We start from the raw sequence: 71,545 nt of genomic DNA on the forward strand, positions 1-71,545 counted from the left end.
TAGACACAAAATATGAACAATTCCATTGCTAGGCCTGCTTGAGTCTGAGTCTGAGCTGAGCCACATTTAGAGCATCTTAAGGTGAAGGCCTGCTTTTGTTAAACACCTTCGCTCCATTTGAAATATAGGTTCAAAGAACGTGAGTTCACCTCATCATATTTTCTTCTGTCACTGGTTTGATTTGTTGTCAGTTAAAACACACACATAGCAGAGTAGTGTGGGTCCTCTAACTATAGGTAACGTGTTGATGTATCAGAAGTGTGACTCTCCCACATGTCTGTCAGAGACTCTGTGATAGATGTGTTTATCAATTCAGCGGTTAAGGCAAAGAAAAAAAGAGCCTGAGCAGATGTTTGCAGCTGCACACCAGATTACAGGGTGGAGTGGATGGTGGGGGAGTGTGCTGTGTTTGTGTGTGTTGGGAGTTTGAGGGGGTTACAGGGGGGTTACAGTGGGTAGGGGTTGGTGGTAGGAGAACTAGGGTGGGGGGTGGGAGTTATGATTTAAAGGAGCCATTCCTCTGAAGTGTCTGCCAGCGTGCACCCCAGCAAACACAATCACAAGTCTGCTTGGTTCTGCTCGTTGAACTAATGAGGGCTTGCACATTGAGGGCAGGGCTTTGATGTTCTGGGTAGCTGGCTCCTTGTGTTTTCTCTGCCTTTCTCCTTCTCCCCCTGTCCCACATCAAAAATTAAAGGGGAGTCGAGAAGCAGATGTTTTGAGCTATGTATTTATCCAGAATATACTTGACTCTCTTCCCTCTCTCTCGGTTAGTCTTTACTATGTACTGTATATATACTGTACATATGTACGCTATGTATCAATCTATCTTTCTATCTCGCTAAACAAAATTGTGAATCATCTTCTGTTAAACATATAATCATCCTGTCAATCAACGTGGATAACTTTTATCTTTCGTAACTTCCCCCCTCTCTCTTTAATTTCACAGAGTCTGGTTGTCATTACTCCAGGGGCAGTCAATGTGTTGCTATGCATGTGTCAGTGTCTGCAGCGATGGAGGGAGAGAGCGGGAAGGAGAGAGAGGGGGGGGGGGGGGGGGGGGAGTGATCCAGGGCTGTCCAACCACTCTGTCTCACACATGGGAGAAACAGTGACAGGAAATTCCCTTTCGCAGCAGCTCCAGGGTGAAAAGATAAAGGAATGAAGAAATGCAAACCAGAGATCCAGTCCCTTATCATTCCACACCAGTCTCTCTCCCCCTCTATTTTATTCTCTCACCAAAGACCAGAGTGAGCATGCTTGATCGAGGAATGGGGACCGTCACTCTTTCACAGCGTGGAGTGTTTCATGGAGTGTCTGAATCAGTACATGTTAATACTAAAATGTCATTTTACAGGTTTATAATGACGGTCTATAAGGTCTATAGCCCCAAATGAGTATGTGAATCGATATGACCTGGATCCTCTCAAATGTGTGTGGCCTCCACGTGTGTATCTTGGAATGCTCTAATTGTAAACCCAGTCAGGCGTTCACTTGGGCATTGCGCTGAAGCTGCTGGACGCTATGTGGGACGAGTGTGTAAATCTTCCAGCAGCCCTGTCTCTTGACTGTCTGTCTGCCTTCTTGTGTGTCTGTCTGTTTGTCTGTGTGTCAGTCTGTCTGTCTGTCTCTGAGGCAGCTGCACAGACAGGAACTCACCGTTCTCAGCAGCACATGGTGCAGTCTCCCTTGGCTGTGAACTCTGGACAGATGATCCCTCCAAGGATCACACAGAAAAGACTGGTATAATCGCCCCCCTCTCCTGATTTCTCTCTCCAGTAATAAAAGTCCTGCTTTCAGGAAACAATATCCTGCTGCCATAAAAAGCCATTCTCTCTGCATGAAGCAGCCATAAAAAGGCTCTCTCCTATGTTGAGTACAGAGTATATACCTCCCAACCCTACTACACCTCAGCTCAACATCAGACCCCTTGTCCGAGCCATGTGAATAGAGCATGTCTATGTCTAGGTTTGACATACTCTTGTGTTAGTATACACATGTGGACTCTTTTCAAGTGCACTAACTGCACTTGAAAAGAAATGTGTGTGGGTGCATGAGATCAAATCCATACTGTCCTAATACAATGAGACAATGCTCTCAGCAAAAAAAGGTACACGCATATGTTTGACATAATAATTATATTGATTCACTAAAATAAATCATCAATCACAAAACAATAGTAATAACAATGATACAGTATGTGTTATCATTTCCTGGTTATGATTGTTACAATTCTAGGTATTACCTAAATGACCTGCTGTTCAGTGTGGAGAGTAGGGATTGACATTTTCCTTGAAAGAAAGGTTACATTAGTTCACCCACGAGCCAAATATGTTTGTTTTTCTGCCCATGGATCCAAGAACATCCATGGGCAGAACAAACTGTCCCAATGATTGGCTTTAGAGTGACTCTAAATTAATGGAACCCACTAGTCTTGCTGTCAGTTGAGGCACAGGTGCAAAATATCCAATGAGTATACATAATTGTCGTTGAATTCGTTAGAAAAAGCCCCTATCAAAACTCATGGCATGGCATGACATGCCTGTTTTCCACTGCCTCACTGTTGTGTTCAGGCTTTGTTGACTCATGGCATCAGTTCACCATCCCGAGCAACACTTGGGTCTCACTTGTTCCTCTCATAAACTTGTCCCCAATGGCAGAATGATGCCATAGCAAAAATAAGCTTACAAAAATATACATTTTTCAAGTACACAAGAGCTGTACACTGCAATAGTAGGTATGACTTTAAATAATAAAAAATTTGTTCTTGCTGTTGTTCTTTGTATTGTGGGGGAGAGCAGATGGGGTCCAGGGCATTTTCATGGCTGAGGAGGCAGCGTCCAAACAGGCCAAGGAAAGACAAATGACATGAGTCACCTCCTCCTCAATCTCTGACTTGGCATTTTGAGAATAACAACAGCAACAAAGGGAAAATAGATCCCAGATGATGGAACAAAAAAATAAAAGGAGAGAAGGGGGTAAACAGATTCTGTGGGAGACTTCCACAAGGAGAAAAAACAAACACCACACAAAGGGGTGGGTGTGTGGGTGGGAGTCATGGGAGTTGGTTTGCTGTCCTGTGTGCGTGTCCTGGATGGATCTGGGCAGGAGGCTGAGCCAGTGGCGGTTCGCTTACTTGCACACGTTGACCCACTCGGTGACACGGCACTCCTCACACAGCACGTAGCAGCACCAGTGGAACCGACAGTGGCAGCGCTCGCTGCGCGTCTGCTTCAGGATGTTGTGTCCGCGGCCGCAGCACAGCGAGCCGCAGCTGTCCATGCTGTGGCTGGTCTTGTTGCAGATACGCCCCTGCGTACCCAGAGAGTCCAGGGACGGCTCACGCTCGCAAAAGTCTGGGGACTTCTCAAAGTAGACCAGCTCCCGTGATACGCTCCTCCGACGGGCCCCGTTCAGCCCCCCTGCACCGCCGCCACTGTTCCCGTTCCCCGCTCGGGGGTTGAACACGCCGTTGTTCTTGTTCTGAGAGTTGATGAAGATGGCCGACAGGAACTTGTCCCTTAACAGTGAGCCCATCAGCCGGAACTCTGGGGACACGTACCAGCAGGTCTTGAACTGGCAGCTGCCTGATGTGCCATGACACTTGCACTTCCTCTTCATGTTGTCAGTCACTAACTGTGCAGGGAAAGACAATGATGTAAACAAATAGGAGAAACTTATCGGCAGATCTTATCCTCATAATAATACGATTTCTCAGGATGAGAAATGTGTGTATGTCAGTCTCCCCACTCACCTGTCGGCCCACCCGGTTGTTGTGTATCCTCATACGGGCGTGAATGTCCCGCGGGGACCCTCGGGAGTCTAACCAATCCCTGGAAAACCTCTCCCCGAAGCGGGCGTCATGACTACAGCCCCCCCACTCCCAGGTCTCCTGCAGGGAGGTGACGTCGTCTGGCAGGGGCTTGAGTAGAGTAGAGGGGTGGGCAGAGCGCAGGTTAGCTGGCAGCTCTGTGTGGCGAGAGGGGTGTGCCACACCCATGCCTGCCCCGCCCCTCTGGAGGGTCTGCAGCTGCAGCTGGGTGAGTTTGAGGCGGATCTTGTCATCGTCCAGGCGACGCTTGGCCTCACAGCCACAGCCCCGGAGCTTGCCCAGGCTGCAGGCAGATGCAACAGAGTGGGCCACGCCGGCGGCCAGCAGGGATAAGGAGAAGGCACTCTCCCTAAAACCTGGAGGGGAGACAGACAGATACAATATATTCAGTTTCATTTCAGTTGATCATGCTGTCTGTACTCTAGATACCCAGGGAAGATGTCATGCTCTTTCACAATTCGTATTCCTTACCCTATACTCCATCTGAGCAATATTTAAAAAATGCCAAAAAAAGATACACACTTTACACATTTTGTGCCATACGCCTCAGTCATTAGTGCAATGGAATATTTTCCTGTATCATGTTAAAATCTTTGCAAGCCACAGCCCTCACATATCATAATTGAGCTTCTCTCAATTCCTTGAACTATATGTAAACATCCTGTCCAAGTACAAGTCCTACCTTTATATCTATTTATATCTATTATTCCGACCCCACCTCCTGAGTCCCTGAGTCTCTCACCCCTGTTGAGAATGGCGCTGTGATGGGGCAGCTTGCCGTGGCTCTCCAGTGAAGAGCAGTTCCAGCGCTGGTCTCTGAGCTGGTGTTGGCACTCATGGATGGCCACCTGGATGCCCTGCAGGGCAGAGGCCGTCACATCAGGACTGCGCACACACAGACGCATCTGACGCTTGCTCAGGCCTGCCAGGCGCAGGCACACTGAGTTAGGGGTCAGCACAGGATCTCCTGCCACCTTCAGGCCAAGGATGTCATTGCACAGCACCCTGAAGAGGGAGGAATTCATAACTGAATGGAACTTAATGACGTGGAGATCGAAAAGTGATAATCTTTCCCAATAGATGGAATCCTGCTTATTTCTCAGGATTTAACCAGAATTTCTATTTACCATTAAAACAAATAACTAAAACAATGGCAAAACATTGGAGCAGTGATTAGAGCACACTCAAGTATGTGATGAACCATGTTCATGTTAGCTGTCACTAGAGTAAATAAGGTATTGAAAGTACAGTAATGCTAGACTTACGTCATGTATTTATACCTGCACACATAATCTATGTTTGTATTAATGTGGTGATTAAATGTTTATTATGTGATTATTACATTACGTTATGTTAAAATATTCCACTGTCATAATATTTGTGTTTTGTCTACCTCCTGCATTCATTGGCCTAGTTGTAGTTCTAGTTTTGCAAAAACAGTACTAAAGCAAAACAATGTAGATATGTGGTTGAGAATGTGAATAGCATTGTTGCTAAATCAACTAGACTATCTACCTATTGACAGCTGGGGTATTACAGACAGAGATTTACATGTCCTTAATCATGCAGTCTCTGTTGGTTATAAGTAGCTTTGTGTGTGTGTGTGTGTGTGTGTGTGTGTGTGTGTGTGTGTGTGTGTGTGTGTGTGTGTGTGTGTGTGTGTGTGTGTGTCTGTGTCTGTGTACAGTATGTGTGTGTGTGTGTGTGTGTGTGTGTGTGTGTGTGTGTGTGTGTATGCGTGCGTGCGTGCGTGCGTGCGTGTGTGTGTGTGTGTGTGTGTATGTGTGTGTGTGTGTGTGTGTGATGTTGATCAAAGAAAGCAGTAGAAGCAAGAGAAAAGTCTAAATCAAGGCAGAGGTGGTATAATAATGACACAGGGGGAAAGATGTAAAGGTATTGTAGTTCTGTATCTATAAATACCTGTTAGCTCAGAATACAGTCTCGGCTATAATATAATGTTCAGAGTAAGATTAATGTAATGCCAGTATTAGCCTAGCCTATCATTTGCCTGCTATCACTTTTCATTTCATTCATTTTAGATGAGTCTTTGTCTCTCTATGTTTTTCCCGGACGGTACATCTAACATTTCAACTTTCACCACTCTCTCGCACTACTTACGTTAATGCAGGTGACATAAGTGCCGCGGTCAAAATCAGGACTTGGTCCCAACGGAGTTTGAGTGATATCTCCATTTTGGTAAGCGTCTTTCCCGACGTGACATTAAAACACTGGTGTGATAATCGTTTTAACAAAGAATTGAAGAAGAGTTGAGTATTATCGATGTGCCTCCCAAAGCTAGAGGAGTGAAGAAAGAGAACTGAATCGTTTGGGGCGAATGTGAAGGGGAGGGGGAGAGAATAAGGGAGGGGAGATGCCTCTACAGGCGGTTGTTTCCAAAGTATTGACCTCATGAAAAAGCATCAACATGTAATTGTTATATAGTCTAACTGTAAATATGACTGTTAGCCCAAGCTGTATAGTGCAGTGTTCGAATGTTTACACGTGAGGACCACTTTCCTCTCCATCCCTCGCCATCATATCGAGTAAAAGGAACACGGGACGAATCTGAGTGAGGATAAGCGACACTGTTGAGCAGATAAACAAACCCAACTGATTTAATATCACTGATACCCTCATTTGCTGGATACAATTTTAAGACAACGAAAATGTCATAGCAAGATGACATAAAAGTGAAAAATCAAGATAGATTCACAAAATGAATGCATCTTGGGGGAGAAGGGGGGGGGCTGATTCCACTGTACGACAGGGAGGCAGCAGCAGGCAAGCGTCTCTGCTCGCAGCGCTCCAACAATACTGGGTACATAGTCATCTGGTCCCCCCTTCCTCCCACCTCAATCAGCACGTCTGTTCTTTATTATTGTGTTAGAAACAACTTCACTCCATACCAGTCTGAATCTTTTCATTTCAGAGTAAGAAAGAAAAATTTCTATACAGGACAGAATATCATGCCATTTGCAAAACAAGTAACCAAATAGCCTATGTATTTTTCTTGTGATTAAACATGTTATTGTTTTTTGTCCATACTTTAAAAGTCGAATGTTTGCAGAATAGGAGTTTTAGCGATATGGTTCTATGAGAGACTATAGGCCTACTTCATCCAACTTTTCATATTTTGTTTATTGTCACACTTCGACATGTTTGCTTATAGTATGTGATACAAAATCGGAATTATTTTCATCCCGTTTTCTTTCTTCTCTTTTTTTTAGTTTGGCATGGTGCCTTCAACATGTGACGTGCCAAAACAAGACCCCATCCTCTCTTGGTTAACAAAGACTTTGCTTGGCCCATCTAGCCCATTTGGAGACATTGCATTCTCGTGCTCAGAAATGACAAATGCACCAGATGAGGCCTTGATATAGTTCTCAACTAGCATGTTGAGGTGGGTTGATATGACAAGACCATGCTGGGCTATTCCTCAGGTTGAAAGTGCCTATGAAAATGAAGTTAATGGGTTATTCAACATGTGTTTGACATATAGTAAAATATGTATTTAATCAACAGGTCCATTGTATTCAGATAGGCCTATTATAAATTCAAGTTTTATCCTTGTACGCCCTTTCAAAGTAAGCGACGTTTTGGAGCATAAAACATGTGATGTAGTTTCATACAATTAAGTTAAAACCCCCCTTAAACACTGCTCGCATAGTGACACCAATTCTTCATTTAATCTCCTTCTATTCCTTAAGCTCCAGCAATGAAAAGTGCATTAGCATTCTGCTTTGGCGTGTATATCTAAGTGGCTTAAAAAGTGATTTGAAGTTGATTTGTATATAAAAGGCGTCCCCTTATCCGGATTGCGACTCTAATCTGCTCCGTGTCGCATGACTGCTTCAGGAAACCCGTTTGAGCACCTTTTAAAGCCGGGAGTATAAATGTAGGATAGCACTCATTAAACCCCTTTACAAATGCGCACTTCCTTATGCGATCATTTGCGTACAGAGAGAGAGAGGAGGAATATATATATATATATATATATATTGAGAGAGAGAGAGCGAGAGAGAGATGCTATAATTCCATCATGTTTAGGCATATGTGGAATATAGCCTACTTTAACAATAAACCTCTCTTCTCTCGGGATAGGCTATAGCCTACAAACTATTAATCACACTTGAAACGAATAAGGCACTAAGTACTATTGATTGCAATGAACTGTCTATGGGGGATACTTAGTCATACACAAAGTCTGTAGAGAGATGAGTTGGAGATGTCGCACTGTGGCTCATGCTATGATCACAAATAGCCATGCGTCGAGGGAGGTCTGCAGTCCAGATGTTTGGAAGGCATTTATTTCTTAGTTGCTCCATTTTCTTTATGGGTGTCATTTATCAAACTTCCTCAGTAAACATTATCCATCTCAAACTTGAATATCGAATTTAATAATGATTCAGTAGTCTCTAAACACCCTTCCCGGAATCAGTGATTCAGCATTTTGGTCAATAATTATCTTTACTTAGGAGGAGAAAAAAGCATAAATTGCTATTTAATTATCACAATGAAGAAATATAGGGAAGGAGAATGGAAAGAAATGTTATACGCCTCTGGAAACATCTTGAGAATGTATACGAGTGTGTTTGAGAAAGAAGGAGGAGACGCGGTTTAAGGGAGTAATCCAACCATCGGGTAAAAAGGGCAGTTTAGATGGCTCATATTCCGCTGTAACTGTACTGTACCGTGACACAAGCTTCGCGCAGCATATGAGAGAACACCAAACTGTGCGCACCCACAGAAAATCTCCATACACACACATCAGTGTTTTGAGAGGGACTTAATTCAGGAAGACTGGATGTGGAAGAGCATGGCCAGTGGGAAAATACTAGGCCTACACGCATTTATTGCATTCATTTACAAGGAATCGATGGATTATTTGATTACCGTGAGATTCCGTTAGTAATATGTGCAATTTACATTGTGGATTGCCCTATTTTTTTATCTTTCCCTTTCTCCTCTTTCTGTCCGGTTTTGTTTTCTTTATTCATTGTGCCCTGAAGAGAATTAACTATCCCTCCTTCCAATCCTATTGAAAAGGGGCAGAAAAAAACTGAGGGAGATGAGAGCAGCAAATCCCTTTTTTATTCCTCTTGTAGCGCTCAATAAGAGAAGAATGTGTCGCCTATCAGTCACCGAGGGGATCAAGTCTTCGGGACTGTCCCACGCGCTCAATGCGCTGTGCAGAGCATCACTGAGAGAGAGAGAGTGAAGAAGACTGCAGCAGCAGCAGCATCCCTGCCTGGACACTTCAGCACTAGACAAGGAGTCATTTAGCAACCTGTCTTCTCACCAGATTCATTCCAGTCAATTAGGCTACTCGCTACTTTTTCACCTTCAAAATCCTTTCATTGGAATGTGGTGTGGTGAGTACACATTACGGATACCTGCTCTAATATGACAACCTGCAGAAATGACAGGGTGTCAGACATAGGCTATTAATAAAACCCACTTTTCAGACAATCGTTCTAATATAGAGATATGGTAATTCAAGAGATCTTTATCATAGGCCTAGTAAAAATAAACACTGGCCTATTATTTCCTAATCAATGACAGTTTTACTTATGTGTCATGACGGGGGAGGAGGAGACATTGTGTATTTCAGGAGATTTATTAGGCAGAAAATACATCTTTGCCATAAATCAGTTTTATATCAGGAGTTTGTTTTAAAATCAATTTTATGTCAGGAGATTAAAATCAGTTGATATCAGTATTCAGAATTTCTAAGAAAGTTTGACATTTTCCTCTTCATATTTTAATTGAAGACACAATGCGGATCCTTGCGTTGCTTCTCGGGGTGAAAGCCGCGTGCATCCTGCTGGTATCCTCGCTCTCAGGCACGGGGGCAGTCAACAATAGCGGCCGGTGGTGGTAAGTTGAGTTAATGTGTCATGTATTCATTCGCCTCATATATGGTCATTTCAACGGAGCATGCTGCTAATGAGACATTGGGTTAGTGTTAAATTGACTTAAAGTTCCAGTTCTCCCATATCAACTGTATATTAACACTTAGTCAATGCTCGGAATAATGTGTTATTGTTGGCAACAGATTCACAATTTCTGTTCATTTCTTCTGGAAAACCAAACAGCAACCACAAACCATTACGTTTTGAGGGTCTTTGGACACCACCTACCAATTACCGGGAGCGTAACTAACCTAATTTAGTCTGCATTTCCAATCGAAATGAATTGCCCTCTCCATCAAATTATTGATATAAAGGGAAGTATTATTTTCAGTATGATAAAGTTCTCGTTTATTTTGGGAACGGTTGCAGACCATGTTTATTCAATTTTCAATTTTCATCTCTCTCTCTCTCCTCCTCCTGCTCCCTCCCTCCCTCTCTCTCTCTCTCTCTCTCTCGCTCTCTCTCTCTCTCTCTCTCTCATTTTGACAGTGTGGCTTGAACACGAGACAACATTTTTCAGTCCAATGTGGGATAAATTAAATATGGATTTATTTCATGGCTGAAAGAAATTCCATTCCAGGTCGTATTCAGGGTCGTATTCTCGTAATATGCTGAACATTCCAGTGTATATAGAATACACTCTAAATATGCATTCAATTGCCAATGTCTGCATAACTTTTATGAACTATAAAACAAAAAATTGAACATTGTATATTAATTATTTGCTTACACTTACTCAAGAGGACAATTAATTATGAGATTTCAAGCAGGCCACGTTGATTACTTCTGCATGCTGTCAAATGAGTTCATTGATTACGATAAAGAGTTGCAGAAATATTATTTCAGAGACTTCAGGGATACTTCAAGTTCAAATCAATATTAGACACTCTCACAATGTCACTGCAGTTAGTCTAACTTGTTGAACCAATCCCTATCTCTGCAATATGCCAAGGAAATAAGAAAAATACACAGTGAGAGAGAAGAAAATTGGATTGAAACAAGTATCCGAAGATGGGATAATTATTAATGTTCCAATGCCTCAACCACATAACTGTCTGGGTCAGTCTTTTGAATAATTTTGTGCCGTTCTGAACTGTTGGGAGGAGACAGAGAACAATTAGGCTGCATAAGTGAAACCATAAAATATATTTGACTATGAAATATGGCACCCATAATCACATCGCATAAAGTAGGCCCTTCGGCAAGGCCCAATGGATGTCCAGTTACTGCAACAGCGTTGCAATAAATATATTGGAAGTTTTATTTTATGCAATGGGAATAAATTCCCATAATTCCTCTTTGAATTGTTTAGGCCTAATTACTTTATCCGTCATCCTGTAATTTGCAACACTTTTGAGGTTAAGGTTAACAAGCAGTTTCCATTATAACACTTTTTATTATAAAGATATGAGAACTATACAAACATGTAAGTTTGAACATAAAACACATCAGAACTCTCTAACTCTTATTTCACCCTGTCCCCTATTGTGCCAGGGGGATCGTGAATGTGGCCTCCTCTGCCAACCTCCTCACCAACTCCAAGAACGTGCAGTTGGTCCTGGACCCCAGCCTGGCTCTGCTGAGCCGGAGGCAGCGCAGGCTGATTCGGCAGAACCCTGGGATCCTGCATGCCATTGCTGCTGGTCTGCACACTGCCATAAAGGAGTGCAAGTGGCAGTTCCGCAACCGCCGCTGGAACTGCCCGACCACCCACAGTCCGGCAATATTTGGCAAAATTGTCAACCGTGGTGAGTCTCTCTTGTCTGCTCACTAGGCAACGAATGGGCAATTTTGGGCAGAATGTCATGGAATCACTTATACTGTAGGCCTTAGGAAAAGCCTATCTTTGCATATCTTGTGATGCTGAGATGCTGATCATCCTTGTGGCAAATCCACATGAAAACGACTGCATGTAGCATTGAAGGGAATGCCTGCTGTTGCTGTTTCAGGTTGCCGAGAGACAGCATTTGTGTTTGCAATCACAAGTGCGGGGGTGACCCATGCTGTGGCCCGCTCCTGCTCAGAGGGAGCCATCGAGTCCTGCACCTGTGACTACCGGCGCCGGGGGCCTGGGGGGCCAGACTGGCACTGGGGAGGCTGCAGTGACAATGTGGACTTTGGCCGAATGTTCAGCCGAGAATTCGTGGACTCCAGCGAGAGGGGCCGAGATCTCCGCTACCTCACCAACCTACACAACAACGAGGCTGGGAGAATGGTGAGAGATGTGGTCAATTCATCAACAGCACTTCATTTGTCCTCTCTCACTCTGAAATGATAGTAGAGTATCAACCACTTTCTCAGGGTTAACCCATGATCTCTTCACGTTCCCCTCTCGGCTGTTCCTGGTGTTCCATGGCTAATGCTTCGTTTCTCCTCTCTCCAGACAGTGTCTTCAGAGATGCGTCAGGAGTGTAAGTGCCACGGCATGTCCGGCTCCTGCACCGTGCGCACCTGTTGGATGCGACTGCCCAGCTTCCGGGCAGTGGGGGACTTCCTGAAGGACCGTTTCGATGGTGCATCGCGCGTGATCTACGCCAACAAGGGCAGCAATCGGGCCTCTCACCGAGCTGACCCTCGCCACCTGGAGCCCGAGAACCCCGCCCATAAGCCCCCCTCAGCCAGGGACCTGGTCTACTTCGAGAAGTCACCCAATTTCTGCTCCTACAATGGCAAAACAGGGACCCATGGCACCTCTGGGCGAACCTGCAACAGCTCCTCTCCGGCTCTAGATGGGTGTGAGTTGCTGTGCTGCGGGCGAGGATATAAGACCCGGACTGAGAGGGTCACTGAGAGGTGCCACTGCACTTTCCATTGGTGCTGCCATGTCAGCTGCCTCAACTGCACCAGCACCCAGACATTACACCAGTGTCTTTGATGGCAAAATAACAGCTGTGGCAAAAGGCTAGGTGGAATGGGAGTGGGGAGATGAGGTTCTTAGAGGAGGAGAGAGAGATAGATAGATAGAGGTAGCTGGTATTTGGGATGCTGTGGGTTAGGGAGGTATAGGGAAGGGTAGAGAGAGATTTGTGGAGTTAAGTGATTACAGGGAGATTAACAAACAGCACTACAGTTTAATTAATGTTTTGGTGGAATTTAGAGCGAAAAGCACCATGGTGTAGAAGGAGAGTGTGTGTGTGTGTGTGTGTGTGTGTGTGTGTGTGTGTGTGTGGGTGTGTGTGTGTTTACTGGTAATAAGAGGGTATTCAAATGCTGTATCCAGCCATGTAGAATGGAATGGAAACCAATCCTCAATATGGCTTCCCAAGGCGAGGAGCAAAGACAGATTGGGTAAAGAAAGTAGTGACCTAGGAAATAGAATTGCAGGGAAAGATTAACAGCCAACATTGGTTTGAGAGAGACTTTGGGATTTGAGGCCCACCACCCTTTCCCATCTCTCAAGGTACTACTAGTCTCCCCTCTACAGCAGAGAATTGAGAGAAGTGAGGGGAGAGGAGGAACTGGACACAATGTCTGACAGATGTCTCTGTGGCCAGAGAACCACAAGCATGTTCTCTCATAAACCGGTGAAGAACTCTAACAAGAGGGTGGTTATTTTAACATCAGTGTTTTGTTTTCTTTTGCTGCAGTTTGACTTTTCTCACATAAAATTGTGTGAAGTATATCTCCTGGGGTATGCTGTCCCCAATTGCTATGTACTTAAGTCCTGGACGCAGCCCAACCTCTTATGATTTCCTGTATAACTCACCACATATGCCCCCTTTGTTTAGATTTCTCTGGAATCTGCTCACCTCAACCATGATTTACCACTGCGTGATTTACCGCACCATGGTACTGAGATGAAATGACCGGATTTAGCAGTCTCCAAAGATAACAAAATCTTAGATACCATTTTATCAACCTAGAATTCACTAATGAAATCTTTGTAAATCAGAGAAGTCTGAATATAGTATCAATGCACTGAATATTGAGGAATATCTACATGTATGTGAGGGTGTGGGAGATCAGCAGGAAAACGTCTTTAGTCTCAGTAAACGGGGACTGTATTGCCAAAAATTGCCTGCAAGCCTGTCCCTGAAATTACAAATGATTCTGTTACCAGTGGAGTAGGATGACAAAGAGAAAATACATTAAACCCTGTGGCAAAATGTGACAAGTGTAAAAGATAATCCCATATCTTCCCAAGTTTACAGTGGACAGAGGGTTTTTCCATTCAAATTAGGTGCATGTAGCTGTGCACCATAAATTGATGGAACAGACCCTTAAATATACAGCCACTGTGAAGGGAAACATATTGTATATCAGCTAAGAGAACCAAAATGTTGTAAATAATATATATATAAATATATATTTATGCTGAAGTTACTTGCAATTTGAGGGAATGATTTACACACCTGTTAGCTGTAGCCAATGGATGGGAGTGCATATGCTATCATTAGTCACAAGTCCGGTAATGTTTTTCTTATGTTCTTATTAAATTTTGTATTGATGTAGTTTACACAGATTTGTGAAAAGAAGGACCAACATTAGAAACCTGTCTGAACGTTCTTACTTCCCTGCTCAATTCTCTTACCACCTGTGTTTTGTCATGCACTGAATATTACTATTCTCGTTTATGTAAATATACAAAATATTTATTTCTGTGGATCTTTATACTGTTATAGAGAAAATTCTAAAGCATTTTAGATATTTTTCTTCAAAGATTTAGCTTGAAATTGTTTTGTATTGTATAATAGAACAATAAAGTTTATATTTTCAAATAAGTTGCCATTTAAACAGAGTATATTTCTCTCATTTAATTTTGTCTATGAATGCCATTGTGTTGGACATAGTGTCTGTGCTTAGGATACTTTTGACAACCGTTAGCATAAAAGCACGTCCCTGGGTGTTCCACTGCTAATCCTATTACTAGCAAAGTAGTCTTTCCCTAGCACACAGCAGCAGCCCTGCATCTCTGCTTCCCAACTCCACCACAGAGGGGTCCTGGATACCAGTTGCACATAGCTTCTATTATATAGGCTTTTACAGCACCAAATGTTTTGCTTCATTTACTTAATGTCAAAAAAAGAAAGAAATAATAGAATAAATAATGAAAGCCTGCAGTCTGCCCTCCCCCCCCCCCCCCCCCCCCCCCCACTCCCTGGCAGTTAATCCCAACCACAGGAGTTTGGAAGGCACCCTGCAGTTCTCCCCAGCCCACCGCAGCACAGCGCAGGGGCACTGAGGGTCAGCCAGGCAGAGCGCCGCACGGCCACACTCAGCCTGCCAACACCCACCCACACCCCCTCAGGTCCAGCCATGAGAACACTGGGAGTGTCCCTGGGGGGACAGTGAGCAGGGAGAAGGAGAGCACAGAATGGTAAAAGAAGTTGGACTGATGAGATTTAGACTGAGAAGAGTGCTGAGCTACAAGTGGCTACTGGAGCTGGAGGTCAAGTCATAGGAAGAATTGAGGGTACACTGAAAAGACTGATATCAGTCAGCAGAACCAGGATCTAGTTCAGAACCAGTATATGAACAGATATGGTAGGGATGAGTGGACAGTGGACTGAGAGCTGATGTAGGGATGGATTGAGAATATCAGCAGGTCAACAGGAGGTACAAAGAACAAGAAAGCAAAGAAGGTAGGATGACAACAAACTGGTGGTGGAAGAGAGACTAAAACAGACAGATGATGAGCAAACACTAATAATAGGGTGACACATTTACGTAATTTGTCAAAAGCACTTTTTACAAAAAAAAATAGAAACGCTCTATATGAGTGAAAAGGTGAAAAAATGCCTTTGCAATCAAAGAATGTTGAGAACCTGAGAACCTGAGAGAGACAAGTCAAATGGAGAGAAGGAGTGAGAGAGAAAGAGAGGGAGGGAGGAGAGAAAGAGGCAAGGCAGGGTTCAAATCCCAGGCGTGAGAGGGAGGTGGGAGGAGGGTGGGGGGGGGGGGGGTCCGTCATTGTGGGAGTGCTGAGGAGTCAGTGATAATTAGCTCAATTAGTGACAAAGGCAGTGTAATAAATACCGACTTAGTGTCTGGGTCCCTGCTGGCCTCTCCCTGCGCGGCCTGCGATGCGGCTCTGGCCTGACGGACAATTCATTAAACCGACAAAATACCCCACCGTCCAGGCGTGACGCTGTGAGTTAGCCCCCTACTGGCATGGCCCATTGTTCTAATTGTCTGGGCTGGAGTCACTTTGTGGCTCCCTCCTCCATACCCCCCCTCCCTCACACTCTCCCTTCAGAAAACCCATGGAGTTAATGCCCCTAGCTAACTCTGTAAGTAGGTGATCGGCAGGTTGGGAAAAAAATAGAAAGAGTTTCTTGGGGTGGGTTGGGTGGGGGGGGATCGGTGGGATTAGGGAATGGAGGTTGCCTGGGAGTGCTGGGAGCAGTCCCGATCGGAATGCAGGAGAGATGAGTCCAGGAGCTCGGATGCGGGACAAAGCGAGAGTTAATAAGGAAAGATTGAAGGGGTTGGCGACAATGGGCCGCCACCCGAGTCGAGATGAAATTGCTTCCGCGGATTATTGGGAGAGGGTGTGCGGGTTGTGGGGTGAGTTTGTGTTGTTTGAGAGTGTGTGTGTGTGTATTGGGGGGGGGGGGGGGGGTCAGGGAGTCTTGGATTGATGGCTGCCCCTCTGGTTGGGGAGCAGGGGACCGGGAGAGGCCGACCGGCTGTTCCCACAGTCTGTTCTCCTGCAGCCACCTTTGACACACGGGTCTGCCAGGCGGTGAGCAGGGAGCCATGGTGGGAAAGGCACAAACACTTTTAGGCACAAACAAAAACAACAGCTCCACAAAGTCTATTCACCATCTCTCTGAAGCCAAGGCTGGGGCTAGGCTGGAGGGAAGGATGTAGGAGGGCAAGACAAGAGAGAGAAAGAGAATTCGAGAGAGGGGTAGAGGAGTACCACAGCGAGATGGGGAGAAGATATAATTCTCAGTTCACATCCCAGTTGGTTCCCAATTAAAGATCAAGACATGTTGAAGGGACATTGTTGCCACAATAGAATGGCTTTCACATGATCACACATGACAGAACCTTTAATAGTTGCTAGAATGTCTAGGGAGCAACATTTAGCCATAATCCTTTTCATGGAGTAACTCCTTAATGTCTTTATTTTACTGTCACTTCAAATGGTGCCCCAACACACAACATTTACTAATTGCTTATAAGTTTCCCCACGGAATTAATCTATTTCCCATTTTTATCAATAAAAATAACTTAATTCAAACAGTATGCTTAAACGTCTTAACGGGACGCTTAACTTGGGAAACAACTTCACCAACAACACTGGGGCCAGGAGTCATATAAAGTTAATTGAATAATTGCACTAATTAAGTAACTTGAAACAAAACCACACTGGCCTGCCATTGTCCAAAGGCTGACTGAGTGCCACTTTTTAAGGGGAGTATTTTCCTACAGAGCACCTCCACTGCTGATGTGTGTACTGTAAGTAAGGAAGCCTTTTTCACGTCCCCAGATTGTTTCCCCACAGAACTGAAAAGTAAACAGGTCAAGTACCAAATATATTTTTTGTGGAGAAGATGATATACTGTACCATATAAAATAGCTCAATAGCTAAGAACAGTTTCCTATTAAAATTCCAGTGAAATTGTGGATAATATGTTTCCCCTACTGAGTGACTGTTCAGGAATGGGTGGCTCAATAGGGGTACTGGGTGGGGTGTATGAAGAATGTGGATGTATAGTACTATGGTCACACATTAAATTATATGCTTTGCAGAATGGTTCAGGAGTGTATGGGGTTATTGGGCTTAGGAGGAAACTGTGCAAGAGGCCTAAAAGAGTAACAAAAAGAGAGATACACAGCAGGATCTGATATTAGTGTGTGTGTGTGTGTGTGTGTGTGTGTGTGTGTGTGTGTGTGTGTGTGTGTGTGTGTCTGCATGCGTGCGTGCGTGGGTGTGTGTGTGGATGGGTGCATGCATGAGGATGGCAGCTGGGAAGCAGACAGAGTCCAGAAGAATTGTACCCTAGCAACTGACCTTTCAAACAGATGGCAGCTCCAAAGTAACAGCCACCCAACATCACAATGGCTCCGGTCTCATAACATCTCCATCACTCCGTGATCAACACCCCTGTCATAGCCCTACAGAGAAGAGGGCATTACATTCATAACTAACAATACACACACAGTTAATTGCCTTTCAATAAGCGATGGAAACTTGCTCCATAAATCTGAGATTCTGATATGTTATCTCATCCGCATTTACAATGCACACAACTTAATTCAAGTCCAAATCCATTAAGTTATCATGTGTCTACAGAGAATGAGATATTGAAGGCATAAAGGGAATGATAGGAGGACAGATTTTGAAACAAGAGAGACATTCACTCCTGTCTACAAAACTCCAGCTGCTCTAAAACCACTGTTTCCCGTTTTTGAGTTCGCTCCGGATAGTGAATCAGGGTGGGAATGTGGACTGACCACTGGACCACTGTGAGCAATCAGTATGATGTTTATGGTCAGCCTTGGTGCCCCTGTGGAGGGAGATGTGGACTGGGCAGTGCCGTTACTGTGGAGTCTGAGTGTGTTTGTGTGTGTGTGTGTGTGTGTGTGTGTGTGTGTGTGTGTGTGTGCGTGTGTGTGTGTGTGTGATGTCACAATATGTGTGTACATGCCTGTGTGTGCATGTGTGCCGCCTGTATTAATTCACGCTGCATTATCGACCCCCCACACATACAGATCATGACCCCTCAGTTATCTCTATTGGCTTGATGGGCTGTTCCCAATTGGCCCATTTTCATTCAGACTAAATCATCTTCTAAACCACATGACTGCAGAGAGTCTTCAATGACAACATAGCCATGCTCTCTTCTAAAACACAGATAGCATATTTGCCACAGTATCTTGGGAAGAGTGGGGTCTAAGTTTGACATAAGGATAGAAATTACAAAGCCATAATGAGATTCACTCAAACAAGTTAACAAAATCAACTCAGATGGATGAGCAGCAAATAAAATATTGCATTGTGATAAGTGCTATCAAAAAGTCTGTATCTCGATGTTGATCTGGACGCTCTACAACTGTCCTGGTGGTGGAAAACTGTGAGTCAGCCGGTGACAGTAAACCACTGTATACACAAGATCCTCTGATAGGACACAATGTCAATCTTCCTATAAACAGAGCTATAATGACAGGGAATTTCTTTGAGGAGTACAACCCATAGAAGTAGATGTTTACAGACATCTGACATTATATATGGTAAACCTCAGCAATGTTGCCAACTTCTTCATAAAATCTGGGCACAGAGTGGGTTGAATCCAATGAAGCAACAGATAAGATTTAGTTGTGTCAAAGTAAGCAGGTTTCAAGTCTGAGCTTAACTTTACTTCTATCAGAACAAGCAGCTGAGAGATTACAGTATCATGATGTTTAACATTTCACAAACAAACACCATTATGAGTGTTAATGTGGCTTTTCTTTATTGCTGTGTGAATGTATTTGACGACCTGTCTATCTTCTACCTTCTACCTTATAGCCTTTACATATTCTTTAGTACACTGTTGTTTGAGACAAAGGGGGAAAAGGGTGTTTTTTTTTGGTTTTAATTACTGGCTGTGTTTTTACAGCGATAGTGGGCGAGGGCTCAACACTGACACACAAGCAGAGGAATGTTTATTTGCTGCAGTTTAGGAGCATAGTGGCTTGCAGGAACTCTGACACATTCCTGTGTCACTCTCTCACACTCGCACACACACACGTTCACACTCACACACAACCACCCCTCCTGCTTTTCTGTACTGGCACACACCTCAACAGTAAACACCCAATAAATGTGGTACCTCAGAATTTGTAGGCATCACCAAACCTGATATTTCTGACATTGCAATCAAACATTTTGATATTGTGACTGCACTTCCCCAACAGTGTGTCACAGACGCTAGCACATGACTCAGTGAGATGCCTGATGTATCACTGCATATCCCCTTACCCACAAGTGTTTGTTATAAGAGTGTGTGTGAATTTGATTGTGAGCACCTTTTCATCAGTTAGTCCTTCTCAGATCCCATCCATTTTCCCCAGAAGCTGGCAGCCAAACCCTGTAAAGAAGACATTTCTTTTGGCAACTGCTTTTTAACGACAGTGACACAGAGGACAGCCAACCACAGGAGCCACACTTCCAGAATGCATGCATGCTGAGAACTGCTTGCATAACAGGACACTCCCCTCCCAGCACACACACACACACACACACACACACACACACACACACACACACACACACACACACACACACACACACACACACACACACACACACACACACACACACACACACACACACACACACACACACTATCCCGGGTGCCCCCAGTCTGTAATCGCTTCCAGGGGCAGAGCTGTCTATGCTAAAATGTGTCATCAGCCTTACAATAAGTACATCTCTCTCCAACTGTATCAGGGGCCAAGTTGCTTGAAAACGAAAAGCATGCCAGGCCCATAAACTCAGCAATTGTGTGACATCAGTGATTTTTTAATATAATCTTTAGACAGGTTTTGGTGACATGTCAATTAGGCCCAACGGGCAATGCTAAGCAGAAATACGCATAAGTAGAATATCTTAACATTGCCGGATAAATATAATCAAATGGCACATCATCACCGAATCTCTGGCCTACTTCTGAAGCATATTTTCGAATACAGGTCAAGGCTGACATCTAGTGGACATTGCGGCATTCATTCACACAAAAGCTCGCATTCGTATATGTATATTTATTTTAAATAGGCCAGATGTGTGTGTGTGTGTGTGTGTGTGTGTGTGCTGGGAGGGGAGTGTCCTGTTATGCAAGCAGTTCTCAGCATGCATGCATATATATATATATATATATACACACACTTCATAAACACTCTATTAGGAACACTATACTAATACTGGATACCCTTTGCTACCCTTTGCATTGATTCCACAAGATGTTGGAAACATTCCTTTGAGATTCTGGTCCATGATTGCATCACGCAATTCCTGCAGATTTTTCAGCTGCACTTTCAAGCTGTGAATCTCCCGTTCTACCACATCCCAAAGGTGTTCGATGGATTCAGATCCGGTGACTGGGAAGGCCACTGAAGAACACTGAACTCATTGTCATGTTCATGAAACCAGTTTGAGACGACTTTTGCTTTGTGACATGGTGCATTATCATGCTGGAAGTAGCCATTAGAAGATAGGTAAATTGTGGCCATGAAGGGATGCACATGGTCAGCAACAATACTCAAATAGGCTGTGGCATTCAAGCGATGATTGATTGGTATTAAGGGGCTCAAAGTGTGCCAAGAAAACATTCCCCACACCATTACACCACCTCTACCATGAGAAGATGTACAGGTGTTCCTAATGAAGTGTTCGGTGAGTGTATATATATATGATATTGCAATTATGTGTTTTGAAATGATAGGGTTCTGCAGATCCTGTCACGGAAGAAACTAAATTTCCGGCTCGGTCTTTCTCCAGCCTTCCTTACCACAATGGTGAGTGTTTCTCATTTCTCGACAGGCCCCCGAATGTATATAAACGAGAATACACCGTTGACTTGGTGGTAGCCATGCAAAAACAACACTTCATTATCCATACGTTGAGTTGCAGTCAAATACCCTAGTGGTTAGAAAGATATCCACATGAACAGGCACGGGCTGTAGAGGGCGTTTCCTGGCTATACAGCTAGAGAGCTAAGCTAAAGCTGGAAAGGTGAAGCATGGTGAGCACAAGGAACATTCAACAAAGCACCAAATACCGGTCAAGTATTTTGCGCAAACTGTATGTATTCAGTATGGTGTAGAGAAGCTTTATGTTTGTTGTCATTCCGCTTCTGTCTGGTGTGGAACGTGTAGGAAACTAGTTTAGCCAGGTTAGGTAGCTCGCTAGTACTAGCTGAGTAACCAGTGTTCATCATCACGTCTGGATGTGTTCTTCCCTTCCACAGTTGTTTCTGTTTATGCAATTATGTTTTCTTACATTTTGAAATACCTATGCAAAATACCTATGAAATCGAAATGAAAAAAGTAATTCTTCCTTCTTCTAGCATTGTGACTGCCAATGGCCCTTGGTCCTACCATACATTACTTTTTCTTATGATTGATGGATAGATGATTCACTTACTTAAACAAATGTATTTGTTGTAATTCGCTTTGGATAAAGGCATCTGCTAAATGCCGTAAATGTAGTTGGTTTGTAAAAGTGTTATAGCTGACTAATTGGGAATGTCATCCTCCAGACTAAGAAGTGCGAAGAAGGGCCGTGGACATGTCCAGCCTGTGCCCAGTGTGTGCCCAAAGACAAGGCTATTAAGAAGTTTGTCATCAGTAACATTGTTGAGGCTGCTGCAGTGAGGGGCATCACAGAGGCCAGCGTGATGAGTAGTCCAGCTATGTTTGGAATGGATTGGAACCACTTGTTTTCTGATTGAGCTCTGTTATACTTCCTTTTTGGGTGGTGCCCCAAGAGCTCCTCCGAAGCCGATATGAACTAGCTGAAGATTAGTGTCATTTTTATGGTAAAATAAAATGACTACTGAAGTGTATTTCTATTACCATATAGGCGGGTTCAAGCATTTTAGGTTTTTAAAATGTATATAGTTAGGAGTGACACTTACACATTGACTTTGGTTGTCTAACTGAATTCTATTTGCTTTTAATGTTTTATAGCATCCCCTGATACATTCACACCATGGATAAGACTTTAATAGCTGGTGGGAGTTGGTGGATTTGTAGCCTCGTCCCCAGGCTATTGCACACAGTGCATATAAGCCTGAAATGGACTCAAATCTGGCCTTCGTGAGAGTATGTCATTATTTGATTTCAGCTAATCATACAACTGCGAGGCGTGGCTCTGGAAACGTGTGGTGCACAAGCACTGCGGGGTAAATGTTAGAGATGATTGATGCAAGATAAAGCTATTTCTCCTGGTCTTTCTATGGGGTAAACAAAAGCCAAGTTAGGTGCGTTGGTCCACCAGACCTTCCAAGCATTTGGGTGGATGTGTCTGTGTTCCAAATTTGTGGATTTGGAACGCATGTTCATCTTACACAATACTGAGCAGGGGAAGAAGTGCAATCTTAAAATACAATATACCTTGACATGCAGATTTATTTTGTAAGGTAATTCACTGTGGAGAGGCTTCCTATGCAGAGAAGAGTTTTCATACATCATAAATGCCTAAGATTGTATCCAATAAACTTTGCCTTACCATTGGTTATACTGTATGTTAAGGAAAGCATTTAATTGCACCGTTTCCACCCTGTATCCTGTGCATATGATCAATAAACTTTGATTTGATTTGAAGATCCCATTCACATTTCTTATAACAAGCATTACTTTATTGGACATTTAAAAACATATTTGAACAACAATGTGGGGTTGCACACAATTAAAGCAATTGATATATTTAAAACCAATACTTATTTCAAAGAATGAGGCAGTTTCATATCTTTATAAATTTGAGGTACAGAGTTTTTCTTTGTCATGTTACATTGTTCTCACAAAACATTTTAAACATTGAACTTCAATGAAAGCCCAAGTATGAAAGGGACAACAACCCTGCCACCTCTTTCATGCTGCTTCACAGTTCATATAGAATTAATTTCACATATGAAAAAGATAGAAATGGAAGAAAAAGTACGAAACTGACAAGGACACATGCTCATTCATACATTATCTTATTACCCTATGTACAACATTTCTTATCAAACCAAGTGCATTCGTACAATTAGCCTAGATTTTTTTAAGAAATAGCTTCAAGTACATATTTTGTTTGCTGTTTTAAAGAGACTGAATGTAGAGGACACAAAAACAATGACTAACTTTTCACATCAAATACTGAGTTTGGTCTCATTCAAGTTTGTTTTCCTAATCACACTCCACACATTCTGTCACACAACTCTAACAGTATTATGTAGAGGTTTTCAGGTTCTTTAAAATAGCAGGAGGTAACATTTTGGGATACAGCTGAGGACCTCTACAGAGGCTATTAGACACGCTCACTTTAACATACTTATTATCCACTTCAAGTGATAAACTTGTTTAAAAATAGACTTTGATGGACTGAATTATTTAGTAAGAGCTTTTGTTTCTGTCTCCCAAGTGCAAACTGTTTTTTGTTCTACACTTGTAAGATATCAAATTCTCTATTTTAGACATTGTAAACTAGGATCAAGATTAGAAGACAGGACTCATGTCTTGTCCGTGTCAGTCACACATAAAATGGAGCACCAATTTCAGAGCACAGGTACAGAACAATATAGCGTAAAGTTCTGTTGATGGCCGGTTCCCCTTTAATTATGAAAACTCTAGAAAACACGTTGTCTTGTGTGCAGAGCCTAAAAGTATCAAATATTTTAAGAGTATTTTATAATTTATCAGTGCAATAGAGCTATCAGAAAAAAGAATATCCTTCAAAGTGAAGTAATTTCGATTTCGCACTGTAAAGCCGTCAGTTACCCCGCAGGGCTCCAGCGAAAACACTCACATTTAAGCAGAGAATCTAAAAGTGCAATCCTTCATTGAGGTAGCTCTGTAGTCCACCTCAGTCAATCCCCATCTCTATACATGGGTCATGGTCTGATCTGCACCAGCATCTTTAGGCTCCTCCTATTTTGCCCAGTCTACACTACGTTTCTTACAGTATATCTGCATCCATCCACTATAAATGAACCCCACCTAAAACAATACGTTTGTCTTCCTCACACACAATCAGGTAATAACAGTCCTTACATTAATCTTAAGCGCCTTTGCTAACACTTGCGGGCTGAGCCGACATTAAAACCATGTTGTAAACATGTTGTATGTATTCCCTCAGAAAGATAATACATGGTTACTGCTATGTAACAGTTAAGGCAATGCGTGTCTGTGCGTAATCTATGACAAGCATACAAAACCCCCTCCTAATCCAACAAGTGCTAAACTCTCCGAGTGCATGCTAAGCTTGCTTCACATAACCCTTTCCTCAAAATACATGTGATTTACTATAAATCTTACTTCATGACCTGGCAGAGTGCAGTCTAGAATTGCCCCAGGAAACAACCGTATGAACACCAGGTTTTCCCCTCAGTTTGTGGCTGAGAGGAAAGTCCCACTTAAGGAAGGCACTTCTGCAGCAAAACAGGTTTTGCTAAATAAATTGATTGAGTGCAGTCATAGTATCATATTCAGTCATTGTATCATATTATAGTATTTGATTTGTACCCTCCAGACTTAAAAATTATGGAATAAAAACATACCCAGTGTTCCTAGATCGTACCTAATCCAGTAAGCCTTCAACAGTAAAACCACTAACATTAAATGTCAAAGCATAATATCTACAAATGATCTGGTGCAGAACAAGCCTGAGCCCATGTCATCTTAAAGCAGACAATGTCATCTTAAAGCAGCAGTCAAGCCCCCGTCCCCCCCACAATCCCAATACTTTCTCCCACCTCCTCAGCCCACCTTGTGCTCCCCTCGAGTCATGTGGGAGGAGAACTCATAGTGGTCCTGGCTGAGGTGGCCACAGATGTTGCACTCAAAGGGCTGGCGGAAGCCGTGGCAGCCCATGTGGATGGTGAACATGACGTGGTCTAGAAAGAAGATGCCACAGTGCTCACAGCGATATGAGCGCACAGCACGCCCCTGCCCATCCACAACCTGCACAGCCTCCCTAGAGTGAGGTGAACCGCTGTGGCTCCCCTTCACGGTGGCAGGAGTGACGGGCACAGGGCAAGCCTTCTCCCACTCTGGCTCTCTGTCTTTGGCGTGGGTGGACCTGGGGCAGCCGCGGGGCAGTGCAGAAACTGGGTGGTGGTGGTTGGAGTTGCTGGTCGGGGCTGCAGCCCCAGTGCTCTGCTCCTCTACTGTGCTCTCTGTGTCTGTGGAGTCGTGGTGGCAGCCATTGCTGGGGGAGGCGGTGTGGCTGTGGCGTGAGGGGACATCCTCATGGCCCTCATCTGCCTCCCGCCCAGTTAACCCAGCAGACATGGCCGCCACCCCACCTCCACAGTTGGCCCGGGGGCGCAGAGGAGCCATGTGGCTGTAAAGAGAGCTGATGACTGGGGTGTGCTCAGGCATGCGGATGCACTGAGGCAGGGGAGGCCTGGGGGGCTCAGGGTCCCCACCTCCAGCTGAGGACCCCTGGAGGTACCTGCCCCCCATCCTCACTAACCCTGCAGGGTCACCACCAGGGTGAGAGCTGTACAGGTCTCTTTCCTTCTCAGAGCTGGAGGAGAGTTCATGAGGCGCATCAAGCAAGTTGAGCCGCATGCGCTTTTCCCCTGTTCAGAGAAAGGTGCATTAGGGTTGTCAGTCCATCATGAGGTTGAGGATATTTTGCAGGAAATGTGTGCAAAGCTGTTTGTGAATAAAAGCAAATCTCAGAGAAGCACTGAACTGTCAACATGTGTCTAAACATATCTTGAGACACATGTTGTTTTGTGTACTGTACATCACATTCATGCACATCATTTTAATGTCTAGAAGTTGCACAAAAATAAACTGAAGGGTAGAGTGAGTTGTTGAAGTGGTAAATGAAGAAGTGGGTACCCTCTAATTTTCTGAAGAGGTGCCCTTTTCAGGAAGACAAAACTAACCAATATAGGCCTAATTTTAGAAGTGCGTAGGTCTACGGTATAGAGTAGGCCCTGTATATGGTTCCTTTGGATGATTAATTTTTATTTAGACTACCTCAAGATGTTTTACATCTAAAACAAATAAGCCCTATGCTTTGTAGTTCAATGCAGCTATGTATGGTATGATCCTTCTAATACCTTTTAACTTGCTAATAAATATAAGATATCAGGCTTATCCATGGGCCTCTATATGAATATGTAAGCTTTACATAACAATGCATATGTTACAGTAAATTGCCTGCCCCCTAATCATAATTTAATTTGGCCTACATCAAGGCTAACCTACATTTCAGTCAAAAATAGGATTGACATTTCCATCAAAGCAATGATGACTGATATTAGTATGCCAAACATTTGACCGTTTTTTTTGGAAGGGGCTGTGAACTTGTGAACAACAGAAGCGCATGCATTGATCTGCTACAATTACAAATCATTGCAAAAGAATGCGTGTAAAAATACTAACTGTAGAGTAGCCTATAAAGTGAACTGTCCATGTTGAGAAGTTATAAGGATGAGCAAACTCCGCTTATTTCGCATTGGGTTCCACGCCGTGTGCAGCCTGCAGGCACGGGGCAGTCAATTTATTGGCTGCCGTAATTTTATGTAAATCCACGAATCTGCACTCACTTTAATTCGTTCACTTTTTGTAACGCAAATCACTCGTGCATATCGCGCATGATTTGTTATACGTATCATTCGTGAACTTCGTCACCCATTTATACAGCGGCCCTCCTTGTGTTATATCCACGGATTTGAGGGAGGCTGGAAAGTTACTGGAGCTTGTAGTGCTGATTTGATTCATTTACAAGGATTTGACAGTATTATTTGAAAACAGTAAAAAAAAAACTGCGGTCTGAGGTGCGTTTTTAATGACTTTAGCCGCACCATCACGAGATGGTTAGCGTCACCTCGAAACTCCTAAACAATTTCTATAGCAATTTCGTCCAAATTGGGCCAATCTGTGTACTTTTTGTGTGAATCCTGCGCGGCTGTATGGCAAGACGTATTATTCAGACGTATTATTATAAGTTTCTTGTCGCAGTGGTGTCGGAAATAAAGCGTGTGACATACAAACGGACAGTGACAGATTCATAGTGCCCTCCCCGATTTCATTATAGGGGACAATTATAGCTGGGTATGCAAAATCCGTACCAAATTAAGTGCGTATACGGCGTATAACTGCGTATGGCCTCGACTACACTTCTGGTTGTTGGTTATGGTGAAGGTGTTATTCTGTAAACCTTTATATTACACCCCTATGCCTGTGTAATTATGTGTACTCTAGTGAGAACTATAGTATTATTAACATAATTCTGAACATAATTGTAATTGCATGGTATATGGAGTTGAGTGGTGAGTGTTACGATTAGACAAGTGGAATACAGAACAGTCCCTTATTCCACTTGTATAGTAACACAAACTACTCAACTCCATTACTGTACACCTGTAAAGTTATTACTTATGGGGAATGTACTATATGACAGCATGGCAATACAATGTGGTTAGAGACAACTTTGTGTAACGTGTGACCAGAAAACCTGGAGAATGTTATATATTTGCTGATCTACTGTATGCATGCATTCTTTCTTGCCAACAAACGCATAATATACAAAATATATTTTTAAAAACTTACCCAGAAACTTCTGTGGTGTGGACCTCTTGCGTTTGGTGATGCTGTTGGCCAGCCTGTCCATGACGGTGAGTTTCTCAGTGGAGGGCTGGAGGATAGGCTCAGTCATCAGTTCCAGGCTCCGGGACTCTTCACCTACACAGAACACATCAGCAAATGCTGGACATAAGGATGGTCCGCACTCACTGGTCAAAGGTATGCACACTGTACCACTGTACTGTCAATATAATGTAAAACATCATATGTGTATGATGATGTGTATAGAGTGTGTGTTACCCTGTGCAGTCTGGGTGCTGAGTGCTGGCTGATGGTCCAGACTCTGCAGGTAGCTGTGGCAGCGCTCGCAGTGCTCCTCCAGGGTGCTCTGCTGCTTGTAGCTGCGGCCACAATAACTGCACTTAAAAGGTTTGCCCACTGTCAGGGAGGAGACTGCAACATACAAACAGAACCGTCAGTTGGTCAGTGCACTGGTAAAGAGGGGTACCTAAAACATGACACCACTACTGATATGCTGGTCTTCAGCCCAAACATTATGTCCTTGATGGGGTTTTTCACTGTGAAATCAGAAAATACATACAGTATAGTACACATTTGCACATTAATACAGTTAAACCTAATCCCGTAATACCAGATATCAACTGAGACATAGACGTCAAGTGGTGTATTTCCCCCTTTTCCATCAATTCCGGAAATCATTCTCTGTAACGCCTATGACGTAAGACAACCCCCCCAACACACCACCGCAAAGTTCCACCTAACTAAACAGTCTGAGAGATTAATGTCAATTCGGTGAAATCCGAAGTTTGCAAATGCCTTTTCTTCGAAACCGTTTTATTCCGAGCAGCAGAGACCCACCAGGCCTGTCTGTATCACCACCTGTTGAACGTGAACCTGTTCATCAATTGAAAACACAAACAGGATTTCCTGTTTTCAAAATCTTTTAAATGTCACACATGTGCACATGTGGTACACACTGCTGAGTTGCAGGTACTTGTGTCACGCATTTACTTGCATTTTGCTTGAAATTGATGATTTTAACTAAAGTAGTAATAAGATAAACCATTGAATACTGAGCTGTGTTGCTATAACATTGTTATTACAGAACTATACTAACACTATGGGACTACATCTGTTGTGGCTATTTTCCCCATTTGAGTATGTATATGTATGCACACTGAATGAATGCTGCATTGAGTGTCTATAATGTATTGCATTGTGTAAGTCTTTTTCCTCCTAAGCTCATCTAGAGACCATAGTATCTTACCAGCATGTGTGCGAAGGTGTCCAGAGAGGGCATCCCGCCGGCGGCAGGCATAGCTGCAGAACGGACATTTGAAGGGCTTTTCTCCCGAGTGCAGCTTAACGTGGCGCAACAGGTTCCCCTTTTGAGTGAAGGAAGCTCCACACTGGTTACACTGGAATGGCCTCTCACCTGACAACAAATTGGCAGTCAGTGTATGCACTCTTTAATGATATAAATACTCCTATCAACTCAGAGAATCAGTCATAATCAATCGTCATTCAGTGGAATATGAAGAAAAGTCAAAGGCCTGAGGTTTAAGCAAGTGAACATTTATGACCTTACCTGTGTGGCTGCGCTTGTGCACCATCAGCACATTGGGCCCAATGCAGATCATTCCACAGATGTCACATTTCAGCTTCCCGTTGGCCAGCCGGATGGGATCAGGAGACACAGGCTTAGGACTGGCCAGCTCACTGTAACCACTTCCTGTTCCTCCTCGAACCCTTCCTCCCTGGTCTGCACTGCCCTCTTCTATGGCCCCTCTGTCATCCTTCCATCTGTCATCCCTCTCTCCCCCTCTCCTCTCCCGCTGTGGAGCACCTGCCGACTCGTCATCACTGTATAGTTCTACCTTGATGGAGTTTGCTGGGGAAAATAGAGGCAGGGGAAGGGACAAAGTAAACACTTCATCTGTATAACATCATATGGAATGAATTCCTCAAGTAAGATTCCTACCAGAGTTCTACATCGTTTTCAGTCAGTTCAGTGTATGATTATACATTCCAAATACAGTATAATCCACAGGTTATAGAGAGATCACTGACCACTGAGGGACCGCTTGGGGGAAGACTGCTGACTGTTTGGAGTGGACACTGTCGGGCCCTTCAACCCTCCATCAAAATCCCGCTCCGTCGCCGACTCTCCCCCACTGCCTGTAAACACACATGATTTAACTCAATGTACTGTTTCACTTTTGTTCCTTCTAACAAATGACTTTTTGCAATCAGTATATTGCACAAAGAAACACTTTTTTATTGATGTTTATTTATTACCTGACATATGTGAACGTCCATTGCAGTCATCAGCATTCATTCTCTCACCAGATGACTGTGGAAAAGTAAGGGGAAAAAATAATTAGTCCGAACTAGAATATGGCCCTTCTCTCTTCGATGTATACCAATAATCTTCCATGTGGTCTAACATAAACAGTGAATACCCACTTGTCATCTGAATTGGTTCCATTTTGTATACAACTGTATGATGCTCACCATGTCAAATATGTCCTTCGCAGCAGCTAGACTTTTTGGAACAAATATACTTCTGGAGCCCTGAGACCTGTGATAAGCCTTGTTTCTGTTTTCTCTCTGTTATCTGCCTAATGGTACCAACATATTTCATATAATTCTTGGTAAGCGTATTCACTGGCACTTTTCTCTCTGTCGTTTCTCCGTCCCCCTGTTGCCAGCAAATGCACACATGAGAAGTTCAATATTTATAGTCAGCAACTGCTGGGACGTATGTACAGGTTAAACTCCCTCCTCCCCCTTTATATACACAGGAAACTAAGGGGAGCGAGTGGGTGATCAAATAAGTATGGAAATCAGAGTTGGGGTTAGTTGAATTTCAATTAAATCAATTCAGGAAGTACATTGCAATTAAATTGTGATATTGTAATTATAGATATGATTGCAAATAGGGAATATGTTTATTTTCAATGATTTCTCAATAAACTATACAAATAAGAGGCTTTTATCACGTTTTTTCCATTTCTGAAATGTAAATTCTTATAATTAAATCTAATTGACCCCAACCCTGACGATGTAATGTTTCATGTCAAAAAATAATTGTTTTGATAAAGAGGTTTTGTAGACAAGATAAATAGCCCGCAAGGTAATACCAATCACTCTTAATGCATCCTTGTCTGGTAATACATTATTTAGGTTTAAATGGACGGAATGGGCTAAATCGATCAACAGCAAGAGCGAGACATTGGAGCAGATCAGTCAGGGGCGGAGTCAAAAGATGGAACTGGTGAACATTTCGTGGGCGCAGAAGAGCAACAGGCGCGTTGATGGGCGAACACATATACATTGCGATTCAGCAGGACGCACCTGGACCACTAATATGTCTATGACCTGGACACCACTGGTCTATGCTTGCCATTTGCAGCAATCATTTTTTTGTCTGAACTGAAATGGCCGACTTATAACAACTCTTGTACTTGTGCTGAATTGATGACAATGCTGATTATCTTCATTTATGTGACATTTTAATGCTGACAGCAGACATTCTGAATTGGTCTCGTGCATATGTCACTGTCACTGGTTATTATGACCATAGAACACTCTGATTATGACAAGCTGTTGATGAGACGTGTGACAGGTTAATCAGCGCGAGCCAATAATATTGCGATTGAAAACAAGCGTCAAAAGTCTGGAAATTCTGATTTAGATTGGCACTTTTCAGATATATAGAGCTGTCATCCAAAAATGAGCACGTTAAACTACAGTAGCTGAAAAAATGTTTCTTATGAGCCGTTGCTATGGCACCCACCACTCGACAAATGCAGTCCACCGAGCTAACTAGTCTGAAACACATACATCTACATTTTCTTCACAACACACTGTAGGCTATTGATAATTGTTTCGTTCGCCTCCTTACCTGGCAACCGACTATGTTATCGTAATTATAGCAGAGGATATGTGTTTGTTTTCTCTAGCGACGGCAGCATCTCCGGGATCTTCTTTACCTGGGAATCCCAAACAACTTCCGGGCCCATGCTGGCCGAATAACCGTGCAACAGTCTGATCCAAAGTGATAGTCGAAAACATCGATTCATAATGGAAGTTGTGATTGAGACAACCTACATATATAAGCACCAAAAAATAATTATTTACATAACTTTTAATCAACTAAATGTGCAATTGTGTGATGTGGGTGCTAATGTGTGAATCAGCCTTGCTCACTTTCTCCCAAATATGTCTCTAATATGCAGGTGCATGGATATATCAGTGTTGCATTGAATGTGCTTATTCAGTCTCCAGTTGCAGTCTAAATTGATCTCTTACCTGGCTAAAATATGCCAGAAGGAAAGAAAAGAGGCCATTAACTACACTCAATATTAATGAGGGACAGTCAAGTATATGATTGTATACTTTGGTAGTAGGTACAATACAATACAGTAGTTTAGTTAGGAACAATTTCCAATCATTATCAAAACATCATGGTACTCCCAACAAAATGCCTATGGTATTCTCTAACTTACCACAAGATGGCAGCAAACAATTCATTTAACTACTTTTTTAGACGTTTTAGCATGGCGGTAATAAGAGCAACGTATTAATAGAACAATGTTATACACAAATCCAGTTTGGGAAAACCAAATTTCTGACAGTTGATCCTCTGAAAGGAAGACCAGTTGTCTCAGTGCCACAACATTGGCATGTACTTTCAGGATTGTCAAGAATCACTTATGATGATGAGGCTTATGTCTTTGGAGCAGAATCTCATAGGCCTCCTGGATCTTTATAAACATCTGCTGTGACTCTGCCATCTGGCTGGGGTTGTGGTCTGGGTGCCACACCTTCACCAGCTCCCTGTAGCTGCGAGTGATCTCTTCTAGAGAGGCTTCCTCATTCACGGATAACACCTGAAACACATTCATGCACACAGTATGGGCAAAGGCACATACAAGTAAGATGACCTAAGAGAACATATAATCATATATAATCATCTATAGCATATGTTACATAACATGTTTATTTGTTCCAAAAGATATTGATCAAGACATGACACATTCAAAAACAACAGAATATTGAAGAAGATAGAATTCTGACTCTCATCAGTACACTTTATCTTCTAATACTTACTTTTACACTCTGATACACTGTTACAACTCACCTGCAATGCCTCTTTCTCTCTTTGACTGTACTCTCTAAGCAGTATATCCAACACCTTCTTCCAGGCTTCCTCAGTGTACCCCCCTCCTGTGAGAGCACACAGGATCCTGTAAGGTATCAGTACAATGTACTCTACCACCCCTCGGAGCCAGGGAAGGAACCAGAACATGTCTAGCAGTGCTGCCACACAGTCAGACAGGTAATACAGAGTGGCAGTGGTGTTGTGGAAAATACAGTATCCCAGTGGGGCAGAGAAGGCCAGCCAGGCCAGTGCAAGGCGATAACAGCGAGGACCTAGACAAGAGAGCAGGAGAAGCATACAATCATTAATAGCAAAAAATAGAATTGCTTGCTTGAAGGATTATTCTATGTATTAGCCAAGCAAATTATAACAACGTTGTTATAATTGTTACAATAGTGGAATGTAGTGAACTTGAGATGTAATGTCATACCCAGTTCTTGGGACTTGCCAGAGGGTCGAGGAGGTTTGAACCTGCGGTGCTTAGCAGCTGTGACACTGGCAGCCAGACTAATGGGCAGAGTGGAGAGGTTGCTACCATAGAAGATGGGGGAGGTGATGACACAGGCAATGACAGTCTTAGATACATCTGAGGTCTGCTGGCCAACACTGGATACCAGGTGCACCCCAGCACCCACACTCAGTGGTAGCACGATCAAGTAGAAGAAACTGAGTGAGTTCAGGCCAATCAGTGCCACCGTACCAAAGTATATGCCCACACAAACCTGACCAGCAAATCTGGCAAGACTCACAGGGGGAGGTCTGGCTGTGGGGGTCCTTCTTTTAACCCCCTCTGCCTCCCGATTGGCTTCATCCACGTATGCAGGGATGCGGAAGAACTCTCTTGCCCAACCCACCCCAAAGCCTCCCAGTGTAAGCATCCACAGCAGTGCATGGCTGTCTCTTCCTAAATATATGTGATGAAGGCCCATTGGGCCACCCATTGCCCATAAAGCATATGTGACTGTCACTCTTTTCGCCATGATAGAACTTCAGTGGATCAATATTTCAACAACAGAAGGAAAAATTGTCATCCTTGAGGGGGACAGCCTGCAATTCATAAACAGATGAAAATCAATTATTTTTTTATGAAAGAAGGATAACTCACAGTCAGAAATATTTTTCATTAAAGGAAATAAGCATATATCACATCATGTTAATACATATAGCATAACTGTGTAAGTATGATGTATAGTATTTCAAGATTTCTCAAGATATTAAATGGAAGAGTCATAAGAACTAGACCTAACCACACCATACACAAAAAGAGGCAGCTGGGGCTGTCCACATAAAGTTAATCAGATGATTTAGTCATCATTTTGTGAGCAGTGTTCCCTCATAGGCCTCCATCATGAACAGAAAACGTGTCACCTCTGTTGCAAGCATATAACAGGACGACAAATATGGATAGTTAATCTCGAATACAATTTGTCTCAAATTCGATACTGTAGGTCGAATACTATTCGCAGTGGTCGATTTATAATAATACTTATTATTTGTAAAAGCTTACCGGAACAAATCACGCCAGTAATACTTCCGTAAGTTAAGAGTATGCTGTTGGATCAGTTGTGTGGACTTTGGATGACGAAAATGAAATTGACCTTCACTCTGAATACGTATAAACGTGATTGACCTCCCTTGATCAACTGCACTGAGGGTAGCAGATAGGGACTCGGGGATTTGGATGGCATTCAAGAAAGTAAGGCCATTGAAATAGATAGAATTTGAGAAACAGTCAATACTAATGTATGTCAAACATCAATATTAACCACAATGTTATGCATATTATAAAATAAAAAAAAGTAACATACAAGTGTTGAGGTTCTACTCGTTGCAATGTTACAAATACATTCGAATCTTGAAACACTGTTGAAAGAGAATGAGTCTCAGAGTAGCAAGCACCCCCAGACTCGACAATACTCCCCTTTCCTGGACTGCCCACCCCTTTCTCCACCCCTGTCCGTCCCCTTTGATTAAGTCGCACCCAGCTGAGCTGGCCAGTAGTGGTCCGCCGGTGGAATTGAAAAGGGCTGATCTGCTGTGTTATGTAGCTCATCCACAATTTAGCACATCTATACTATCGGAGAGATATATATGTATGCTTTCCTTTACTGGTTTGACATCCCTCTCTTGTGCTTTTAGCCAGGACACTGTTTTATTGTCTTTTAACCCCTGCGTTATGGTTTCGGAGGATGGAAGTAGACGACGTGTCGGTTAGGGAGCAACTTTTCCACAACCGAGTCCGAGAGACCATAGTAAGTAACAATAGCTTACCTCGCTGCTCGTGATTGTATGTCAGCTAATTGTTTTATAGCGAAATATTTATCTAGGTACCAAGGTAGTCCAAGTACCGACAGTGTGTTTTCAAAAGTTGCCAGCCAGTTTAGCTATCTTACTTTGCTTTTAGACTGCTCGCTAGCTAGTTAGATACTACCAACAGAAAATCTTGATGATGCTTCCTGACTGAAGATCAGAGGGTTTCTCTAAAGCTTGTAATGAGTATGGTTGGAAGTGGCTACAAGTTGGCCATAGTTTGTAACCCGAGGAGCCTTTTTTCACACCTTGGGCCCCCATGCATGCATGCATTCACCTTAATGTCTGAGCAGAGGGCTTTTGGGACCCTGTATTCAAGGACCCCTAGTGTCTCTTCTTACAAAGCCTTGTATAATTATTTTACAGAGATTAATTACCTGAAGTGGGAAGCCACTTGGTTCCAGGCTAACTCCTCAACGATTTTATCCTTGCCCAGTCAGGTCTGAAGTTCATCTACATCAGGGCACAATGGATACTGACCTTTAACCCTGCAAACTACAGCAGTTCTCATGCACAGCACTCCTTGTTCCATGCTTAAAAGATAACAAGTATCTAGTAGCCTACTATACAGACCAATATGGCCAATGATGCAAATCTTACAGTACATATTTTCTGACAGCATGTCAAATAACTTATTAATCTTTCAGTTTTTAAGCTACACCTTTATTAAACTAAGTTAACCCAAATTTCATAATCTTTTCTGAAATATTCTTTAATATTAGAGTTCCTATTTGTTATTTTTTATTACAGAGCTGAGATTTGGGGTGATTACCAGCACTTTCTGTAATTTCATATGGAGATAGATTAGTGCCTTTATTTTTGCAAATGTATAGAGTACACCTTACGTGTAGCATTATCTATAAAAAAACACAATGCACAAAAATAATTTACTATCCACGCACACACCTCTTGACTCATATGTAAACCATTATTTACAATAAATGCAAAATTATTTATCAATAAATAATGCTGAGTGAGTAAATGCTCTCATATTTGCAAACAAACGTCACAATGTGTGAATAAAAATGAAAGCCGTGACATATTTTACAAAGTTATAAATAAAAGCATTCGGCTGTGTAGGTATCCAATAATTTCAATACAACACTTTTGTGTTAGAACTGTGGAATCTGCATTTGCGGATCAAACATTGAAAAGCAATTGGACTTCCACTGCACCGCATGCCGCAGTCTGTGTGTACGAGGCATTATATGTCCCATAGGAAAATCTGTTTTTGACTGCAGAGGCCCTTCATGTCTAGCAGCACTCTTCATCTTGCCCAGAGATGGAGACAGACCAGTTATATTATGTAAATGATCCAAAGCCCCAGCCAACCTCGAATGGACAAGAGTTGCTTTAAAGCAACAATTCTAACTATTTTAAACAGGAATATGTCATTCTCATCTACAATCTCTAAAGGCAGTTTCCCCAGAATAGCATGCATACAGATTCACTTTAACACAATCATAATGTGTTAAAAATATGATGGCTGTAGTTTGTTTGTTTTTCTTTAAGTCACTGTTCTGGATATCATTTCTCACTTGAATATATCTAGAAATGGGAATGTGGTAAGCTATGCTTTTCCTGCAGATGCTCAAAAGATGGATAGTTACTGGATACATTAGTATTGATCTGTTATTCACCTTCCTCTCAGGAATGTGGAAGATTGCACAGAAATGAAACAATATGTTGCATCAAACTTGCTTTTGTCAATATACTGCATACAATGTGTACCCCTTTTTGGGGGGCTTGTGCTGTTCTACAGCATTGTTAGTTGTTTTTTTACAGCTATAATGTATACATCTAATCTATACTCTTATTCTACTTGTAAAGAAAGGGTTGCACAAACTCCTGTATGAGCAGGCTCTTGAGCTCGCTGTCTTAGCTGATGTCACGCTGTTCGGTAGGAAACATAGGACTGTATAGAGTACAGATGGACTAGAGGATAATTGAATGAGGATTCATCTTGCATGAATGAATCTTGATGAATGCATCAAAAACAGAAGTTTTTGTTCTGTGCTAGAATGCTAGGCCTTAGGCGTACACTGTACTCTTTCTTGGCTGAGTATACAGTAGGCTATTGTACAATTTAAGGACTTGCTGCACTTTCTTCTCCTTACCATAGAAAGGACCACTCTACCGCACAAGGCTTGAGGGGATACAGAGGTTTGATTTGGGCATTTAAGCGGTTAAGCCAACAGACTTTGGACGTTGGATGTTGCAGCCCATCAGACTGTTCACAGCAGCCTAGTCATCTACGTACCTTCCCCAGCTCTTGGCTTATCCAGCCAAACAGGTGTTCACCTATAATGGCTCCTCTCTCAGGGTGTTAGTCTAGGCCCCCTTGTGAACCACTTTGTTAGATAGAAAAGGCTTTTGGCAGGTTTAGACTGCACATTGGAATATCAACCGCATTGATATTTTTCCCTACCAGCAACTAGACCCAGGCTATAGCCTAGCTTCTTGGCCTATGTGCTGGCCTTGTTGGCCTAAGTCTGAAAGGAAATGACAGTTATCCCTGTATTGAATACCTTGTGTTGTGTTACGTTGTTCAGCTTATGGAGACAAAGTAAGACATTGTAGGCAGCCTCAGATGCTCATCAAAGAGCTTACCCCATCATTGCAGGTCATTGTTAACATATATGCTCATCATCATTGTGGTATCTCTTCCACTTCCAGTCCAGTTTCACAATCCATTACAAAAAATGTTGGGTACTTTATTTACACTGTGGCTTGTTTGTATGGGTGCGAAACAACAATTGTTTTTCTCAAATCTTATTGTTGTCAGAAAATGTCACCCTAAAGTGGGTCACACACTGCCCGTCCCAACCATGGATAGGAGGAGGAGGAGGAGGAGGGGGTACAATGTCAACCCCTCTTTGTTACTGTACCATATGTCCTCATTTGCCATTGTAAAATTAACTGTCCATATGTTGGAATAATGTAGGCTAAATACATTGATGTAAGGGCGAATTAGTGTGTGGCGTTGCTTAACAGTTTTGCCCTCCTGACACGTTGTTTGAGGCGACAGTGAATAAGAAAACGAGACCTTGTATTGGTGTGAAATAATGCTTTGAAACCTGATGCTTTCTTGCTCAGAAAGTATTACAATGAGAGGCCTAGAATTCTATCATACCTCAACTGATTGGGGTATTGTCAGTGGCCCATTATTCAGCCCAGATGTACATTATGTGCTGGAAACATTTTTCTGAAGGAAACTATGAGCCATATGAGTGTTGTCCCGTTTGCTGCCACTCAGGAGGTTCCTCTCAGATGATCTGTTGTTTTTCCTCACCTCAGGGGTGAATGCCTATATCCTGCCACCTTCGTCTCTCTTCCTTTGAGCGGGAGGGAGGATGTGTGTGTACTTTTTTGAAGTTCCAGTTTGCCTAGGATTGCCTCCAACCTCATGTTCTGGCAGAGAACCCACTCCAACTCATTCACAACATTCACTATATTAGTGAAATATGTATTCACCTCCTCACTGCATGCAAACACAAGCTCTGACTTCAAACACAGTTGGCTACTTGCACTTGATCTGTGTACTATAGGCCAAATGTACTTGTCACATTTAATTGAAAGAGACTAGTTGAAGATTTACTAACTATACTAAGCTTTCAGGTGGTCCACAGCATGGGGGGGGGGGGGGCGCTTAGTGGCGTAGCACACTAATGTGCTTACCACGTAATTGCAAGGTCACTGGTTCGATTCCGACCCTCGACCTATCTTGCGTGTCATCCCTCTTCTCTCTCCCATCTTTCCTGTCAATCTCTACTGTCTCTATCCCAATAAAGCAGACATTTCCTAAAGACAAAGATATATATATATATATATATATATATATATATATATATATATATATATATATATATATATATATATATATATATATATATATATAAAAAGAGTCGAAATCCCATTGCCTATAAAACCTGTTTATCATGGCTTCAAATGGTAGGCATGGGCGATATCATTGGACATTGGCTTTGTGAAAGAACATATTGACATAACACACTGAGATATGGAGAACGTGTTTACTCCAGACAACCAAGATAACAAGTCAAGAGGATGATGGTGTGTTGACCTGTTCAGGGAATAAATGACTCTTTTCCTCTCTTCGTAGTCTAATCCTAGACCCCCCCACACTCACTCCTTTTCTTTTAGAATGTGGATAAACTGAATATCGTCAGCCTCTGTCCCTCTCGGCCTTGTCATGCGTCTCACTACCTCAAGTCATCTCTCCTTCGAGGATCATGGCGTCGTGTCATTTGTGCTGATCTGACTCACTTGTTATTTATTTGATTTTTGATGCGAACTGAAAAGGGATGCTTCAAAACATTGAGGCTCAGTCAAACCCGCACGACTTGACCAGGTAGTTACACAACTGTGCCAGTCTGAGTCTGGTTGTTCTGTTTTCTGTCAATGTTATCTTTGTCACTTTCCCCTCTCCTTGCAGTATCTTCAGTTCTGTTCTCTCTTCCCTGTGCGTTCCTTTAATCATCTCCTCTACCTGTGCCACTCAGCCTCGTCTAGCCTCTCAGATAAGCACTGAAGTTATGGGTTGCTGATAGTTAGTTGGTTATCTTGTCAGCTACCTGTCCTGTTTTGGTTATCTGAACCTCTGGGCCTCCTTGTTTGGTGCAACACTTAGTATGGCTCCTAGACACCACCCAGGATCCATTTGGTTTTGGGCCTAGGGCTATAACTTCTAAGTTACTACAGTGTTTTCATACACATTTGAAAATAAAGCCAACTGTCCCTTATGTCAAAACACTGAAGATTCTATTTTGCCATTGGCAGGTGAATGTTTAAAGAGCTGGATACTGTATAAATGTTTTTGTTTTCTCTCTTACAGATCTGTGTCTTTCTCTTCACATGCCTCTATATTGTGTCCTACCTCATTCTCACTCACTTCAAGAAGAATGCAGACTTTGTCACTGGTGAGTATGGATGTCTGCCATGATTTTGGTTGGTAAATTAGAATCTGGGGTAGTAGACAAGTAGTAGTCAAAAACCCATCACCAATACCAAAGCCAGAGCAGTACAAAGAGGAGCCTTGAGGGTGTTGTATAACATGCAGATGACATTTGCTTTTTGGAATTTTCTTCCAGCAGATGTTTCTGAGAGCAAACCTTCTGAGCGCACAACAGTCTGGATGAGTTTTCCCGAAAGCCTTGTAGCTAGCGTAGCACTTTTATTTCTCTTGACAACCCAGCCCAGCAGCAGTGATGAGTAACAATTGTAAAATCTTAGACGCTCAATCGTGTGTGTGTGTGTGTGTGTGTGTGTGCATTTTAAGTCTTAGGGATATTGTTATGTTTTTAAGTGCTATATGTTTTTATAGTTGGGGCAATAGGAATGGCCATTTTCTGTTACTTGTAGGCCTACTTTTCAACACACGTTGTCCATGTATAGCTATCTCCAGGCCTAGCTCTGGACTTTGGCCAGAACATAGGGTCCCATATGGCTGAAGGAGGTAGTTATGTAACCACTACCTCAGGCCCCCTGTGTGTCAAGTCGACTGAGGGGAGGGAGGAATGTTCCTTGAAGATAAACATGACCTATCCGTTCCATACCTAGCCCCCTGCCTAAGGCCTCACTGTGACACAATCACATCATAAAGACTGTTTTTGTTCACCAAGGATATCCATCATCATGCTCATGCTGTGTGCTGTATGTTTAACAACTTATGTTTTTTTTCCTGCCATATTGAATGTTCACATTTCTAATTACTTATTAACCTAACCTTTCAACATACAGTGCACACATGACCATTTTGCTCTAATAGAAATGTGTGCTCTCATTGAACTAATTCAGTGATGAAACCTGCTATAACATGCTATATTCACTTTTCGAAAATGTAAGTTGTTGAAATGTTGCAGTGCAATTGAGTTTAAAGTTATGTAATCAGTCCAATAGACTCTCCTTATTGGAAGCAGATGTGGCACCTCCAACAAGCTGGCCTCTGTATCACACTGCAGAGGTTGTTGGGCTGGAGGTCGTCCAGCTTGTTTGGCTTTTGGAAGGCAATCTGTGAAACCTGCTCTGCATTAGCGCAGTGTTGTTGTTTCCAATGAATGTCCACAGCCCCCCATCAGAACATTTGTGCCTTGCAGCTTAATTGAATTACACAATGCAAAGGCTAGTTTCTGTTCATCAATAGGGATGCCGACTGTTTTTCCCCCCCTCCTCCTTATTTTTGTATCAATACAGCCTCACATCAAAAATAGAGACGCTATTTGTGTACTTCTTGAACACAGTGTACTCAGCATTTTGGCATTACTTGAGGCCGTCTGCTTTTTTTCTTCGACGCAGACTATCTCAGTTTCTTACAGATGTCACTCGGAGCATACACTGCCCCCCCCCCCCCCCCCCCCGCCCCCCCCCTTCTGTTTGGTTCTGTTTTCAAGGTCTTTTTGACTTGTAAAGATTTCTCTGTTGCCGTTTATCTAATTTGATAAAGCTGCCTGTTAGCATACAGTTGATGTGAGTGTTTTGACTGCGAGGCACTCGCTTATGTTTTCTGATTTTCTTTTTCAGATGACATTGAAGATGCCACCGTCAACAAAATTGCGTAAGTAAAGAGCTGTAAATGATTAACCGACTCACTCACTGTGATAAGAATGTCAGTCAGTGTGAGCGGTTGAGTCAGTAGTCACGTCAATGAGATGGTGGCTGCTTGGCTGTGGTGTTATCAGCCGTTCCTGTCTGTTTGTATCTGCTCCCTGCCCTTTGTCCCGACACGCTGGCATTGGGCTGTTCCCTTCCTTCTCTACCCTGCCAGAGCTGTCTCAACGAGAGGATCAAACACACACACACACACACATGCACACACCATCTCACACATTTTCTCTCTCTCTCTCTCTTTAGGCTGTGGCTGTGCACGTTCACCCTCTCAGTGGCCATGTCTGCTGTGCTCCTGCTCCCCATCTCCATCCTGTCCAATGAGGTGCTGCTCACCTTCCCACAGAGCTACTATATGCAGTGGCTCAATGGCTCCCTCATCCACGGTACTGGTCCCAAGTCTAGTCTACTCCTCAACACACTTCATTCTGTTTTTAAAACGGCAAATAAATCCTTAGCATTGATAAGCTAAGTCAATGAGCTCCAAATCAAGAAGCACAGTGCTTTGTGTCAGGTACAATAATGGTATTGTTAATATGGCAGAGCTTTTTCTGTATAGCCTTGCTTGTAGTGTTTTGGAATTTGAGTCAGGAATATAAGTAGCTATAACATTTTGATTTAGATGGTTCTTCTATAACCTGTTCTTCAGTCAATGGGGCGTGAACACAATGGCATGAACACTGGAGATGTTGGCTCCACACTCTGAAACCTCACAGGCGGCAAGCATAAGGTCAAAAGGAAACAGAGCCCCAAACAGTACCTTAGGGGAAACATTCAGATTGTGCACTGTCAGCTGCCCTAGTTTCTTCTCTAACTCATTGAGCTCTGTCGCTTATTTTCATATAGCTTAGCTTACAGATGTTAGTGTAAACCAAAAACTACTTCCACTCTAGACTGCTAGGATACGCCTCACTGTGGCTGTCAGTGGTATTGTCTCAATTGTTAGAAAAAATAGGCTTCTGGCATTCTGTCCATATGTGCTACTGCATTTTTGCTGTTGGATAATATAAGATTTATGTTGTCTTTTTATACTGTATTACTCTAAATCTAATGAAAAAATCTTATTGTTAATCAGGCTTGTGGAACTTGGTCTTCCTCTTCTCCAACCTGTCCCTGGTCTTTCTCATGCCCTTTGCCTACTTCTTCACTGAGTCTGAGGGCTTCGTGGGGTGCAAAAAGGTACACGTTTTTGTATGTCTCATACAATGTCTCATGATATCATTAAAACCTTTGAGAAGATTGTTCATTGTCAGACAGAATGTCAAGAGATGCACAAATCTCTGAAGGCTTCTTTTCAGGGGGTAGTGTATTGGGCTTTTCATAAATGCCTCTTGCGGGTAAAATAAATGTGTTTATGTATAAAACTGATTCAGTATTTTTTTTGTTGTTGAATGACTTCAGCGGTTATCAAAGAAGTCTGCACCCTCTGGTTATGTCTTCATATGTCTGTCATGTTTGATGTGTGTGTGTGTGTAGGGGGTGATGGCGCGGGTGTATGAGACTGCTGTGGTGCTGCTGCTGGTCTCTCTGCTGTTGCTGGGCATCGTGTGGGTGGCATCAGCCGCCCTCCACCGTAACACAGCCAGGGAGAGCCTCTACGGTGAGTGGGGCCCACTGAACCACACATAACATAGATTAAAGCATCGAGTTAGTTTGGTTTTTTAGAACCATACAGTATACGTGATGTTTCTTATAATGTGACGTTCCTCTCTCGTATGCCTCCCCTCCCCGTCTCTCCTGTTTCAGACCTGTGGGAGTACTACCTGCCCTACATTTACTCTGGCATCTCTCTGTTTGGAGTGCTGCTGCTGTTGTGTGAGTAAAACTCTGGTTGGTTTTACCCTGTACTTACTGTTGGATAGGGGAATAACTAAAAGGAAACTTGTTTAAGTGAAATGATTTGGTCCTGTCAAAATATGTCCTTTTTTAAAAAAAGAATTGTGAATCATGCTTCCTCTCCTGCCTCCAATGCAGTGTGTACTCCCTTTGGACTGTCTCACATGTTCAGCGTCACCGGGAGCCTTTTGGTCAAACCACGGGTGAGTGAAGAAAGCGGGTGTTTTCTCCGTATGTAGATTATGAACTATGACCGAATCTGTAAGTGTCAGACAACAACTGTCTCCCACGTGTCTCCTCAGCTGTTGGAGAAAGTGGAGGAAACGATGAACTGCGCCGTGTTCGAGGAGGCCTCGCTCTCCATGAAACTCAATCGTGAGTGGGCCACCGTGGGCTAGAGGGGAATCACGCTACCATTCTCCTATGACTCATTCTAGTCCTGTGTGTGTGTGTGTGTGTGTGTGTGTGTTGTTGTTGTTTCTGTCTTCATCGTGCTCTCTGGTTGTAGGCAGTGGCACATCCTGCTGGATCGACCTGAACGTGGAGGCGGTGAGGAGGCAGTTCCTCAGTGTCCAGGCCAAGCGCATCGCCCTGGGTAACACTCTGACTGAGCCACACACACACACACACACACACACACACACACACACACACACACAGGCTCTTCTCACACCGATCACAATGCAATGTCAGAGACTGTCGTTCACATCACTTCCCATCCTCATCCCATCAATCTCTTTCTCTCGCCCCTAGAGATGCGTAGGCGAGCGTCCCCATGGCAACGGAACCTTGGCTACCCTCTGGCCATGCTTCTGCTTCTAGCTTTAACGGTAGATGAGTTGTTTTTTTGATCTTGACATTTGTCCACTTTCACTCACACACACACACACACACACACACACACACACACACACACACACACACATTCACACACCCACGTAATGGCATACAGTGCATTCGGAAAGTATTCAGACCCCTTCACTTTTTCCACATTTTGTTATGTTACAGCCTTATTTTAAAAATGGATTCAATAAATTTTTTCCCCCTCATCAATCTACACACAATACCCCATAATGACAAAGCTGAATGCATTGTATGCGCCCTCGTTATGATATAACGAGAGCATTGTTATCCCTTCCCTTGCTCAGGTGGTGTGTGTGCTGATGGTGTGTTTCCATGTGCTGGAGCTCCTCTTCGATGAGACGGCCATGCCAAGAGGAATGGAGGTGAGGACGAGGGTCGGGTGGTATCGGTTTTGTCATACTTTTATTTTTACCGGGGTTATACGGTATTACCGCGAAGAAATAATAAAAAAAAAAATAACATTGCATGGGGCTTGCGGTAGCCGTCTTTGCGCCGTATATTTAATTGAAAAACAGAATTATTTATGAGGAGACTGCTATACCGTATGACGTTTAGCCTAAACAATAATTTATACTTTACATCCCGATCACAGCTTGACAAACTGATCTAAACAGTTGGATAGCGTAATATGATGGCTTAATAAGAACCGTCACACACCGCACAATGTTAGCAGCATTGTCAGTCGTTATGGCCAAGAGTTTATTCGCATCTAAGTGCAGCGCGTATCAACAATGTTGTCCGCTGTGTGGCTTTCTGGAAAAAAGCTAGTCTGTAGGCATTCTGTAGTTTGACTGTAGTTTCCAGTCGGGTGTGACGAGCAATGTTAACTGACGACCACACGTCTGTTGTCAGTGAATAGCTGTTTGAGCCTGACAGCAGCACTCGTGCAGCTGTTAATGGGTGTTTCAGTTTGAGGTGCAAGCGTAAATGAGTTTCCATTCGTGTTTCATTTTCAGGCAAATCATGCAAATAACCGTGTCCTTCTCTAACCTTAGGTGGAAAAGGTCACATGCTACACCCAAAGTTACGCTCCTGAAATGATTGTAATACTTTCTACAACCACATTGGCAGCGCCACTGTTACACATTGTGAATTGACAAACAACACTTAATTTGGCAGTTTGATAGATAATGGAGCAGAAATGTTATCACTGTATTGAAAAGCATACCGTGGGCGTTTTCAAATCTCGCAGGATACGGTATTACCGTTCTACCACCCAACCCTAGAGAGGACCCCACTAGAGAGGACCCCACTAGAGAGGACCCCACTAGAGAGGAATATGTGACTGTGTGACCTGTTGCTCAGAATCTTGGCTGTTATAGCATCCGGATGGCCTGCTGTTCAACATTGCATGAGTTCACCCTATCTACTATGTATAGATAACTGCAGACGTGTTTCCGTATGGTGCTGTCTGAATAACCTGTGTGTATTTCCTTTGTGTGTGTTTCAGGACCCTCGTCTGGGGACTGCTTCCTTCTCCATGTTTGGGTCTCTAGGAGCAGCAGTGCAGGTGGTCCTTATCCTGTATCCTTTCACCTCAGACCCACTGTCTTACACACCACACCTCCACTCATCATGTTGAAGTACATCTTTAGTCGATTGTAATAATGGCTTGTTTGTGTTAACATTAATATGTAACATTCTACACATTTCTATAGTTTTTAATGACCACAATCACCTATGAAACAACGTATATCAAGTCATGCTTGTTTTTGTGTGTGAAAGTGTGCCCATGTCCGACTATAAGGCCCTTCACTTCTTATGTCAGTTATCTGATGGTGTCATCAGTGGTGGGCTTCTACAGCTACCCTCTCTTCGTGGGTCTGCTGCCCCATGCTCAGGACACCAACCTCACACAGGTATACTAGTCTGTCTCTCACTCCCACTCACAACTACAGTTTGAGGCTAACACTGTCGATGAGCTGAGCCCTGTAGGTGCAGTCCATTCTAAAGGTGACGTTTTCTCCCCTCCTCAGATCATTGGAAACTGTGTGTGTATCCTGATTCTCAGCTCTGCACTGCCTGTCTTCTCTCGTACTCTTGGTAAGTACATTTGCCACTTGTCGCATGGTTCAACTAAAATAAATTACTTATGGTCACCTCAGGGAGAGCTTCTGGCTGTAGTACCTTTTCCGACCACAAGAGGGCACGTGGCCTGATAGCTGTTGTACTCAGAGTAGCAGTTGATTGATCTTTACCAATTTGTTGCAAATCTTGAGTTCTCTGTGTTTCTCAGGGATCACGCGGTTTGATCTGCTGGGAGACTTTGGTCGGTACAACTGGCTGGGGAACTTCCACATTGTGTTCCTGTACAACATTCTGTTTGCAGGGCTGACCTCTGCCTGCCTCATCAACACCCTCACCTGGACCGTTCAGAGAGAGCTCATCCGTGCCTTCGGTCAGTCTGCCGCCTCACAACACGTGATGTTTGTCTTTTTTATGTTGTTTGGCTCCTCTTGATAATGTTGAAGAACTTTGGGTGTGCATGCGCGTGTGTGTGTGTGTGTGTGTGTGGGGCACACGAGTAGAAGGGCTTTGCAGACTGCTAATAGGCAGTGTTTTCAGAGTGACTCTAGGATTAGGTGTTCCCAGCTTGGGTCATGTTTCCCTATGGGCTGGTCCCCTTTCCTCAGATAGAAAGTGTACAATTCTCTCAGGAAAGTGAAAGGGGACAGGAGGGGAGTAGGGTCCCTACGGGCCTGAAGGCCTAGCCATGGAGTTTCCCCCCTGCCTCCCCCCCCCCCCCCCAGAGCACACACACCCTCTGCCCCTCCGCCCAACACAAACAACAGCTCTGAGCATGGACACGCCACACACTCACACCCCCCTTCCTCACAGGGCAGATAGCATCTCTGCTCCATCATAGCTCTCTGACTCCTTTCCCTTGCCTCACCACTGGCTTTTGTTCTGTAATTGATGGACTTTCTTTTCACCTAAAAGTGTGTGTGGGTGCGCGCTGGGGGCAATTATGTCATACCACTCCACCTTTTTAATAAAAAATTTCTCTCTGCAGGTCTCCACAAACTGCCTCTGACTGTGCCTTGCTCCACCATCCCATTCAAGCTCTTCCTGGCCAATGGACTGTCAAAGATCCAGTGTCATTCCATCCCTCGCCCCACAAGCTTGATTTCCTACTCCCTGGGACCTGAGCCTTGGACCAATGGCACCTTGAGTTCAGTCCTTCAACCAATTGGTGCTCGGTTCACCAAAATGAAGACAGTGGAGTGGAGGAATGTGTGCGGTTTGGCTAACGGGGCGGTAGATATCCGTTTACTGACCAATACAAGTTGACCTGGGGAAGCAACTGTTTGTTTTTTTACTACTTGAGTTCTTGCACAATTTACTGTGTGTAGTTATCTGAGCCATAAAGACCATGACAGCCTGGAACAGAAAAAGGGATCAATGCTGTATCTATGTTCTTGACAGAGGGATACCATACAGCATGCCACACCCGGACTGCTGCCTTATGAAAAATCCACGACCTAGAGAGGTTGGACATTACTCTCTGGACATGTGTGAAAGTCAGCAGAGCTATTTTGGAACATTACGTTGTGGCAGTGACAACATTTCCTCTTCCTGCTCTGGCTTGAGCAAGTCCTCTCTCTGTAGACTCCCCACGCTTTCCCCTCTCTCATGTTGTACCACTATTTTTGGGGCCTCACTCCTTGTGAATCCCACTTCCATGCGTTTTGTCGGGTCTTGTCTGCACTGATGTTGTGTTAGTTAATGAGAGAGGATGTTTCTAATAGGGGTAGAGGTCATGCTCACTCTGCATACCTTGACCTTCAGATAGTGGAGGGGGCATGACAGGACTTTGTGTTAACTCTTAACACAGGAGTAAGTGACCTTTGTATGACGAGATACCTGAACACATGAAGACAAATTGATGGGGCATATGTTATCTTTATTATTTTGGCATTGTTTATAAAATCATTAACAAAGTCCTAATTGTCATTTTTGGTCACATTAAAGGATAAACTTTCTAATGCTAAGTGACACTCACTAGCAAGTGGGTTTCCAGCCTTGAATTGTCAAGGTAAGAGTTTGTGAAGAAACCAAGTGCAATACTGTTTACTATGGAGAGTTAGACTTTGGATTAGATGGTTTGTTTTCACTGAAAGTGAATGTTTAAATCATACAAGTGTCGACAAATCAGTAGTTTTTGTCTCCTTTTGATCTGAGTTTGTTTTAGTTTTCAACAATCTTGTGCAATATGTGAATGTTTGGGACACAGTTTCATGTTCCCATGCCCACAGTTTTATGCTCAGTCAAGTAGTTTGATGGACATTCACTTTAACTATCACTCTCCAATTCTAATTAGAGATTAACAAACTTTTAAGATGAAATCTAAATTAAAAATTTCTGTCACTTTCATGTTGTGATCCTGTGTGTCATGGTTCTCCTTTGCTGTATCAGCATATTAAGTTGTATTGGCCATTAAACATGTTTTGTTTTTGTTTTGTTGCTCTGTCACCAGCAGAGGACAGTGTCTCCCAAACACACCAACAGCCTGAAAGTGTACCCGAGGTTCCGCTCTCCCTGGTCGGTCATTACATAGAACACAGTTGATGTATTAAGTTTACTCATTTCACTTAGTCTAGGAATGTATTGTTTTTAGGAGCACATTTGGCGTGGGTAAATGGATTGAGAGTAAAAATGCAGTAGTTCTGTATTTGTCAATCAGGGACATTTGTGTAACAAACTGCAGATCCTCATTCCTTTCACCTGCTGCTCTAAAACACATGGATGATGGCTGTATGATTTTATCTAGTATTGTTCAAGAAAGCTTTGAAGTGAATACAATGTGACAGCATGTATTGAAGAAAAGAGATCTTAAAGTGTTTTTATGGTTTACAATAAATGTATTCAACGTGCTTTTCTATACTCAAATGTTTGTTTCTTTTGTACGTGTATGTATGGATACCTTTTGAGGGAAGATGGCCACACTACACATCAATCAGGCTGTTATATACAGTACAATACAGTTACATAGTTGTATGTCTGTAACTAGTCAAGTCCATCCGTGTTCCTGGTTAGTGAGTGAGTGAGTGTGAGTGAGTGTGCGTGAGTGTGAGTGAGTGTGCGTGTCTGTCCTCACTGTCCCTCCACCCTGTGTTGCACTGCTTTAATCAGGACTAGAAGAAAGCCCTATTTTGGCCTGTCTGTCAGCGGTGGCCAGGCGCGACGCCACTGCGGCCCTAGCCCACGCTTTCCCCACTCGGATGCCACTGCTAGATTAAACAAAAAAAGGCAAGCGGAGAGGCAACATTCTCTCGCTTTCTCTCCTTCACCCCCCCACCTCCTTTCTTCCATCCGTTTTCCTTGCCTATTATTCATTTCCTCTCCATTTTTTTTGAAGTCAGAAAAAGAAGTCCCCCGGCTCTGATTAATTTCTCCCTCTTGATTTTTGTTTGCATTTCTTTTCTTGTTTTCTTTTGTTGGATGTTTTAATTTAACTCATTTAATTTCTGCTTTGTTTTGTGTTTCTTTTCCTCCCCTAAAAGGGAGTAAGCCTAAATGTTCCCGGAATGCTACATATCAGGAGCTTGGTTTGCCCTGTGTGATGTCGGGACACATCGCCAAGACATGGTTGTTAATTTTGTGTGTGTGTGTGTGTGTGTGTGTATGTGTGTGCGTGCTTGCCTCTGTGATGAAGGCACAAACCACTAAGACATGGTAGTTAATGAATACATCATTGATGTGAGATAGAGGAGGTGAGGGGGTGGGGGGAAGAACAAGTGCATCCACCTGTTGGCAGTCTAAATGTTTGACATTAAAAGGGCTCCCCTTAATCTTGTTCTGAATGAATATACAAACTGGTAGGAAATTAATGTTGCATACCCACGGTTAATGGTACCTAAGTAAACCTCAATAAGGCCATATTGTTGAAGTTTTAAGCTGATTCAGTACAGTTGATTATCAGGAGATTTAAAAGCTGAACAACATGTAAATGCAAAGGGATATACTTATCACCATGTACTTGACTGCTGGCATCCAATGAAATGTCAATGAAAGAGACTAATGCAGTTAGACTGTAGATAAAAGTGTTCCCACAGTGGAGTGATCAGATTCAATGTTTTGTACATTCTTTGCAGTTCATCTATTCATATAGCCGGACAATTTACATGAACAACAGGCACCTTATATTAGTGCCTAATCCCACTAGTAAGGTCGCTGGGGCATATTTAGTATGACACATTCAGAACATTGTGGATAGAAATGTTTAGTCGCCAATAGAACAGACACAATTCTCTAACATGTGAGAACCGTTTCCTCTCTGTACATCGCTTTTGTGTTTCCAATGCATTGAACATTGTGCCCCGCTGAATATGACCCTGCTCACCATTTCCCTGAACTTAACCGCCCTCTTATATGTAAATAAATACCGCCAGAACTATGGCGTGAGATCAGCATCTGAATAACCCAATTCTTTGTTGAAATACTACAAAGTATTATTAAGCTTATTATGCTTATTATGCTTATTAAAAGGCTGGTAGAAGTTAGATACTGTAGCACTGTCTACTATATGTTGTGTGTCTGTTTTAGTTATGGTGTCACCTTAAGTTTCCTACACACTCCAGTAAACACTTCAACCTCCCAATGACTTGACCTACGTTCCAATGAAACGTGAGACATTAGCACTTCCCAACAGCAAAATAAGAAGGGTGATAGCCCTGCAATCAAAATGTCACAGCTGCCCTGTTGGGTAACATGTACTATTTGACTGGTTGTTCAGCATATCGGAGACAAGGCGGGAGACAGGCAGCCTGTAATGGGATGAGATAGGCTATCTTTATTGTCAAAACACAAGAATGAAGGGGAAAAAAGACACAGATTAGCTTTCCTGACAGTCGGCTGTTTGAAGTGTGTGCCAAAGTGCATTAGGGACTATTATTCCCGCTGTTAACCGCTGGCAAATAGGGAGCTACTCACAGGAAAAGGCGAGACTTTCTTGCTAATCAACTGATAATGGGTCGCACTGTCTGTTGGTCACTGCAGCCCCCCACCCTGCCTACACACTCACGGCACACTTGCTTCACACACTCTACAGGTCTTGCAGGCCTCTGATCCATACGTCCATAAACAGCCATCAAACACAGATCAAAACCCCATAGAAGTGGACGGCCACATCCACTACACTATGCTCATATTGACTAACACTATGTAAGTTATTATAGGTAGTTCCCATCAACCTATAACAGGGGAGCACTTTCACATCAGCAAAAAGATGTAAAGGGTTGTGAAATGTGATATCATTTGATAAATCTGAAGGTCAATATGTTGTATGCTGTGGAGGATATCTAAATCTGGTAGCAGGTATATCATCAGAGGTATAGTTCTATGGTTGACCTATGAACTGCTTGTCTCGGGCCAGGAAGTTCCACCCTGGTCAGCTATTGTCCAGCATCGTCATGGTCCCACTCCCAGCCCTGTAAGTGTGGACAGTGTACGGTACTTGTGTTGCTCTTTTTTACATCTAGGGTGAGTGGAGTAACTGTACTGAAACATGGACTTAACATGTTTATGTACACATCACATGCTTTACACTGATTACTGTGTTATTTAAGGTGAAGGGCAGCTATGCTACACACAGAGGATCTTGAGCAAATCCATTTTCTCTGAAGCCACAAATCATCCAGTCCTGCTGTACTGTCGCACTGTTAGATGCTCAACCCTGCCTCTTCCTGCACTGATAACAGGGTGAGAGACAGTAGAACGGGGTGGTGGTGGTTAGAGATGGGGTGGGGGGGGGTGGGGGGGGGTTGGTGTCAACTACTTGACTTTCCTTTTCCCCCACCCCTTCCAACGGCCTCAGTCTTAGGAAGTGGATCCTGCAGAGTGTCTATTCAGCTATAAGAGACAAGACAAACACTTTGTCAAAGCCAGCATTGTTCGCAAAGTTGTTGCTGCTGCTAAACTTCATCACAAATACAAAACCCTACATTCAATGAAGAAATTCTCAACTATCCTTGATGTAGAAAAAGCCATTTGCCCAATTGTACACAAGAAAGTTTAGAGTTTCCCGCCAGTCCCACTAACATCATTTTATGAAGAAAAAAAAGCATGACATGGTTGTGTTTGACCGTGAGTCCAGGTGCAAGGCAGCGCAGGCCTCCAGTTGGAACAAAGAGGGGTAGACTAACCCAGGCAGGAAAGATCTCGTTTTCTGTGCTGTGGCTGTGCAGGAAACTCAGCCATTCACAAAGCCATATACTCCCATCCTGAAGTGGGGGAGTGAGGGCTGTTAAGAGCCAGGAGGAGGTGGGGGGTTAGAGGGAGGGGGGGGCACAGAAATAAAAACTAATAATAATGACTTTATTTCCAACTCAAACACACAGATGTTTGCTTCCTTCCCCTCCCTTTAATGTTTGATGAAATCTCTTTTCTCGCATCCATTTTCATCAGCACATCAATATTGCTTATTGTTCATATGAAAGAGTTTCTTCATTTGATTGAGCCGTTCCCTGAATTTGTCATTATGTGTGATATCTCTCATCTGGCGTGCCTGGGCCCGGCCCTAACTTTCCTTCATGTTTATCATAAGGACAGGAAGATGCTGCTCGCAACCCCTCCTTTCAACATCCTGGGATCTTCTCAAACCTTCCCTCACACACTGCTCGCTTTCCTTAGCTGCTCCTTCGCATGTTCTTTCGCCATTTAAATATTCGTAAATATAGTCATGATTTCACTAGCCTGACAAAGGAATGTTATGACAGTTGATGACGATTTCTCTCAGATTGACGATGATACATAAATTAGTTTAATACCTGAAACAGTTTAATACCTGTAAAAAAATAAGAGGCACATTAAGTTACCGCTAGGCTTTGATATAAGGTCAAATGCGACATAATGTCACACACAGCAGACATCTGACGAGCTTTACTACAAGACTGCAAAAAGATCTTAGAGGCAGCAAAGGGCCTTGTGGTTCATTGTGGGGTAAATGGTTAGGACAGTAGCCAACACTGTATCTACTGTCAAACAGACAATATTGAGGAGATTTCCAGGAAGCTAGAAAGGATAATGGTACACTTTGACCTTTAACCCCTCTGTTAATTTGAACCTCCATAAATTATTTGAGAAATGAGGTGAGGTGTTAAAACTCCTGGAAATACATTTTGATATTTTGCAATTGTTCATTATTCCTTTCTCTTGCTGTCACATTGTGACATTATCTCTTGCCTTTTTATGACTCTATAAATCCCAGCTATTGTTCTGAGATGGATAAAAACAATATGTTGATAAAGCCAGTGGGTGTTTCCAGTGAAGAGGTCTTGGGTGTGCTGGGTTCAGGGTACATGTGGTCAGCCTGGGTCTCCTGGGTCTTCTGGTTCAAGCGCAAACAAAGGAAGGCAGCGCTGTTAGTCAGAGACAGTCTGCCAGGCCAGGGTGTCAGGGCTGGAGTAGCCCTCTCCTCAGCAGGAAGCTCCTCCATGCAAAACTGGCTCTCTGTCATGGACTCTCACCTCCAATCTATTAATACACCACAAACAGAGTAATGGTAGTGATAGTGAGTCCCTCCAATATGTATCACTAATTAGTGACAAGAGCAATCAAAATCCAAGAGTCAAGACAAGAGTCTTGTAGAGGGATATCTGAATCACATTTAGTAGTAGAGTATTCTAGTGTTTAGAGATATCAACGATTTTGAGTTAAATTCTAACACAATGAGTAAAAGCGTAACATGATAAAATAATGAAGTTAAACTATAAACTCCATATTCCTGTATAATGCGTTCATGTGTAGAAGTGTTTGACAACACGCATGGCCTCTCTCTTTCATCTCCACTTTTTGTGTGTAAGTTACCAATATAACAATGGCTTATCTTCATTACTCCCTCATGAAAAAACGACTAGTCACCTATGACAAACATCTATGACAAAGTGCGGCATTAACGTAAGTAGGCTATTCATGTGTCGCTTGTAAGGTTGAATTGGAGGCGTGTGCTGTCGCAGAGGGAGCGCGCAAAGGAAGGGAGGGCAAACTTGTCCAGACGCACACTAATAAGACCAAATGGCTGGCGCACGGTGGTCAGGAGCGCTTCAACGCGACAGTGGACGGTGGACGGACAAAACCTCACGAGGCGCATTGCTCCTGGATAGAGGAATGGGATGAGAATGACACTCAAACGAATTCACATGGGACACATTTCAGAGAGCGCAATGTGCGCGTCAGATCTGCGTGTCGCCACGGAACTGCCTGGGGCAAAGACAGAGAGTCGGTAGGTGACCGGAGGCTCGTGAAACACCTGCGTGGGGACAGGTATCTTCAAAGGACACATAAGGATGACATTTATTCATTTCTAACAGAATGAAGGATAAAGTACCTGTCTTTGGAAACTTTAGTGGACTAGCATTTAACCAACTACAGTATAATGGCTCACAAGAAAGCTTCAGAAAGTGTATATTATGGTGACAAATCACCTTCTGTAAAAATTACTGAATATTCATACAAGATATTTACAGCTAAATAGAGGGATCTAACAATATGATAATAGGGAAATAGTGATTGGCTTATTGATACTTTGAAGTTGATTACAAGGGTCAACATGAGTACCCACATAAAGTCCCATCAGTTTGTTTTCTAATTAATAATGAACAAACCTGCTATAGCAATGGCATTACTCATTTACAACCAATGATCTTCAATGGACCAATATTTGACACTCAATCAAATGCAATAAGGTGCCCAAAACAGGGCTCTCAACGTGGGCATCGTGGGTCACTGATACCTGGGACCCGGAACTTTCCCCAATGAAGTGGTCCTGCCGGGAAAGCCTGGCACGGCTCAGCCTGCTTACTGTGTGCACATGTACATGGCTGGTCCAGGGATGCGGGCCAGGCCCTGGCTATGGCATCCGCCCTAAGCCCAGAAAACTGACCCCAATGCCCTATAAGCACTCTGTCCCCAATTTCTCTGAGAACAACCTGGGTGCCAGTGGAAGAGCCGAGGGCAAGATCACACGCAACTCAGAACGCTTCAATGAACTTGTGTGTAACTACAACCCTGACATTTTCTTCAAAGACGAGGAGAACACTAAGGCAGACCGTTTCATGACAAAGGTAAGACTGGTTTAGTGTGTAATGGTTAATCAAGTTCAATCATCTCTCAAAATGTCCTTATCATGTTCTATAGGTGCATGCACTCTCACTGGGCAGCTGCACTGGAGGCAAACTGGTTCCCTTTGGCAAATCATGGTCAAAATCCCTCTGCTGGATTATACTTTAACTACAGCAGGTGGTGTAGATTTCTTTTCTACAGTGACATTTTCAGTAGCAGAACAAATACACTGAAATGCTGATTCGACAATAAATTATCCATGTTTTTCTTCATTTCTCATTGTGCTATACAGTATGAACAATGAATCAAATAGTGGATGTACAGGTTATAACACAAGTTACTGACAACAAGGTGATAACCTTTTTTGTAGGAGAGCTTTTCTTTAATCAAATATTTAAACCCCGGGTGTCTAATTGTTACTCACACTTCCCCTACTTCCTTTGTAAGATGGGGAGATCAGGATGTAATTCAATATTACTTTCTAGGAGAATGTGTTCCACCTTGTGATCACTTCCTTTTAATCTTTAACTAAAGTCTTTGTTGCTGAGTAATAAAATGATTCCTCTAGTTCCACTTGCCTGGTCTGTGCTTTATTGGAAGGATTTTTAGGTGAAGCATGTATCCTTGCATAGTGCATGGCTTTGGTACACACATTCAAATATGATCTGCCCTGGCCCTGGCCAAAATGAGTTGAGACACAGACACAGGAACACAGTCCTATCTGACCTCTTTAGAATATCAAGGAAGCCACAGTGTGATATTGGCATTTTGAGTTGAGTTCATGGAACAATAAAAGTATTGTTATTGCTCTCAAATGGCTGGTATTCTCAGCCTCTGATGTCAAGTGTGTCATAAATTAATTTTACATTATGTTTATTCATTGTAAACCTATATAAAATATATACAAACTGAGTTACACCACAGTTATACAATGTAACGAATATGATGATGAACAGAATATGTCCCTTTATTTTTATCTTTATCTTTATCTTTATGTAGGCCTATCTTAGAAATGGATAGGAGACCTGATACCTGATTAGGAAATAGCAGATGAACACAAGCACTGTGCCATTATAAATTTAAAATGATCTTGTTTGACTGGAGCCAATAGGAGACAATTGAGACACGTTCTATACATTTCAAACTAGTCGCCTGGTAATCATATTACAGTAACGTCAAAATGATACTTCACAAATTAACTCTACAACGTTTCTCGTGTAAAAGTAGACCTGCAAGTTTGATATTACTGTATAGCAATACTTGGTGTCTGTACACTGTTGCGCTGAATGATTGTCTATGATTCAAATCTGTGTTCCTTCCTCTTTTTGAATGATTGTATGTGATGAAAATCTGTGGTCAAATGTGTGTGTGCCCTTCTGATGCCCAGTGCGAGGATGAGTGAGTGTGTGTGTGTGTGCATGTGCCCCTCTCTTGCCCAGATGTGAAAGACCCTCTTTGTGTATCGTTTGGAGACTCAGAGGGGTCGCCTCTACAAAATTCCCGCCTGCTGAAGTAATGGCACCGTTGGAAAAGCCACTATTGTAGTTGTGACAATGAAACGCCTCTCTTCAATGGCATTGCGAGAAAAATGTAGCCAGTTTGTTTTCTGTCCCTCTCTCTTTCTCACTCTTGCTGTCACATTCCCAAGTCCATGCCCAATGCCCATACATTCTTCCCCTCTGGCCTCTCATTAGCCTGAACCTTGCCTCCTAGCTGTTTCATTCTCACCCATTTTTTTTCTCTCTCTCTTGTTCCCCCTCACTGTCTCATTCCCCTCTCTCTTTGCCCCCCCCCCCCCCCCTCTCTCTCTCTCTCCATCTCTCTGGAATATGACTATTACAGAGGTAGATCAATTTTGTTTCAACTTCCTGAAACCTGGTTAGTGGGACACACTCCACCTACCACCTCATGTGAGGATATAAAGATAGAAATGACACGGGCTGACAACTGAGTACAACAGATTCTGACATCATTTAGCCGTGCTGACGCAGTATGTAACATTACGGCCCTGTGGGTGTAAAAAACGTTCATATTTCTGATCAAATATCTCAGGGATAAATGACACTGAGAGATCATTACTGGAACTCTCTGGAAACATGGAGAATGGCCTTGATTATGCTCTCACCCTGCAGAAAAGCCCAAGGAATGTACCAAACTGGCTACAGTAGCTTTGTTCTTACGTTCTGATTGTTTGAGAAAGGAGGGGTGGAGATGGCCTTTAAAAGCCCTGAAAACAGGAGAAAAATGTGATGATGTCAATAGAGACACACATAACTGGGCTGATTTGGGCTGAGATGATTAAGAACACAGTTACAGAAGTGGCGTGGTATTTGGTATTGATTTACAAGGGATTAGATAGAAGTGAGATAGAGAGAATTTAGTCATAGTGAGGTGAGGCAAACAGTAGACTCATATCTACTCTCAGTCTCAAGCAGTTCCTTTTCCCTTGTTAATGAGTGATTAAAAACAGTCTTGGTACCTCCGCTCTAGGGGGTTTCATACATGTCGATAGCACTGAATCTGCTGTCGACACTATAGACCCAGCAATATCACTGGAAATGATCAATAATGATTCTAAAGAAAATATCAGGGCTTAGTCAATTGAAAGCAACAATTTTACAATTAATTACTCTATTGATTCTACAGATAGTGGAACATATTACACCAATTTGTGTTCTTTCATTTAAAAAAAATGTTTTGGAGAACTTTTAGTCAACATATACAGTATGCACCTTTATTCAGTTCCAAACAACCTTCTGCTCTTTATCATATTCTTTTTTAAACTTAATGAAATGCCCCTCTCTCCCTCAGCGTTGTAAAGACAGTATGAACAAGCTGGCCATTGCAGTGATGAACCAGTGGCCCGGGGTGCGCCTGCGGGTGACAGAGGCCTGGGACGAGGACGGCCACCATCCCCCTAGCTCTCTGCATTACGAGGGCCGAGCTGTGGACATCACCACCTCCGATCGCGACCTACGCAAGTACGGGCTACTGGCCCAGCTGGCGGTGGAAGCTGGCTTTGACTGGGTGCACTATGAGTCCAAGCACCACGTGCACTGCTCTGTCAAAGCTGGTAAGTATACTGGGCATAAGCTGCCTGGTGTACGTGACACACACATTACCATGATTTGTCTTAAGGATTTATTGCAGACATTTACCAATCAGCTTGAAATGCCTACATATCACGTGAAATAGAGTCAGTCATCTTGTCACCATTCTCTGTTGATTTCCCCAACAGATCACTCGGTGGCAGTGGAGAAGGGGGGCTGTTTCCCAGGCTGGGCCCGGGTGAGTGTGGCTGGAGGGGGGCAGAAGGCCCTGTCATCACTTGTGCCTGGGGACAGAGTGTTGGCCATGTCTGGGTCAGGACAAATAGTGCTCAGCCGAGTCCTATTATTCTTGCACCGGGACCATGAGAGCAGGTCAACTTTCTTGGTTCTGGACACAGAAGATGGCCGCCAGCTCGCCCTCACCCCCCACCACCTGGTCTTTCTAGCCCCACATCACAAACTCCACCACAGCGAGTACCTCGCTCAGTTTGCTAGCAGAGCCAAGAGGGGGGACTATGTACTTATCCATGGAGCAGATGGGAGTGTACGACCATCCCGAATCATCTCAGTCTCACTGCAGGAGGGGAGGGGAGTGTACGCACCCCTAACAGAACACGGCACTCTGTTTGTGGATGGGGTGCTGGCATCCAGCTATGCATCTATAGAGGACCAGGGACTTGCACATTGGGGATTTTGGCCTCTTCGACTGCTGCTCTCTCTTACCCAACTTATTCACGGAGAGAGCACACAAGGGGAGCACATCATAGAGGCGAAGAGGGATCACAAGTCTCTCACTCACTGTAACATTCGACATAGTCTGAGGGTTCAGATCAATCAGACACTCTACAATCCAGGCCTGTATGTGATTCAAGATCATTTGGGCAGCCGGAACAGTTTGACTGCATCTCTAAACAGAGACGGTTTTACGGAGAGACACTGTGACACTGTGACTGATAAAGTATCGAGTGTGCACTGGTATGCAAGACTGCTGCACACTCTTGGACGCATCATTCTAGACCCTAATACATTTCATCCTTAAAAAGGCCCTGGATTTAACCTTGGTACAGTACCTGTCCTACTGATAATGCCTACTTAGCTACAGTAGATACATTGCCATTGATGCCCATTTCTCTTGTTTTACATTGTCCCTCTATAAACCAATTCCACTTCATGCACTGGAGGGTCACTTAATTGCATCTTACTCACATTTGCAATTGTAATGTATTCATACATATTTACATGTATCTCAGTAAGAGTGAATGAAGAATTGTAATCTTAAAATGTTTCATAAAAGATTTTTTTTTTAACCATTTAATTCCTGAGATGGCTGTAATACCCCAACATTACTGTGTATTGTCAAGCGTCCGATTGTACATGTATTGTGTTTATAATTCCCTGTAATCCAACACAACGCGGTTTTCCAAATATATGGTTTATTATTCTAAAACAATGAGGAAATATGAGTATTTGCCAGAAACAATAAAAGCTTTATTTTTATACCATTTGAATCATAATATATAAATGTTGCAAATATTGTTATCATAATTATTCACTAACATGCTTACATGGCATTTGTTATATTCATCTTCAAATGTAATTAAAGAAACGATAATGTACTTTATATAAAGAAAACCTACTTGTGTCTGATAAATAATCTCTCTTGGTTTGCAAATTCAGCCACCATAAAAAGATGTTGAGTGAAAATCCTGAAAGGGCTTAATTGTTTTAGAGCTGAAAATGTGTTCCCGAGAATAGATTCTAAACATGTGCGGTGTTTCTTAGTGCACACTGTGTGTATGTAGCTGTGAGGGTTAAATCTCAGTAGAAATCCAACAAAATAGGTAGCCTGGTTAATGAGAAACCCAGACACAGACTTAATGTTCTCTCATGCTGCCCTATCTCTCTGTCTTTATCTCAATCATAGTCTCCATCCCCCCTGAGCAATTTCATGTTTACAGACAATGTGGCATGTGGCCTACTTTCCAAGTCTCTTCCAAGTGTATGTGCAACAATGGTGTGTTAATTGTGCCTTACTATGTATCTAATAGTCTATTGTCTGTTTTGTTGGATTGCTTTGTGTTGGAGCATTTTCCCCTCTGCCCCATATCCTCTAATATGCTTTCTTCATCTAGTCTACCAATGAACATCATGTTCAGAGTTATTGTGTATAATAATATGAACCTTGCCAAATCACCTGAGGCCGTTCAAAGATGCCTTTTAATGAATGGTGCACATACATTCTAATTAAGATCTATGCTGATGAGTCCTATAATTCATTTTAAGAATCAGGATTGCATAACCCTTATTGCCACCCACTACTGCCTGCCACTAAGTATAGTTGAAATGTGTTATTACAAAAAGTGTTCATTCCAGGGCATAATGTTAGGTTATACACCCCCTTGTGGAGGACATCATACTTGTGAATTGTATGTTTTCCTTTTTTTTTTGGTCTTTTCAGCTATTGTAGAAAAAATACATATTTTAGATACTTTACTTATGTTTAGGCATTTCAGTAAATAGGTTGGCAGCTATCACTAAACTCCAACTCTAAAGTAACTGCATACAAAATCACTGCTGCCTCTGCAAGTCTGCATATGTAAGCAGCTGACGACACCATTCCTTCAAGGTAAGTGTTTCATCTTCACCTAGTCTCATTCCAGATCACTCATTAGGTGCATCTAAGTTAATATAGACTTAACAGGTATTTCCTGGGTACACACCACATAAATCAGATCTATTTGTGTATATTACTGTGTATTTATGAGTAAAAGGTTTATGGTCACCTTTTTCCAACTGAGAAGAACAGTAACAACTTTAAGCGTAAGAGGGGACAGACAGTAGTCGCAACTTCTTTATTCCTTATTTGGATCCCCATTAGCTGCCACCTTAGTTCCCGCCTGGGGTCCGCATAAAAAGACAACAGCAACAGACAATCACATGACAAGAAAACCCTGCAGAAGATACAAACACAGTGACATAAAGATGAAATCAAAGGTACTAAAATACATTAACATACAACAGATTAACACATTGCAAAAGTACAAAAGGACTAAAAAAAAAACAAGAGAAAAGACACAATGACATGAAAAAATTTAGAAACTAAACACATTCTATCAGTGTTATATATTTGGGAAGTCATGGAGAGGTTACACCAATTAAGGATAATTATTATTGTGTGTGCATGCAATGAGAACAATAGGGGAGTGAAACATGAAATGAAAATGAAACAAATTGAATTGTATTGTTCCAGTTTGTGTTTTGTTGTAAACATCTGTGAAGGTATTCCAGGGGATTACCGTAGAGATAGAGGAGGCAGATGGGATAGCGCTTGCACTCAGACCAATCCAATGGGAGAAGCTCAATGTCATAATTCCACCTACCATTTACCATCATTGGCCAATCACAACATCGAGGGCCACAGAATCTCAACCAGTCCCAGCCCACCAAAATCCAATCCAATCCTGCTAAAGCTGAATGGGAGTTGACTAATCCTGTCAGGGGCACCAGTATCTTAATCACTTATTTCATCATGAAAACCTGCACAACCAACATCATGTGGTTCGTTCACAGACAAACTGTTCATCTGGTCAGAGAGAATTGCAGGTCTTTGACCGTCTGATGTAGGCCTACTCATTGTAATCTGAATTCAATCCCTAGACAGACACTCATGTTCCCATCAATGAAAAATCTGGGTCAAATTCATTATGCTTCAACAATTGTGAACATTTGAGAGACATGGTGCGATCCATGTACATCAAGAGTGAATGGAAGGTGAAACATGACAAAAATTATTCAACAACATCTATGAATCATTACATATTGTACCCTCTCTGAGTAATTCATTTCACATTTGACAAATTTAGTGTACACCCATATACAGAGGAACCAGTCAGTGCATTCAATAGGGTTAACAGCAGTTTAGTCATCACAATTAAACACTTCAATAGTGGTCCTGATGACATGCTTGATACATCCACAGAACAATACAAAGAACTACAATCAGCACACAAACAGAAGTAGGCCTATTCTGGATATAAATTGCATGTTTAGGGTAATTGCTGGAAGAGAAGGGAGACTGGAGTGGGGAACCTGTGGGATTTAAGTACCACAGCCTAACGACTTGAACAGACAGACTTTGGCTAAATGTTTTCTATGCCATTATTATGCTACTATGCTGTTTTAAATGCCAGATTGTTTACCCCTTGCTAGCATGGTACGGTATGGTGAGTGGGAGCTCGAGCTGGGCACTTTGTCATTCAAACAATTGACTGGTTGCACCTAAAAGGCTTACTCTCCCATGTCAGACTTCCTGCATGCCCTGTATCTTCATGCAGATAACAGATTGGGACACGACTACCGGGGTCTTCAATCAGATGCAAGCTGTATACAAGAATCAGGGGTGTCTTGGAGAACTCAGTGGAGCAAGTGCTTGATAACCGAACACCATACCTGGGACTAGGAAATAGGTGGGTTGTTGTGGGTAGAAATACATACATAAAATAACATGCAAGATCATTAGGCATTGACATTCTAATCTAAGGGAAGCTTATTCCACTCCAATCACTTGAGGGACACCAGAAACTGCAGAGGGAATAATAGAAGCAAAAACGTTTGGAGGAATAAAGAAACACAAGGCATATATAGGTTTCTGCCAGCTAAAGAGATATGCTTTGCTGATCAGAAAAAGGCATGGAATTATAAATCTAGCCCTGCCTAGTTCTGGGAAAGTACCCTCGGTTAAGCATGATACCACACAAACAAGATTACCAAAAATAATACACTCTACGGAACGCATTTACTGCAAACATATGTATTTGTGCTAATTTGGTGCATTGATATGACCTGCTTGCAAGAAAGCATGTGTTAAGCCTCGTGAGTTGGCGATAAGAGCCATAAGTAGTTTCACATTGGTAGTTCATTTTCAACCCAATGAAAAATGGCTTCATTTTCTATAATGATGACTAGCTCACTATAAATCTCAGTCCCACGTCTTACTGGTGTTTAACTAGCATATATGTTAGCGTCAAACATGATTTCTTTATGCAGTACTAAAAATATAGTATCCACAGTATCCTAACCTTAAGAAAGGTTAAAGAAAAGTTTGTTGGTGAGACGTAGCTAGCTAGCTAGCCAGCCATCAAACCTGGTATGGCGCGTACAAATGTCCGCTTCTCTTGCAGAGTTGATGTTCGGTGTTGTTGTTATTAGCTTAGCTAGCTAGCCACTTGACGGGTACTCTTGTGTGTGTGGATGTGTTCAGCGAAGTAGTGATGGTGACCCGGACAGGGGTAGCTCGCCATGTCGCTGAAGTTAAGAACGTTAGACACTGAAAACATTGTTTCAATACGGCCAGTAAATGTAGTTAGATAATATATTGGGATATTACATCGTTTTGGATCGAATTTCGGATGCATCGTTTTTGTGCAAAACTTACTGCAACCTCAACGGCTCAGCAGCAAGCTGCAGGAAAAAAAAACGTAAACGCGTTATCGTTGACGTTAGCTTATCAAGCAGTTGGTTATTTTAGCCATCTGGCTATTTAGTTGGATTATCAGCCACTTGGAGATTTTGAACTGTGTTCTGGATTATAAATTCATTCAACAAGAGTACATGTGGACTATAGGTTCTTGTTTAGCTATTTTACGACGTGTTTTAAACTGTTTGTACTGGCAGCGCCGTAGCCTAGGTTAGCTAGCTAAGCTATTGTAAGTTGGTTATCCAGCCTGCCATCCGCCGTGCACTTCCCCCACTCCTCTCCCCAGCCGGCTAGCTCTAGCCCGCTATTTAAAATGAGACGGTTTAATAACTAGCTGGATTGTTCTGATGTATGAGGACACAACTATCACTTTCTAAGGTAAGTTGTTTGGCTAAATAATACATTTTACAAACTTCTTAGACAAACCAATTTCCCTGACCTTTAATGCTAGCTAGCTAATGAGGATGAGGATAGCCAGTTGCTGATCGAATTTAGCTAACGTTAGCTAGCTACTCGTCTGAATAACTCGGCATGTTTTACCAGCCAGCGATGTGGACACCATTCTCGTTACATTAGCTTGTTACCCCCAACTGCGTAGCTATCTTTTAGCTAGCTTGCCACTTATAGTATCAACTGTGAGTGTCGTGCCAGTTCCTCGTAAGTTAGCATCACGTAGCTATCAAGCTAGTAGTTAATTCAAACAAGCTTGTCAAGTAAAAATGGCTAGTTGCACACATGTTTTGCGAGCTAATGACATCGCTAGACAGCCAAATAATTTGCTGTATCCAAAAACGTTAACCATGACTACCTACTTATGCCACTAGCTACATAGGCTATAAATCTTACTGGGTGGGTTAAAACTGAGCAATGATGTGCAATATGGCCTGCTGCTAGCCTGTTGCAAGCTAACTTTACAACATTAGGTGGTTAATTAGTTCACTGGTTAACTAGAGAAATGTTTGCTTATTGTTTGCTCTTAAATATACAACTCCTACCTACCACAATTATCAAGCTAGCTAGCTAATCAATAATGTGAGAGTGTCACTGTCTTCTAACTACTGTTCGTCACATTTCATACATAGTTGTAGTAGTCAGTAGCTATGTATCACTTATTAATACATTCTTCTTGGCTACAAAATGGCTAGTTAGTCAATTAACCAGCGTTACGTTACGATATGTTGTCGTATAGCAGTCTACAGTACAGAGTGTAAAACTGTTTCTGAGCATTGTGATGTTCACTCTCTTGGGTTAGTTTCATATGGGTAGATTATTTTTCTTTAGGAACCAGTCCAAGACTTATATATATATATATATATATATATATATATATATATATACACACACACACACACACACACACTTTCAACCATACATTTGAATGTATTCTAAGTAAACATAAGCACAATCAGCTATATCAGTTAGTTTCTTCACATTTCTGGGTGGTAACTATTAGGCCCACTTGACGACAGTATTTTGTCTTAAAATCTGTCAGCGATACTTACGCCTTGCTCATTACACAGTACTGTGGCTATACGTATAACACAGTGATCGAAGTGTTATTCTGCGTTAATAACTACAGCGTAGGCTTTACTAAATATCATTGGAGGTGGCCAATGGCCACCATATGTGACTACATGTCTTGCTATGTTGGAAATAACAATGTGGGTGCAATGTCATATACACTACATAAATATGATGAGGTAAGATACATTCTTGTTATTGTTTCATAGTAGATATGAGAGGGACACAACTGTAATTCTAAGTATTCTAGAATGAATCATTCCCCCTCTCAGCCTCATGTTATTTGGACTGCAGCTAGGCTTAAAAGTGGGTGAGGTGAGTTTTCCCCCCATACCATATGAGGGCTTTGGGTGTCTAGAAAAGCTATTGTTGTTCTTATTATTAATAAATATTCTGAGCAGACCTAATACTGTAGTGGTTTACTTGGTTTTTACTGAAAGTTGTAGCCACACTTAGTCATCAAACTCCTAGATACAGACAAGTGTCACACTAAATATCATCATGACTCGTTATTTGACACCTCTAAACTGTGGCGCTTTAGCAGTAGAGTAATGTGTTTTCGATTGGTTTGAACTGGCACGTCATTCAGTCTCTTTTCATGTTTCTAATTTATGATCTCAAAGATATGAAAAGAGTATTACTGACAGACACATTTTTTTTATCTGTTCATATCATATGTTAACGTAATGTAACCCAAATAGCTGAATTACTAATAATACGTTTCAAATTGTTATTTAACTTCGTATGTCCTCAGTCCGTTTTTTTACTGGCGGAACTGGGATACACAATGGCAAAGTTTCAGCACGAAACTGACACTGCTGCAACAGGAAGTATTGTACACGGAAGTTGTATTTTCTTTGTGTATCTCGGTTTAGGGTTGTTATATTTAAAGAAAACAACATTTCAGTTCCTATATTTTTGTGCGTTTTCATACATTAATTGTACCGATTTGGATTATGCATTACTGGGTAAACAAATATTGGAATGTCTTAATATATTTCTTATACATACAGCTAGTCACCATCTCGCTATTTTCATGCAAAGAGTTTGCGAATCCCGGCTAGTAAGCTACTCGGTAAAGCGATCACAGTTAACGACGTAGCTAGCTGGCGTTATCAAATACATTCTTGACATAAACAGCCATATTCAGCCAGCTAGATAAAATACCGGATAATTGATGATGTGTATCAAAATACTTTTTAGTACCCTTCTAAACAACTAGCGTTATATTTATCATGCAGCCCTTCAGTATGTAGTCAAATCAGCTGACGTTAGCTGGCTATCTTTTTTTATGTTTTTACTGCATTATCGCCACAATGTGAAATTGGGGGTTGCTGCTCACCAGAACAACAGGACATTTAGACTCGTTGAATTCACCCCTAGTGGATTTTGCAATTGATCTCCAGACACACCTCTGTTCACAAAACTAACCTAGATTAGGAAGCACAGGAAATTGACATCGTGAGTGACTAAATTGCGATTTCCCTATTATTTCAGAGGTGCTAAATGATGTGTTGTCGGATTTTGTAGACGAATAACGTACGTCTCTTTACCGCCAACAATAATGAGTCACTTTATTTCCCCCTGATTTTTCAGATCTCTCTCAAGGAGGTCAACATCGGTAGAGGGGATGGACGAGCAGAAATCGAACTGCGAAGAAAATGACTCTGAACCGACAGGTAAGATGACAGCTGCAGTGTCAGTAATTAATGCTTGTTAATGAATACAAACTACACACGGTTTTACTTCAAGTCTTCATAAATGTTAATTTCAGATAATCATTCAAATGCCGTTCTACAGCACAGCTGAGAAGGGAGATGTTTTTTTCATCCTCAGGAAAAGTTTGTAAGGAAAAAGTGCAAAGTCAGAAGGAGAATATTGTAGCAACAGACATGGAGAAAATGTGAAAGGGAGGTGTCAAACAAGACTGCTTTTGTGGGGCAACTTGAATGGAGACTCTTGGAACTCAGACAGGTATAGGGAAGCAAGGAACATTTAACTGTTAGTGTACAGGGGTGTCAGAGAACAGAAAATGCAACTCCTAATTGTTTTGAAATGTTGTTGATTATGTTTTTGTAGTTGTAAACATTGAATATTTCCATTGTTTTGGCTAAGCTATTGTACCTATACATTTTGGTTGTTTTAAATATTTGTACCTTCAATTTACACATTCATATATGCACATTGCTTAGTTATTAAAAGCTGATTATTTTTCCTGCATGAACTGCATTGTTTCCTGGGAAAGGTATTGAAATGCAGCTCTGCCACTGATAATGAAGAGCAATAGTCACTTATTTGATTTGTGACAAGACGGTTATAATTGATTATATATTATAATTCGTAAAACATTTATTTCTTACCCAGCAGCTGATGACAGCGCGACTTCGAAGCCGCCTATCCCCTCTGAAGGGGGGTCAGAGGCCCCTCATGCTTCTGAAAATGTTGACACTACTGCTGCCACTTCCAGCACACCTGTGTAAGTCCAGACAAAGATGATGAAATGAAAATTTAAAATTATCGCTATTTGGTGTTTACGGTGGAACAGTAAAGCTGATAGAGTAGCATCTTATTTGGCTTATTTTTTTCCCTAGCAAAATAGTTTGACATTACTACCATTTCTGCAAACTATTTGGCTTGTTTTTTTAAATAATTAGACCAAAGTGAGTGTTGTATGCAATCTGCCTGTTTTTAACCAGCATTGTCAGAACATTGTGCTGTATGTGTGATACTGTGTGTCTGGCTGTGCAGGGAGAGTGTGAGGGCCTGTGCTCTCTGTAACTGCGTAGAGCGCAGCCTGCATGGACAACGGGAACTCCGACATTTTGGGCCATCTTCCGACCGGCCGTCCCTGGAACCCTCAGCTTCCTCACTGCCAGGGCCTGGGAATGATGACCTGTCTTCCATCGGATTCTCCGACGCTTCCTGTCTGGCATCACTCTTTGATGACACAGGTGGGATTCAGAACTTTCCTCACATCACATTTACATTTTTATTAGTTTTTATTTGTAATTATACTTATAATGCACATTCTTTTACAATATTTTATATATTCTATTGTAAACCCATCCTATCCCAAGGCCAGATTGTAAAATATTGATGAGTGACATCTGCTTTTGTTTCTTGTATTAAACAGGGGGCTGCTGGGTCCATCACTGGTGTGCGGCATGGTCAGAGGGAGTGAAGCAGGCTGAGGCAGAGGAGATGGAGTATGTGGATAAGGCCGTCATCTCAGGGACACAGCAGGTATGTCACCCCATCGAATAATAACACTTTTGATAGAAAGTGGAGCAAGTTCTGTGTGGACAATTCACCTTTTGTCATGGTAGTTATGGACTACACTTGCAACAGTGTTTATAACATGCAGGTGTCTTTGAGCGGTGGGGGTTCGGACATTCTTCCACACAACTCTCGCTCATAACCATCTCTTTGTTTAGCTGTGTGAATATTGCAAAAGGCTTGGTGCGACCATCCGGTGCCAGGCCGAGGGCTGCTCACGGTTCTACCACTTCCCCTGCTCTGCGGCCAGCGGGTCCTTCCAGTCCATGAAGCAGCTGGCCCTACTCTGTCTGGAGCACATAGAGAAGGCTGAGGAGATCGGTAAGGAAGGCAACCTCTTTATATACCTAATAGTGAGATTCAAGTCCTGACATCATCAGTTGATCCATATCTCTAATGGTGTTTGTGTTTATGTCCAGCGGGCGAGGAGGCACGGTGTGCTGTGTGTGACTCGGCCGGGGAGCTCCTGAACCTGCTGTTCTGTACGGGCTGTGGGCAGCACTACCATGCTGCCTGTCTGGAGATCAGTGCTACGCCCATCCAGCGCTCAGGGTGGCAGTGCCCAGAGTGTAAAGTCTGTCAGACCTGCAGGTGAGTCTGACCATCGCATGCTTTCCAACCTGAGCCAATCAGACAAGAGGACATTGCCTCTTAAGCACAATGCATGGGGCTGTTATTGTTGACATGGGAGAGATTTGGAGGCTAAAACCATCTGTTTCCCATTGGTTTCCAGGCAACCTGGGGAGGACTCCATGATGCTGGTTTGTGATGCCTGTGATAAGGGCTACCACACCTTCTGTCTGCAGCCAGCAATGGACTCCCTCCCCTCAGACCCCTGGAAGTGCAGAGTAAGTACTATGTCCCACCTCTAGTCACCACACCACACCTCTCATAGTTTCCTCTCAATAATTGCAGCCTTTATCCCCCCCCCCCCCCCCCTCCCCCTGTGTGCCATCTCAGAGGTGTCGCGTGTGCACAGACTGTGGCGCCCGTGGCCTGACCCTGCCAGGCTCTGCCCAGTGGTTTGAGAACTACGCCGTGTGTGAGGGTTGCCAGCGCCGCCGCAGTTCTGTGTGTGGTGTCTGCAGTAAAACCGCCGACCCCTCTGTTTCTCTGCAACACTGCAGCTCCTGCCACAGGTCAGTAAGCAACTAGAAGACAGTGATAACTGCCATAATGTGTGATTTACTTCACCTCTTACGATCATTCATCCATTCCTGACCATTACTCTCCTGTCCCCTCCTCAGGTGGGTGCACAGTGAGTGTGCTTCTTTGATGGACTCTCCAGAGGATAAGTGCATCTGTGTGCTCTGCAGAGAGTCTCAGATGGAACCTATCACGCAGACGGACACCACGATCGAGGTGCAAACGACGGAGACGGACGCGTCAGAAGTGACGATGGGACAGACGGACACAGCCGAGATGACAATCCAGACAGATGCGTCTGACGTGACGATAGGACAGACGGACGTGTCAGTGGGGACAGGGGGACAGACGGAGACATTAGAGGTGGTGATGATAGCCCAAGCAGATACCAAGGCTGATGTGGAACTGCCCATGGAATTGGGTAGGTTTGAGATCTGGCTCGCGTTACGATTGATAACCGGGGGGAAAAAAACTCCAGTTCTCTCCTCCATCCTATACCCCTTATTTAAACCATCTGCCTGATGTATGGTCGTGATAAAAGCTGACTCATCTGTGTTTTGCGTTTGCAACAGGGACGGCGGCTGATGTCGTTGAAACGACAGAGGTTGAGGAAAGCACCTTAGAGGAGGGACCCCAGATGGAAACGGATGAAGTCGCTACAGAGCGGCCCACTGCCCTGGCTGAGGTTACAGGTAAACAGAGGAGCCATTATAGAGAATACACACCAGCAAGGTTTGAATAGTTCTCAGTGATTCTGCTGCACTACTTAATAGTTGATGATAGATTATCAAACGATTTGTTTTCTACATTCAAACACTGGTTAACCTGCTTTCCGTCTCTCGACAGAAGAATGTGAAACGACAGAACAGGAGGCCTCTTGTTTACCTGTGGCTGTTGTGGAGAGAACCGAGGAGGCTCCCAGCGAGCCACCCCAAGCCAGCTCCGTGTCAGAGGCCCAGACTACAGAAGAGGAGCCAGCACCAGCACCAGAGCAGGGCCCTGAGCAGAAAGAGGAGGAGGAGGAAGAGAAGGAGGAGGAGGAGGAGGTCAAGCCTTCAACAGAGCAGCAGACCACACAGGTGGAGGAGAAGAGCAGCAGTAGTAGTGAAGGTGTGTCTGCCACTGAGCCATCCAGTCAGGTCTCACCACAGTCACCAACTCCTCCCACAGAGGCGAAGCCTGTTTCCATGGACACAGAGGAGGCTGAGCCAAAAGTGGAACCTGCCTGTGAGCGCTTGGGGACTCCTCCCCCTGCCCTGCAGGGAGACACACAGG

The 71,545-nt window shown here is 42.9% G+C and overlaps 7 protein-coding genes across 7 annotated transcripts in view; 4 read left to right on the forward strand and 3 right to left on the reverse strand.

The window, feature by feature from the left end:
* Window positions 1–3,132: 3,132 nt before the first annotated feature.
* On the reverse strand, window positions 3,133–6,024 carry wnt10b (wingless-type MMTV integration site family, member 10b; the record flags this gene model as incomplete). The annotated part of the gene is made up of 4 exons (XM_083674836.1): window positions 3,133–3,636; window positions 3,755–4,188; window positions 4,575–4,837; window positions 5,951–6,024. The coding sequence occupies 4 exons, from the start codon at window positions 6,022–6,024 to the stop codon at window positions 3,133–3,135; spliced, it is 1,275 nt and encodes a 424-aa protein (XP_083530962.1).
* A 3,584-nt stretch (window positions 6,025–9,608) lies between these two features.
* wnt1 (wingless-type MMTV integration site family, member 1) lies at window positions 9,609–12,619 on the forward strand (the record flags this gene model as incomplete). The annotated part of the gene is made up of 4 exons (XM_083676091.1): window positions 9,609–9,709; window positions 11,239–11,492; window positions 11,694–11,959; window positions 12,128–12,619. 4 exons carry the CDS (start codon window positions 9,609–9,611, stop codon window positions 12,617–12,619), a joined length of 1,113 nt encoding a protein of 370 aa, XP_083532217.1.
* A 12,515-nt stretch (window positions 12,620–25,134) lies between these two features.
* ikzf4 (IKAROS family zinc finger 4) lies at window positions 25,135–31,975 on the reverse strand (the record flags this gene model as incomplete). Its single annotated transcript, XM_083675079.1, has 8 exons — window positions 31,850–31,975; window positions 30,241–30,295; window positions 30,013–30,120; window positions 29,531–29,833; window positions 29,210–29,377; window positions 28,222–28,374; window positions 27,949–28,080; window positions 25,135–25,961 (listed from the first exon to the last, which is right to left on the reverse strand). Exons 2-8 carry the CDS (start codon window positions 30,278–30,280, stop codon window positions 25,135–25,137), a joined length of 1,731 nt encoding a protein of 576 aa, XP_083531205.1. The 5' UTR covers window positions 30,281–30,295; window positions 31,850–31,975.
* A 679-nt stretch (window positions 31,976–32,654) lies between these two features.
* Window positions 32,655–34,089, reverse strand: dnajc22 (DnaJ (Hsp40) homolog, subfamily C, member 22; the record flags this gene model as incomplete). Its single annotated transcript, XM_083674596.1, has 3 exons — window positions 32,655–32,837; window positions 33,089–33,381; window positions 33,540–34,089. 3 exons carry the CDS (start codon window positions 34,087–34,089, stop codon window positions 32,655–32,657), a joined length of 1,026 nt encoding a protein of 341 aa, XP_083530722.1.
* A 1,209-nt stretch (window positions 34,090–35,298) lies between these two features.
* lmbr1l (limb development membrane protein 1-like) lies at window positions 35,299–48,031 on the forward strand (the record flags this gene model as incomplete). The annotated part of the gene is made up of 17 exons (XM_083675945.1): window positions 35,299–35,361; window positions 40,272–40,356; window positions 41,957–41,990; window positions 42,287–42,426; window positions 43,116–43,219; window positions 43,517–43,640; window positions 43,787–43,855; window positions 44,015–44,079; window positions 44,179–44,251; window positions 44,385–44,471; window positions 44,630–44,706; window positions 45,025–45,102; window positions 46,191–46,264; window positions 46,509–46,599; window positions 46,717–46,783; window positions 46,977–47,138; window positions 47,754–48,031. 17 exons carry the CDS (start codon window positions 35,299–35,301, stop codon window positions 48,029–48,031), a joined length of 1,671 nt encoding a protein of 556 aa, XP_083532071.1.
* Window positions 48,032–54,805: 6,774 nt separating this feature from the next.
* dhh (desert hedgehog signaling molecule) lies at window positions 54,806–60,353 on the forward strand. The gene is made up of 3 exons (XM_083674829.1): window positions 54,806–55,803; window positions 58,613–58,874; window positions 59,040–60,353. The coding sequence occupies exons 1-3, from the start codon at window positions 55,495–55,497 to the stop codon at window positions 59,888–59,890; spliced, it is 1,422 nt and encodes a 473-aa protein (XP_083530955.1). The 5' UTR covers window positions 54,806–55,494; the 3' UTR covers window positions 59,891–60,353.
* A 6,437-nt stretch (window positions 60,354–66,790) lies between these two features.
* kmt2d (lysine (K)-specific methyltransferase 2D) overlaps window positions 66,791–71,545 on the forward strand; it is a 29,994-nt gene continuing 25,239 nt past the window's right edge. Inside the window, exons 1-12 of the mRNA XM_083675476.1 lie at window positions 66,791–66,816; window positions 67,445–67,527; window positions 68,216–68,324; window positions 68,597–68,799; window positions 68,982–69,091; window positions 69,283–69,445; window positions 69,544–69,715; window positions 69,858–69,972; window positions 70,085–70,263; window positions 70,372–70,691; window positions 70,843–70,962; window positions 71,117–71,545. The exon at window positions 71,117–71,545 is cut by the window's right edge and continues 401 nt beyond it. Coding sequence (XP_083531602.1) covers window positions 67,479–67,527; window positions 68,216–68,324; window positions 68,597–68,799; window positions 68,982–69,091; window positions 69,283–69,445; window positions 69,544–69,715; window positions 69,858–69,972; window positions 70,085–70,263; window positions 70,372–70,691; window positions 70,843–70,962; window positions 71,117–71,545 — 1,969 coding nt within the window. The 5' untranslated portion in view covers window positions 66,791–66,816; window positions 67,445–67,478. The remainder of the gene's footprint in view (window positions 66,817–67,444; window positions 67,528–68,215; window positions 68,325–68,596; window positions 68,800–68,981; window positions 69,092–69,282; window positions 69,446–69,543; window positions 69,716–69,857; window positions 69,973–70,084; window positions 70,264–70,371; window positions 70,692–70,842; window positions 70,963–71,116) is intronic.

The sequence above is a fragment of the Argentina silus genome (genome assembly GCF_951799395.1).
Source record: "Argentina silus genome assembly, chromosome: 8".
Lineage (NCBI taxonomy): Eukaryota > Metazoa > Chordata > Actinopteri > Argentiniformes > Argentinidae > Argentina > Argentina silus.

What these genes read in the sequence shown, in the direction of transcription:
- dhh (XM_083674829.1), top strand. Translation starts at nt 55,495, where the DNA reads ATGAAGTGGTCCTGCCGGGAAAGCCTGGCACGGCTCAGCCTGCTTACT. An exon ending in CAGACCGTTTCATGACAAAG is followed by an intron (nt 55,804 to 58,612) that starts GTAAGACTGGTT and finishes TCTCTCCCTCAG; the next exon opens with CGTTGTAAAGACAGTATGAA. An exon ending in GCACTGCTCTGTCAAAGCTG is followed by an intron (nt 58,875 to 59,039) that starts GTAAGTATACTG and finishes TTTCCCCAACAG; the next exon opens with ATCACTCGGTGGCAGTGGAG.